The sequence below is a fragment of the Miscanthus floridulus genome, chromosome 3, assembly GCF_019320115.1.
Source record: "Miscanthus floridulus cultivar M001 chromosome 3, ASM1932011v1, whole genome shotgun sequence".
Classification (NCBI taxonomy): domain Eukaryota; kingdom Viridiplantae; phylum Streptophyta; class Magnoliopsida; order Poales; family Poaceae; genus Miscanthus; species Miscanthus floridulus.
In genome coordinates, this window is record NC_089582.1 from 86,290,625 (window position 1) to 86,362,713 (window position 72,089).

Consider the following 72,089-nt stretch of genomic DNA (forward strand, 5'->3'; position numbering starts at 1 on the left):
AGGAGATCAACCTTCTTCTTCCGAAGGGACACGAGGTGCTGACTGGAATTAAGACTAATAAATTTGGAGATGTTACATGTGCAAAGTACAAGTCAGCCACCCCTCGTACCACCATTGATGGAGTTCGTGCAATGTTGGAGCAAATCAAGGTTGTCCCACCAAAGAGGAAGGCACCATCACCATCTGTCCTAGAGGTTGAGAAGCGCCCAAGAATGACCATTGCTATGTTAGAAAAAGAGGATTGATGATTTGTGCGATGTTATCTATACCCTAGAGCAGAGGATTGACGAGGAACATGTTTATCGCAAGAGCCTACATCGTGATATGAGGCTTAAAATCATTATGCTGTTAAGATGAAGAGATAAAAGTTAGGGTAGATATAAAAATAAGGCACGAGTGGTTAGGTTGAGTGTTTAATGTTTAGGTTTGTCACTTAGCTCGGATGGTTAGAATATTAAAGTTTGTGTTAGGTCAGAAAAAGTGTGTGCTTAATATGTTCTTGTGTAATAAAGTGCCTTATAATAAAGTCTTGTTATGATTACCTTTCCTCTATCTCTATTTTTGGATATGTGTTTGTCTCCACATGTTGTGCATAAAGGTATACATGAAAACAAGTGTGGGGGAGACACACCGCGATGACCAGACGAGACTTGATCGCGAAAATCACAAAATTCAGGAAGTAATGAGCGAAGGACTACGTACAACGAAGTGGGCCCCGAGCAGACCACAGAGTGGGCCACCCAATCTCCTCTATGGGCCGCTCAGCCCATCACTGCCCCGCCTCACCTCACGCTTCATCGATGGTCAGGTATGATCCTAATACACTCTATGTTTATATATTTCTCTTTCTGATTTGATCTGAATTAAAAATCCTATGATAATCAACTTTAAAACCTGAGAAAAGATTATTCAGTCATGACTTAAGGATAGACTTGCATAATACTTTTCATGGAAGTCATGTCACTATTAGGAACTTATTATTAGGGACCCCATGTTACTTAAGTTGTTGTGGAATGAGATATAGTAGAATAATGAGAACTTGATTCTTGATGTCTCGTTATTGGAGAATTTTATTTCAAAAGTAAAAAGAATAGCTACACCTCTCCTTTGTGGTAAGTAATGCCCTACCAGAGCCAATATAGATTAGAGAAACCTTGTACATATATTACTTGTCATTGTATTGAGTTTGGTCAAACCTTGTGACCCTTGTTGAGAAACTTATCATGCTCCCAAGATCAAGATCACGTACACTCCATATATATCCGCTGCTCCTACACTGGGAGTACGCAACAACATGTTTTACATCCACCTAGAAATGTTCTACTCCTATATTGGGAATAGACACAAAAATAATCGTGTTAGGATAAATGCTCCAAGTTCTTGTAAATGTCTTTCTTGAAAAGTTTCAATGGCAGAAAAAGTGTCACACCCGGTTTTAAGGACAAAACCTGATGCACACCATATGTGAGTCTTTAGAAACAAATCTCACATATAGCTACAAATGAAGGGGCAATATCAATTCATAATGCTTAATATATAGCGAACTTAGCAAAAGAGATAACCTTAGAAAGCAATCAACGGATAAACAACTCCAATCTTCGGGTGTAGACTCCACTCCACTAGATCCAAACTGACTGGTTGATCACAAGCCTAACTCCTTTGAAAACTAGCAATCTGAACTTCGTCCTAAGGTGTGGGGGAAATTGCAAGAGTGAGTCCATGTCGAACTCAACAAATATAGCCAGGGGTTTATGAGGCTCAATAAGCTGACACTGGTTTACTGCGGTTAGCAATTAATTGATCATCCAATTTAGCATTTATTAGCATCAAGGTAGTAGCAAAACCCATTTACACATGATCAATGAACATGAATAATCAATATCTTAAACAATTAACATAAATGATCATCTTAACAAGTAAAAGTCATTATCCCTTAAAGTAAGTGTTTCAAGGCCGCTCGTATCCGTGAGCATGGCTAGTATACCAGTTTGTTAACTCTACGCAGAGGTGTACACTTTCACTGTGAGTCATGTTTCCCAAATGAGTGGGTTAATTACTCCCAAAACATCGGAAACCATATAAAGCCACCCAAGAGCTCGTCTAACCGGCCAGGGCCGCAGGGTCATTAGATATAGGAACCCCCTTCTAATAATATAAAAGGCCGCTTCCATAGCTAGGCTCAACAGGACAAAGGCTGTCCTATACCCAACTCGCAGACCTCTAACCAGCTAGAAAAGGGTTTCTCAAGCAACTAGAGCCAGAGCCATATAGCCCTCACAGCTGTACGTTAATCCTGAATAATCAGTTACAAGACAAGTCCTTCTGTTGCTAAAAAGTCATCTTGTTTATGTTTGTAGCATATTCATTAATCAAGTTTCAAGATCATGATTGTTGCACTAGCAATAGAACTACCCAATGCAAACCTCCTAGGGTGACAAGGTAATTGAGTATTCAAAATCTAGGAAATCCTACCATAGGTAGCAAGGAAGACACATGCATATGTATTTTAGTGAGCATCATGAATAGGACAATAAGGAAGGTCCCTAGCTATACTTGCCTTAATCAAAGTTCTCCTGAAAGTCTTGCTGGTCGTAGAAGTTCTCTTGATCACCAACGTAAACCTCACCGTCTGAACTCAATCAATCAACACCAAGCAGCAACATACAAACATCCGAGCAATCATGCACAGAGCAAACAAAGGGCTATAATTAGAACAATACACCACCAGCAAGAAAATAGTTTGAAAAGTGTATAAAAACATTCTACTCGTCACCATGATCACATAGATGCGAAATTCACCGAAATCGGATCTAAAACGAGCAAGATATGAATTTTCCAAGTTTTCCTATAGACTATTAATGTACTAAACATGAACTCGAAATTTAATAACTGGAACTGAGCTAACAAGGACACTAACACGTAGATTATGAAATTACGAACCCAACGCAAGTTGAACGGATCAAATCGGAGTTAAAATGAAGAAACGGCAGGGATTAAAAGATCGATGGCAGAACTGTAATTAACTCATGGCGAACTTGTAACTCACCTCATCTTTTTCCTGGATCCGGAGACGAGGACGAAGATGGCCGGAAAAGCTCGCCGGAGCTGGCCGATGATGGCATGACAAGGAGAGTTGAAATATCAATTTACTACACGAAGGATTTCCCAAATTAGGGGCTCCTCATACGGTAGTTTTGGTATGCTTAGCCCAAGGGGTTGGTACATATATATAGGACAGAGAACTCCCCATATCTACATCGACTAGCAATATGGTATTAATTGATGTTGCACCCTCCACCTTTACTAATAGGCCTAATTAATTATTAAAGCCCATTAGCAAATAAAGACATAGGCCTTTGGGCATGAGGAAATATGAGATATTTTATTATTTTTGGAATTAATTAATTTCATGGATAAAATAATTCTAGAAAAATCTAGAATTGAATTTTAAGCCACGAAAAATACTCCGAAGGCTCCAAAAATTCAGGAAAAATTCTCAGAGATATTTTAGAACAAGTCGAACCCAAATAAAGTATTTGGAGCTCATGAAAAGATATTTTGGAGCATTTAAAATTTAGATTATGCTCACAAACAAGTGGGAACAAGTTCCAGAAAAAAGCCAAAGAAATTCCCGAGGTATCCATGGAGATAGGTTGATGAATAGTGAGCAGGAAGGAGTGATTTGGATTTCATGGAAAAGATTTTAGGATACTTCTCAAGCAAATATTAAGTTGGAAAACAAGGAATTTGATCCGTGAGAAAGACTAAGAATTGCTGGAGAAAGAAGATCGACTTACTAAACGCATTTTAAAAATCTTTTCTCACAACATGAAATAAATCAACAACCAAGCATCACATCAAGCAATAGCTCATCAAATTAATTTGGAAAAGCTTGAAAATTCACATTTTTCCTATAACTAAATTAACGCTAGTTCAAACTAAGATTGGTAAATTTTATCCAAATATCAAAACATTTATTTTAATTAGTGTTTTCTATGCACAACCCAAAATTAGAAATTTTAGGGTGTGACAAAAAGAGACATGTGGCTATGCAAAAGTTATTCAGAAAAAAGAAAAAAATATTAAAAAATGGACATGTGTCCAAGATATCTGAAAACAATGGGTACTTAGATGCCTGCCTGAAAAAAAGAGAGAAAGATGAATAAGATAGCCCATGTTTTCTTGCAAAGTATTTTCCAAGTTTCGATCAAGAGAGATATGTTTCAAGGAGCATAGTAGAATTAGGTTAGCCACCATATATATATCCACACACATGCACATCTTGATCTAAGAGTATGACATCTTTCTCCTTGGACCCTTGCTTTGACTTTACAATATATGCAATGCAAGTATGTTGTCATATTCGTCCCAACCTGAGCTCCACATAAGCTTTTAGAAGTATGTATAAAGAAGGTAAAGTCATCAATGCCGTGGTGAGGATCCAAAAATACCACATATACAGAGTGATTTGTGAGTACTACAAAAGGAGAAGTAAAGCTATGTTTTGTTTTCAAATCTTAAAATGTTTCTCCAATTGACTTGATTGAAGGAAGAAGGTGATCTATTTCAAACTGTTCCATTCTTCAATGACCCAAAGTTTCATGGTAGACACTTTGAATCCTGCAGTACATGTATAACTGGGAATGGTTTTATATTGATGTCTTGTCTTAAAGTTATGTCTTGAGTGATCCAACCTTTTATCGAGGATGAGTAAAAGCCTAAGTGTGAGGGGGTTGTTGACGGTAGTTATCATACACATTTAACCATCAAATAAACATGCAAAAGGGTATAAATGAATCACCAAAGTAGACTTAGGGGTTTAAACTAACAAATTCTATGAGTTTTGGTGAATCTGTGCTTCCAGCAGGGTTTAATCAGAAAACCGTCAAGGGCGACCTAATCGTCAAAGTAAAATACAGAATTCCACAGCGGCATCCATATGGGAAGACTCTACAAGGTTCCAGAAGCCATGTCACCGAAGAGGGGGACCAGAGGATGACATGTGGGGCCGCCCGACCCCACCTATAGGCCAGCCAGCCCTTGTGGGTCCCACCTATCAACCAGCTTCGGAGGTCAGTTTCCCACCGCCTTTGAGGACGCATCTAGGCCGTTGCTTAAGTCGATTTGATCCAAGGGCTCACGTTGCACCCCTAGGGCAATATAATCTAGCCTGCACACCCTAGGAGGCATTGCTCATTTGATCTTGAGAGCTAAGAAACCAGAAACCCTAATTTCATATGTCCACCAGGATCATAGCGTAGCAATCAAGAGAAGATTTGCCTTCCATAGGATCTAGTCTAGTTCTAAAAATAGAGAGATAGAGTGTGAGGGAAGAGTTCTAGAGGAGTTCTAGCATGTCGGTGCTCTCTCTATGGCTTGTACCTAGTAAAATCAAGTTCTTCTTGACCTTACTTCTGAGATTTCTCTAGTAATCGACTTCTAATTCAAGTAAGCATCTTGTTCATATTGTTATTCAGGTTTACGACTCTCTTTTGAGTACTTTAATCCTTGTAGCTCCTGGGTTAAAGTAGTATTCGTAGTGTAAGCATGGTGCTTAGACTTGGTTACTCGTAGATGTACCCTATTTTCTGGATTGATGGTAGCTCACGAGGATGACATTTATAGCCTCGTTGAATCCTCTATAGTCCGCCTCCTATTAATAGGACTAGCAGGACAGTATTGCTATAGAAAACATACTCCGCTTGTGTTCTCTATAGTATTATCTCCAGAATTGAATAATATAAGACAAAACTTATCAAAGTTAGAATTAGAAGACCTTAGTAGTCTCCTCTATACTCCTATTATCTGGCTTTGATTGTGAGTTTAGGATAAGTTAGATTTGGTTATTCTCACACATGTTTTCTCGAGTTCGATATAAAACTGGGTACTTCCGGTGAAGTGCTACATCGGTATAATATCCGTGCACTTGTGGATTATTCTGTGTGTATTAATTTATACCAACAGCAGGCGCATGCCGAGTACTAGAAAATCTCGTGCTTGTAGCTGGGGTCCACAACAATGACCGGTTGCAGCTCCCTTGTTTCGGTGACCTTGCATCATGGAGACTGGGGCCACGTGCGTCCGCTTCCCGCTAAAAAATTGTGAGCATGCGGGCGCATGCAGTAGGCACATGCGGGCACGTGCAGTAGGCGGGGCAGGCGGCAACAGCATGCGCATCAGGCAGGGTAGGCACGGGGGTCTGGATGGGAGCTAGCGTCCTACGTCCGGGCATTAGTCACGCCGTAATGCATGTCGTCAAAACTTGACTTTGGTATCTTGTGGGCCGGGCTAGGTCTAGGCTGGGCTGAGAAAAAACCAAGCTATTTTGGGCCAAAAAGGTCTCGCCCATGACCGTCCCACTAGACGAGTCTGGCCAATCCTGGACCTAAGCGAGCCGTCTACGTGGTTTACAGTGTAAAATAGCTAAAATAAATATTTTATTTTCTGGCGATGGGATGTGTCCATTAATGTTTGTAGGCACGCCAAAACCTGTCAGGCTTAGGCTAGACCCACGGGCTGGGCTCAATTTTCTCTCATCTAACACCATCCTTCTATGGCGCTTTCTCTCTAGATGCCACATTAATTTATCATTTATTTTCCAAATTGCCATAAGGATTGTTGCACTTGTCGGACACAGACCATCGTCCTGTTTGTTTGGGCTTGTTTGGCTTATAAGCCGTACTTTTTCAGCTAATGAACAATATTTTTCTCTCACACCAAATCAGCCAATAGTATTTTCAGCCATGACTTATCAGCCAAACAAGCCCAAACGAACAGGGCGCATGTTTTCTAAATTAACTCCCAATCAGTTCGAACGACCCTGTTTTCACATACACACGTGTAGTATATTGGTTTCGTAATGTATTTTATATACACACAACAATATTGTTCCAACTAAAAGTGAGCCTGTATGTTGTCTGAAACTGGGCAACACCAAAGGCGTGTGGAGAACCAAGTAGAAGTACAACTGACCCAAAAGCAAGATACGTGGCTTTCATTATGCAATTGCTAGTGAGAAAATCTGCAAATAATGAGGATACGAAAGTTATGATCTAGAGAAACCCATTTCTAGCATAATAAATTAGCGCTTAGGCACACAATTTTTATATTTAAACAAAAACCAACATGTTCTAACTAGCATGGGCTATTGACATATGTGTTCATTCACTAACTCTTGACTATCCGCATGATGCATTATATGTCACACGTCTAATGGAGGGTTCAAGGAGAGAGGCTACAGGCCCAGGAAGGGCCAGGCCAGCCACATCCTGGCCCACAGTGCCACCAGGGTGGGGCGGCCTCCCGCCGCTCCACCAAGTCCCGGATTCTGGAAGATCTAGAATAAAGGGAAGAGATAGGAAAGAATAGAAATAGATCAATCTAGAAGTTAGAATAGATGGGATTTGATAGTAGTTTACTTAGGATGTAAGTCTACTTGGGACTATAAATATAGAGGCATTGTAATCATCTAAGATCAAGAAAGAAATAGCTTAAGGGCTTTCCCTTATACCCTCTCCCTTCTCTTGCGCCTACTCCTCCTCCTCCCTTTGCCTTGCCACCGCTCCCTCCCTCCTGATCGATGCCCACAGCCCCCTAAACCCTAGCCGCTGCTGCCCCAAGAGGCCCCTCCCAAGTGACATGTTACACCTTGTATCCAGAGACCAAATCGATCAGATGGCCACCACCACCATGCTCACCGAGATGAAGAACCTGATTGAGACCTCCACCACCATGAGCAACCACTTCGACGAGATCAACACGGACTTCATCAATCTCAACACCTGCCTGAACAACATCGAGCGTACATGCTCCAAGGAGGACGCCGTAGATGACTTCATCAAGGTCATCATTCATTGGACGAGGAAGTTCAATGAGTTCTTTGATGGGTGCAACAATTCTCCATCGATAACAGATCCAATCTAGCCAGAGAACAACACGCAACAGAACTCCAATGCTGCAATGACGACCAACGCAAAACAAGAAAAGGAGATCATTGCAGAACAACTTAAGGAGGATAACAAGCACGTCAAGGAGATACTGCCTCTTCTATCCCCATACATGTCAGTACACACAACGACACCTCCAGAGGCAATACCCTCACGTATATACCACCGCAACAACCGCCATAATTGGCGGCAACAGGACCTTCGCCACCCCAACAACGCTACGCCAAGTTGTCCTTCTCCATAATTGACGGCACGATAGACCCACTGTTGTGGCTCAACTGCTGCGAGTCCTTCAGAGGGCAAGACAACCCGAATGACTTGAAAATTGGGTATACAATCTTTCATCTAATAGACACAACACAGCTACGGTACATGCACTTGACAGGGATCAAACCGGTAATGGGCATGGAGCACGCCGGCCACTGCATCACCGAGTACTTCGGCTAGCCAACCCAAGGCGGTCCACTGGACAAGCAACAACAAATCAGAACCTACATCGCCTACAACAAGCACCCCATCCACAACTACAAATGCGAGAACAACCTCAAAATCTCGCTCATCAACGACTACGATGCCGACGACATCGACTACAACCTCCTTATGATGATCGGCGCCCCCAGTCAACCGTGCGCGGATGGCACACCATGTGCCTAGCAAGAGCGATTCTGGGCACTGGCGCCCACATCCCCGTCGACACACTGGTACATAAAAGATTTTTAGAGGCGGTTAAAATCAGTTTCTAGAGGCAATTTGAAAAACCGCTACAATGCCACTGATTGTAAAGATAAGTGATTTTCAGAGGCGGTTTTAAAACCACCTCTAAAAATTGATTTTCAGAGACTGTTCTCTTAAGACAACCACATGTAAAAATCGATTTTCAGAGACGATTGACTTAAGTCAACCATCCCTAAAAATATTTTTTAGAATTTTTTAAAAATCATTTAGAGTGTAATAAAAATAAGAAAAAATATTTTAATGTAGCCCTAACGGTTGAGGACTGGCCATAGCTCACAAGATTTATTTTTTACTTGTTTTGATTAAGTGTAGATACCGGGATTTGAACCCACAACCTCTTCTTCATGTGTTTCATCCCCTACCACCGCACCACACAATCATTTGTGACTAGTTCTACGATGCTGTCTATTTGTACTAATATGTATGAATCTTGTAGTCGATATTTTAACTCATAAACTATCTTAAACTATATTTTAACTCGGCTTTTGGGTTGCTAAGGAAGGCGAGGATTTCTTTGATACTTATTCACATGTTGCTAGAGTGACCACTATTCGAGTGATACTTTCTCTGGTTACCTCATATGGTCTTCTCGTTCATCAAATGGACGTGAAGACAACTTTCTTTAATGGAGAGTTGGATGATGAGGAAATCTATATGGATCAGCCTGATGTGTTTGTAGTTAAAGGTAAAGAGCACAAGGTGGGTAAGTTACTAAAATCTCTGTATGGCTCGAAACAAGCACCTAAACAATGGCAGGAGAAGTTTGACACAACTTTAATGAGTGTAGGTTTTGTCATAAATGAGGCTAATAGGTGTGTACTATCGACATGGTGGAGGTAAATCTATTATATTAGGTTTGTATGTTGATAATATTCTAATCTTTGGTACAAACATTGTTGCAATTAATGAGGTCAGGTCTTTTTTGTCAAATAGTTTTGTTATGAAAGATTTGAGAGAAACTGATGTAATTGTAAACATGAAGTTGATTAAGGATGAGAGTGGGATTACTTTGTTGCAATCTCACTATCTTGAGAAGGTCTTGAGCCGGTTTGGCTTTATGGATAGCAAGCCTTCTCCAACACCTTTTGATCCCAGTGTGACATTGAGAAAGAATAAGAAGATAGCTAAAGACCAATTGAGGTACTCTCAAATAATTGGTTCACTCATGTACTTAGCTAGCGCAACAAGACCAGATATCTCTTTTGTTGTGAGCAAGTTGAGTAGGTTCATGTCCAACCCGAGTGATGATCATTGGCATGCACTAGAAAGGGTCTTGCATTATCTTAAAGGTACAATGAGCTACGGGATTCACCATTCTGGGCACCCAGCTTTGCTTGAGGGATATAGTGATTCAAACTAGATATCTGATATATTGATCAGATCTACGCCATAAGTGGGTATGTGTTTACTCTTGGAGGTGGTGCAGTGTCATAGAGGTCTTGCAAACAGATCATTTTGATGAAGTCAACCATGAAAGCAGAACTTACTGCTTTGGATATAGCTTCTACAGAAGCAAAAAGGCTACGTGAGCTCTTGTTGGACTTGCCGATGGTTGAAAAACCAATACCGGCTATCCTTATGAACTGTGATAATCAAACAGTGATTACTAAAGTGAATAATGTTAAAGATAATGCGAAGTCAACAAGACGCATTAAAAAGACGTTTGAAGTCTATCTAGAAATTGAGAAACTCCAGAGGTAATTAATAGCTGTAGCTTATGTTCCAACAAACAAAAACCTGGCAGATCCCTTTACAAAAGGACAATCATGAAATCTGATAGGAAATGCATTAAGGGATGAGATGGGTATGAGACCCATGTGAGTTCACAATAGTAGTAACCCAATCTTTTTGATCGAAGATCCCATGACTAAGGACCTGGGAAGAATAAGCTATTGATATACTGAGAGAGTAATTGAAAGCCCTAGTTTGGTTTTGGATAATTGATGAAACCTATGCACTAACCTTTATCATGAGTTGTGATATGAGCTAGGTTGGTGCAATCCAAGTGAGGAGCATGGTGGCACTCAATGATGATGCTGATCACATAAAATGATGAGATGGCCACATGTGATGATGATCAAGTGCTCAACTTGGAAAAGAAGAAAGAGAAAAACAAAACCCTATGGAGCTCAAGGCAAAGGTATAAATAGGAATTTGTTTTGGTGATCAAGACACTATAGAGAGTGTGATCACATTTAGGATAGATGGTCGTACTATTAAGAGGGGTTCTTAACTAGACAATTTGGTCATCTAGTGCCACTAGGTGTTGGACTTCATGCATTGCATTTAGGCCTAGTGCACATCGAAGAGCAAGCAAAAATATTTATCAAAAATGTTTTGAGAATGCTAACTTGGCTCTAACATATTTTGAGAAAACACTTTGAGAGTTAGCATCGCTTGCGGAGAGTTGCTCTAAGTTGCCATGAAACGAAACACAAAAAAGTTTACAACTTGGGGAAGGGGTTTGATGCCTGGGTGGCACCGCCACCGCCTATCCGGTGGAACACTAGGACCTGACAGAGAAGGGCCGCTGTGGGGTGGTCACCGAACACGGCGGTGTTCACCGTCGCACTGTCACTGCCTGTCTGGTGCCACCACCCTGTTTCACCTGAGGACAGCAAGTTGGTTTTATAGCCGAGGGGGCACCACCATGGTCACCGCCATGGGTGTGGCGGTGCACCGCCCTATTTATCTAGAGGGGTGTTTTTGGTGGCTCAGTTGGGTGGTCACCACCACCCCATGGCGGTGCCACCATCACCCCTGTTCAGTTACCAACTAGCTATTGGTCGACCATTGGAATTTGATCGTTGGGGGCACCGTCACCCCTTGTCCAGTGACCGCACCGCCCTATCTGGTGCCCTTGTAGAAAGCAGCTCCAAGGGGTAACGGCTCTATTTGCTTGTGTGGCTATAAATAGAGGGTGTGGCCAGCCTTGGCCACTCTATTGGCACCTCTTACACTTGTGCACACCCTTTGGACACTGAGAAACATACTCCACTAACTTGTTCACTTGTTTTCATCATCTTCAATGAGATTGGAGAGTCTCTAGTGCATTGCATTATGTTGCATTATCTTGTGGCACTAGTTGGGTGATTTCGGCTGGTTGTGAGCTTGTTACACTTGGTGTTTGCTAACACCTAGATGGCCCAGTGATTGGAGGATCGTTGAGCGGAGTTGGTGATTGTCTTCGGCCTCGATCGATTGATTGTGAGGGGTCTTGTGCCTTCCTCGACAGAGCGCCAAAGGCAACTCTAGTACATTACCTGTGTCATTGAGCTACCTCACTTGTGGGTAGGTTCTTGCGGTGTCCAATTGTGTGGATGAGGTTCATGCAACACCTCTTAGCTACCGAACCACCAAGTGTTGGTTGACACAACAGGGACTAGCGTGCCGACAAGCACATGAACTTTGTGAGAAAAATCTTGTGTCTCTTGTGTGATTGTATTTCTCCCAGTGATTGGTTGTCTCCACATTATGATTGGTTTATTCCTCAATGTGGCGGTATAATCACCCTACTCACTCCTTTACATTCCTTAAAAACTAGTTGTCAAGCTCTTTAGTATAGTTAGTCTTTGAGAGCTTGTTAGTTTGGTTAGTGTGAGTAGTGACCTAGCTTGTTGTGTGTGCTAGTGATCATAACAACTAGATTGTTGGAATAGGTGGCTTGCAACCCTTGTATAGAGCTAGAGCAAAATTGCATTACGCTGTTTGTCATACTAACCAAATTGCTCTAGTTGGTTTGTAGATTTTTAAATAGGCTATTCACCCCCCTCTAGCCATATTAGGACCTTTCAAGTGGTATCGGAGCCATGGTCACCGTTTGATTGAAGGCTTAACAACTTCGATGTCAAATTATGGCTCAAGTTATGTTCGACCATGTGGGGGCAAATCACCATTCTTTGATGGCACATACTATGATTATTAGAAGAGAAAGATAAAGATATATCTTGGTTGAATCAATGATCAAGTGTGGGATGTGACCAAGAGGGACTATGTGATTCTTGATCTAGACAATCTCACCAACACCGACAAGGCCAACAAGCAATGCAATATAATGGCTCTCAACACCATCTACAATGCCATTGATTCCAAGGTGTTTGAGCAAATCAAGGATTGTGAGAAAGCTAATGAGGTGTGGAAGAGATTGGAGGAAACATATGAGGGCACACCAGTGATGAAGAGTGCCAGGTTGTACATTCTCAAGGACAAGTTGACAAGCTTCAAGATAAAGGATGATGAGAGCATTCCGGAGATGTTCCATCGATTGCAAGTGTTTGTCAATAATTTAAAGGCATTGGGAGAGAAGATCAATGATGATGATGTCTCTCATCGGTTCTTGATGTGCCTACCTCCAAGATTTGAGATATTGAGATTGCTTATCATAAGAGGATGATTGAAGGAGATCACCCCTAACCAAGTACTAGGTGATGTCATGACACAATAGACATACCGTGTGGAAAGGAAGGGGTTGACAAGGATGACAAGAAGAAAGATGAAGACAAGAAGAAGAAAAGTGTAGCATTCAAGGCTAGCTCATCATCCAAGAACAAGGGAAAGTCGAAGAAAGAATCAAGTGATGATGAAGATCTTAGTGACATTGATGATGAGGCCATGGCTCTCTTTGTGCGCAAGATGGGTAAATTCATGAAGAAGAATGGCTATGGTGCAAGAAAGAGAAGAGATCACAACAAGGAGTATGTGAGGAGATGCTACAAGTGCAAGAGCTCAGATCATGTTGTAGTGGATTATCCCTACAATAGTGACAATGATGAGGATGAGAAGAAGAAGTATAAGAAGGAGAAGAAGATGACCTTCCAAAAGAAGAATTAGGGTGGAGGATATGTGGTCACTTGGGATAGTGATTGCTCTTCGGATAGTGATGACTCTAGTGATGATGGCAAGAAATCTATCAAGAAAGCACTAGCAAGCATTGCCATCAACAGCAAGCCCTCCATCTTCGACACTCCATCGACATGCCTTGTGGAAAAGCCTACCAAGGTAAAATATGATGTGAGTGATGATGATTGTGAAAGTGATGATTGTAGGAGTGATGATGATGATGAGGAGTACACCAAGGAGGAGCTCATGGACATATATGAGCAAGTGCACACTTGCTTTGAGATGAAGAGAAAAGAGTGCAAAGAGTTGCACAGGAAGATCAAATCTCTTGAGCAATCCTTTGATGAGCTCAATGTCACTCATGAGAGGCTAATGGAGGCCCATGAGGAGCTTGACAAAACTCACTCTAAGCTTGAAAAGACTCACTCCTCTCTCATCGAGCAAGTCAAGGAGGAAGCCAAGAAGGAGCAAGTGATTGTTTCTTGTGATGTGGGACTAACATGTGATATTCTTGATGAATCATTTTATAAGCCCATTGTTGTTGCTCCCACTAACTCTTCTTGTAGCACTACTACTTCTACTTCACCTTTGAGTGATGGTTTCACTTGTGATGCCTCATTAATGGTGGAAAATGAGACCCTCAAGAAGGAGGTGAATGAGCTCACTCATGCCTTAGGCAATGCCTATGGTGGAGATGCCCGCTTGCTAAAGTGCTTGGGTAGCCAAAGATTTTCTCTCACCAAATAGGGATTAGGCTATACCCCCAAAAAAGGCAAGGCGGCCTTTGTCACTCCCAAAGCTAACTTTGTGAAGGGCAATGGTCGGTTTTACAATAGATGCAAGCAAGTTGGGCACATAGAGCAATATTGCAAGACTAACAAGAACAAGCAACCTAATGTATCCTTAATTAGATTTGATTCTTGTTACATGCTTGTTAAGGGTGCCAATGGTGTGAAGGCTAAGTTCATTGGTACACCAATTGTGGGCCTAAAGAAGAAGGCCATTTAGGTACCAAAGACCTTGGTAACTAACCTTCAAGGACCCAAGCAAGTTTGGGTACCTAAAAAGAATTGATCCCCTTTTGTAGGTCAATTATAAAGCTAGAGGAAGGCATTGGGTGCTTGACAGTGGGTGCACACAACACATGACTGGTGATTCAAGAATGTTCAATTCAATCAATGCAAATGAGAGCAACGGGATTGATAGTATCACATTTGGTGACATTGGCAAAGGCAAGGTCAAAGGGCTTGGTAAAATTGCAATATCCAATGACTTAAGGATTTCCAATGTGCTACTAGTAGAAAGTTTGAACTTCAACCTATTGTCAATAGCTCAATTGCGTGATCTTGGTTTTAAGTGCATATTTGGTGTGGATGATGTAGAGATCATAAGTGTAGATGGCTCTAACTTGATATTCAAAGGATTTAGATATAAAAATCTATACTTGGTTGATTTCAATGCTAGAGAAGCTCAATTATCAACATGTTTGCTCACTAAGTCTAGCATGGGTTGGTTATGGCATAGAAGTCTTGATCATGTTGGAATGAAGCAATTGAACACATTGATCAAGTATGACCTAGTTAAAGGCTTGAAAGATGTCATATTTGAGAAGGATAAGCTTTGTAGTGCATGTTAAGCTAGAAAGCAAGTTGGTAACACACATCCTAAGAAGAGCATGATGAGTACATCTAAGGCATTTAAGTTGTTGCACATGGACTTGTTTGGACCAACCATATACACTAGCATTGGTGGAAACAAATATGGATTTGTGATTATGGATGATTTCACTAGATACACTTTGAAACAACCATCAAGAAAGTGAGAAGTGACAATGGAAGTGAATTAAAAAACACAAGAGTTGATGACTTATGTGATGAGTTTGGTATTAGACATCAATTCTCGGCCAAGTACACTCCACAATCAAATGGCCTAGTTGAGAGGAAGAATAGAACTTTGATTGACATGGCAAGATCAATGTTGAGTGAGTACAATGTGAGTCATTCATTTTGGGCCAAAGGAATCAACACGGCTTGCTACTATAACAACCGACTCTATTGTCATCCATTGAAGGAGAAGACCCCATATGAGCTCTTGAATGATAGAAAGCCCAATATTGCATACTTTTGGGTGTTTGGTTGCAAATGCTACATATTGAAGAAAGGCTTAAGATTGAGCAAGTTTGAGAAGAAATGTGATGAAGGATTCTTGCTTGGTTACTCCACTACTTGCAAGGATTATATAGTTTATAATTTGGCTAGTGGTACTCTTGAGGAGGTTCATGATGTTGAGTTTGATGAAACCAATGGTTCCCAATAGGAAGATGAGACTCTAGATGATGTGAGAGGCACTCAATTGGTCAATGCAATGAAGAACATGGACATTGGTGACATAAGGCCTAGAGAGGTGATTAATGTTGAAGATGACAAGAATCAAGTGCTCTCTAACTCAAATGTGCAAGCTAGTGGTTCTCATGATCAAGTTCAAGCAAGTGCTAGTGATGACAAAGTGCAAGATCAAGTGGCTAGTTCATCATCTCAACCAAGTGATCAATCAAATGCAAGTAATCAAGTGCAAGTGCTCCAACCTACCAATGTTGCAAGAGATCATCCATTGGACTTCATAATTGGTGATATCTCAAGAGGTGTGCAAACAAGATCAAGATTGGCATAATTTTGTGAACACTTCTCATTTGTCTCATCCATTGAACCAAAGAAGATAGATGAAGCTTTGAAGAATGTTGATTGGGTGAATGCTATGCATGAAGAGCTAAACAACTTCACAAGAAACCAAGTATGGGAGTTAGTTGAAAGGTATAAGGATCATAATGTGATTGGAACAAAGTGGGTCTTTCGCAACAAGCAAGATCAAGATGGGATAGTAGTAAGGAACAAAGCAAGATTAATAGCTCAAGGTTACACTCAAGTTGAAGGTCTTGACTTTGGAGAAACTTATAGCCCAGTTGCAAGATTTGAAGCAATTAGGATCTTGTTAGCCTATGCTTGTGCCCACAACATCAAGTTATACCAAATGGATGTGAAGAGTGCATTTCTCAATGGGTACATCAATGAGCTTGTGTATGTTGAGCAACCTCCCGGTTTTGAAGATGAGAAAAAGCCCAACCATGTCTACAAGTTGAAGAAGGCTTTGTATGGATTGAAACAAGCACCTAGAGCATAGTATGAGAGATTGAGGGATTTCCTACTCTGTAAGGGATTCAAGATGGGAAAGGTTGACACCACTCTCTTCACCAAGAAGCTAGGCAATGACTTGCTTGTGTTGTAAATCTATGTTGATGATATCATATTTGGATCAACCAATAAAGATTTTTTGTGAGGAGTTTGGAAAGATGATGGCAAATGAGTTTGAGATGTTCATGATTGGAGAGCTTAGTTACTTCCTTGGTCTTCAAATCAAGCAAATGAAGAATGGTACATTTGTGAGTCAAGGCAAGTACATCAAAGACATGCTCAAAAAGTTTGAAATGGATGATGCTAAAGCTATTAGTATACCAATGGGGACAAATGGAAACTTGGATAGTGATGCTAGTATCAACATGGTGGATCAAAAGATGTATCGGTCTATGATTGGAAGCCTACACTATGTGACCGTATCAAGGCTGGATGTGATGTTTAGTGTATGCATGTGTGCTAGATTTCAAGCCTCACCAAGAGAGAGTCATTTGAAGGCAACAAATAGAATATTGAGTTACTTGAAGCATAACAAAATGTTGGATTGTGGTATCCCAAAGGAGCAAGATTTGAGTTGATTGGATATTCGGACTCCAATTATATGGGATGCAATGTTGAGAGAAAGAGCATATCGGGCACATGTCAACTATTGGGAAGATCACTTGTGTCTTGGTCATCAAAGAAGCAAAATAGTGTGCCACTTTCAACCGCCGAAGCGGAGTGCATTTCAGCCGGTAGTTGTTATGCTCAATTACTTTGGATGAATGCTACTTTGAGTGACTTTGGAATCAAGTTCAAATGAGTGTCATTGCTATATGACAATGAGAGTGCTGTGAAGCTCACCAACAACCCGGTTCAACATTCAAGAACAAAGCACATAGATGTCCGCCATCATTTCATATGAGATCACCAATAAAAAGGGACATTTGCATTGAGAGTGTGGGCACCGATGATCAACTTGTCGATATCTTCACCCAGCCACTTGATGAGAAGAGGTTTTGTAAGCTAAGGAATAAATTGAACATACTTAACTTCTCAAATATGTGTTGATGCACCTCCATTATATGACATGCCTCTCCTTCAAGCAAAGCAAGGTAAAGTTGATTGACATGTCATTCATCCATTGCTAAGGACTTGTTTAGTGCATCTAGTCATTCCTCTTATTAAATAGGCTCTTTCATGAAAATCAAATGAATTTGATGCTTGTATGGTACCACTATTGCTTGTATGCTTGAAATGATCTAGTGGTAACATATGACATGTTTGTGGGCTTGTGAACCTAGTGTTTGATCTAGAAAATGAGCTATAAGTGTTTAACGCAACATGGTGCATGATAACCCTTATTTGGAGGTGTGAAGAAGCTTGCCCTTGGATCAAACCAAGTTAAATATCTTTTGCAAATGATCTAGATTGAACTAAATTGAGAAAATGATCCTCACTTCACATGGTTTCACCCCAACCTATCTAAAATTTGAGCTCACCTTTTATGCTTATTGTTGACAAAGGGGGAGAGAATTCACAAACATAGTAAGAGATAGGGGGAGCAAACAAATGGAATGATATTGTAAGGGGATCAATTAAAATTTGAAGCACACAAGTAGTGGGAGTAAGATCATAAACTTGTTTGTTGCATTTGTATGTGCATTATATATGTTTGCTTGCATGGCAAAAGTTCTTATATTCCCTATCCATGCTTGTGTGGTGTATGCTAGATTGTAGAAGATGATTGATGAAATGAAAACTACCATGCATAGGATAGCTAGATATACCTTGATCTTTTACAAGTGGTACTAGAACCTTGCCTTCAATATTGATCTCACGAGGTATCTAGTTTGTCTTTACTTTTCAAGTGGTATCTAGCAGATCATGGTGCTAAGAATGGTGTTCAAATGGCAACTCCGATTGGTATCACTCTTCAAAGGTCCATTCTTTACACCTTAGCATCATTTGGTAGCTATTACTCTCCCAAACTTCAAATCCATGCATATGTGCAAGCTTTCAAATCTAAACTCTTAGCACATATGTAGGGAGAGCTAATACTACCAATTTGGGTTGATGAAACTTGTCCATAATCTTTACACATGGTAATATGCTAGGGCAAGCAATATGAATCCAAAAAGATTTCATTGAATATGTTTGTAAATAGGTTGTCATCAATTACCAAAAAAGGGGAGATTGAAAGCCCTAGTTTGGTTTTGGATAATTAATGAAACCTATGCACTAACCTTTGCCATGAGTTATGATATGAACTAGATTGGTGCAACCCAAGTGAGGAGCATGGTGTCACTCAATGATGATGTTGATCACATGAAATGATGAGATGGCCACATGTGATGATGATCAAGTGCTCAACTTGGAAAGGAAGAAAGAGAAAAACAAAACCCTATGGAGCTCAAGGTAAAGGTATAAATAGGGATTTTGTTTTGGTGATCAAGACACTATAGAGAGTGTGATCACATTTAGGATAGATGGCCATACTATTAAGAGGGGTTCTTAACTAGACAATTCAGTCATCTTGTGCCACTAGGTGTTGGACTTCATGCATTGCATTTAGGCCTAGTGCACATCGAAGAGCAAGCAAAAATATTTATCGAAAATGTTTTGAGAAATGCTAACTTGGCTCTAACATATTTTAAGAAAATACTTTGAGAGTTAGCATCGCTTCCGGAGAGTTGCTCTAAGTTGCCGTGAAACGAAACACGAAAAAGTTTGCAACTTGGGGAAGGGGTTTGATGCCTGGGTGGCACCGGCACCCCCTGTCCGGTGGAACACTAGGACCTGACAGAGAAGGGTCACTGTGGGGTGGTCACCAGACATGGCGGTGTTCACTGCCGCACCATCACTGCCTGTCTGGTGCCACCGCTGAAAGGTCCTAATGGCTAGGGGGGGGGTGAATAGCCTAATAAAATTTCTACAACAACACTTAACAAAATGGTTAGACAATTATGAGGTAAAGCAAGTGTTGCGCTAGCCTACTTAAAAAGCAAGCCACCTACCACAATTCTAGTTTAGATAGTGTCAATTCACACAAGAGCTATGACACTACCCAATGTTAGTGTGCTCTCAAAAGCTAACTAAAGAGCCACACCAAGCAAGCAAGCAAGCTCTCACAACTAGCTACACTAAAGAGCTTGTCAACTAGTATACGGTAAAGTAATGAGAGTGATCAAAAGGGTTATACCACCGTGTAGATGAAGAACCAATCAATCACCAAGATGAATAACAATGAAGACCAATCACCTCGGAATCAATGATGAACACAATGATTTTTACCGAGGTTCACTTGCTTGCCGGCAAGCTAGTCCTCATTGTGGCGATTCACTCACTTAGAGGTTCACGCGCTAATTGGCTTCACACGCCAAACCCTCAATAGGGTGCCGCACAACCAACACAAGATGAGGATCACACAAGCCACGAGCAATCCACTAGAGTACCTTTTGGTGCTCCGCCGGGGAAAGGTCAAGAACCCCTCAAAATCACCATGATCAGAGCCAGAGACAATCACCACTCTCCACTCAATGATCCTCGCTGCTCCAAGCCGTCTAGGTGGCGGCAACCACCAAGAGTAACAAGCGAAATCCATAGCGAAACACGAACACCAAGTGCCTCTAGATGCAATCACTCAAGCAATGCACTTGGATTCACTCCCAATCTCACTATGATGATGAATCAATGATGGAGATGAGTGGGAGGACTTTTGGCTTTGCTCACAAGGTTGCTATGTCAATGAAAATGGCCAAAGATGTGAGCTACAATCGGCCATGGGGCTTAAATAGAATCCCCCACGAAATAGAGCCGTTGTACCCCTTCACTGGGTACACTGTGCTCTGACCGGACGCTCCAGTCTTACTGACCGGACCCTAGACTCAGCGTCCGGTCCACTGATGGACGCCACATGTCACCAGCTTCAAAAGCTGTTCGTCAGATTTCAACGGCTACGAAGTTGACCGGACACTCCGGTAAAACTGACCGGATGCTGGAGCCTCAGCGTCCGGTCGAGTACAGTAAGGGTCTAAATTTGTTTTTCTTCGACCGGACACAGCCCAGCGTCCGGTGGTAAACCCTAGCCTCTGTACCGCCAGTCAACACGACCGGACGTAGGCGTCAGCGTTCGGTGCTTTTGGATCCAGCGCCCGGTCACTTGACCGACGCTGGCATCACCTCCGTTTTCACTTCTAACTTCTTCACCCTTGCTCCAATGTGCCAACCACTAAGTGTATCACCTTGTGCACATGTGTTAGCATATTTTCACAAATATTATCAAGGATGTTAGCACTCCACTAGATCCTAAATGCATATGCAATGAGTTAGAGCATCTAGTGGCACTTTGATAACCGTATTCCGATACGAGTTTCACCCCTCTTAATAGTATGGCTATCAAACCTAAATGTGATCACACTCTCTAAGTATCTTGATCACCAAAACAAAATAGCTCCTACAAGTTATACCTTTGCCTTGAGCTTTTTGTTTTTCTCTTTCTTCTTTTCAAGTTTAAGCCCTTGATCATCGCCATGCCATCACCATTGTCATGCTATGATCTTCATTAGCTTCTCTACTTGAAGTGTGCTACCTATCTCATGATCACTTGATAAACTAGGTTAGCACTTAGGGTTTCATCAATTCACCCAAACCAAACTAGAGCTTTCAATCTGCCACTTTTTGGTAATTGATGACAACCCTTATACAAAGATATGAATTGAAATTAAATTGAATCCATGTTGCTTGCCCAAGCATATTTACCATTTGTAAAAGGATATGGACAAGTTTCATGAACCCTAAGTGGTAGCAATTGCTCCCCCTACATATGTGCTAAGAATTTAGATTGTAGCTTGCACATATGCTTAGATAGGAAATGTAGGAGTCAATGTCTACCATATGATGCTAATGTATAAAAGATGGACCTTTGAAGCGTGATACCAATCGGAGTGCACCAATATACCATCCTTAGCACCATGGTTAGTTCTATACACTTGGAAACATACTTTGAAAAGATATCACTTGTAAAGACTTACTTGGAAATGAAAGTTATCTAGTGATTTCATTTAACCATTCAATCTTACAACTAACATTCATCACACAAGCATGGATGTGTAAATTTAATACTTGTGCTATGCAAGCAAACATATGAAATGCACATTCAAATGCACCATACAAGTTCATGAGCTTGCTCCCCCTACTTGTGTGCTCAAAATTTTAGTTGATCCCTTTCCTTTTTCATATCTCTCCCTTATCTTTGTTTCTCTCTCCCCCTTATCTTTGTTTCTCTCCCCCTTTGTCATCAATGACCACAAAGGTTCTAAATGTAGATAGAATTACTTGTAGGGTCGAGATTATCAATGTCAATCAATGGGGTGAGGGTCATTTTCCTGAATTTAGTCCAATTCTAGATTATTTCCCAAAGATATTTAACTCGGTTTGATCCAAGGACAAGCTTCTTCACACCTCCAAATAAGGGTTATCTTGTACCATGTTGAGTTAAACACTTATAGTTTATTTTCTAGATTAAACACTAGGTTTACAAGCTCACAAACATGTCATATGCCATCACTAGATCAAGTCAAACATAGAAGCAATAGTGATACCATATTGACATCAAAATTCATTTGATTTTCATGAATGAGCCTAATAAGATAGAACCACTTGAGAGGTCCTAATAAGATCGAAAATATGACTAGATGCACTAAACATGTCCTTAGCAAGGATGTATGTCATGCCAATCAACTTTTACCTTGGATTGCTCGAAGGAGAGGCATGGCATATGAGTGGGGGTGCATCAACACATATTTGAGAAATCCAATTTGTTCAACTCATTCCTTAGCTTGCAAAACCTTTTCTCATCCAATGGCTTGGTGAATATATTGGCAAGTTGATCTTCGGTGCCTACACTCTCAATGCAAATGTCCCCTTTTTGTTGGTGATCTCTTATGAAATGGTGGTGGATATCAATGTGCTTTGTTCTTGCATGTTGAAATGGATTGTTGGTTAACTTGATTGCACTTTCATTGTCACAGAGCAATGGTACTTTCTTGAACTTGATTCCAAAATCATTCAAAGTGGCCTTCATCCAAAGTATTTGTGCACAACAACTACCGGCGGATATGTATTCGACTTCAGCGGTTGATAATGCAACACTATTTTGCTTCTTTGATGACCATGAAACAAGTGATCTTTCCAACAATTGACATGTGCCTGAGGTGCTCTTCCTTTCTACCTTGCATCCCGCATAATCCGAGTCAGAGTAACCAACTTGCTCAAACCTTGCTCCTTTGGGATACCACAAACCAACATTTGGTGTATACTTCAAGTATCTCAATATTCTCTTTGTAGCCTTCAAATGACTTTCTCTTGGTGAGGCTTGAAATCTTGCACACATGCATACACTAAACATGATATCCGGCCTTAATGCGGTCACATAGAGTAGGCTTCCAATCATAGACCGATACAACTTTTGATCCACAATATTTCCACTTGCATCACTATCCAAGTTGCCATTGGTTCCTATTGGTGTGCTAATGACTTTGCTATCAATCATTCCAAACTTCTTGATCATGTCCTTGATGTACTTGCCTTGACTTATAAATGTACCATTCCTCAATTGCTTGATTTGAAGACCAAGGAAGTAACTCAATTCTCCAATCATGGACATCTCAAACTCATTAGCCATCATCTTTCCAAACTCATCACAAAATTCTTGATTGGTTGATCCAAATATGATATCATCAACATATATTTGCAATACAAATAGATCTTTTCCAATCTTCTTGATGAAAAGAGTGGTGTCAACCTTGCCCATGGTAAACCCTTTAGAGAGTAGGAAGTCTCTTAATCTCTCATACCATGCTCTAGGTGCTTGCTTCAAGCCATACAAAGCCTTCTTCAACTTGTACACATGGTTGGGCTTCTTGTCATCTTCAAAACCGGGAGGTTGCTCAACATATACTTCTTCATTGATATAGCCATTGAGAAATGCACTCTTGACATCCATTTGATAGAGCTTGATGTTGTGAGCACAAGCATAGGCTAGCAAGATTCTTATTGCTTCCAATCTAGCAACCGGGGCATATATTTCTCCAAAGTCAAGACCTTCAACTTGTGTATATCCTTGTGCTACCAATCTTGCTTTGTTCCTTACTACTATCCCATCTTGATCTTGCTTGTTTCTAAAGACCCATTTGGTTCCAATCACATTGTGTCCCTTTGGTCTTTCTACCATTTCCCATACTTGATTTCTTGTGAAATTGTTTAGCTCTTCATGCATAGCATTGACCCAATCAACATCTTTCAAAGCTTCATATATCTTCTTTGGTTCAATAGATGACACAAATGAGAAGTGTTCATAAAATGATGCCAATCTTGATCTTGTTTGTACACCTCTTGAAATATCTCCAATGATTGTATCCAAAGGATGATATCTTGCAATACTTGTTGGTTGGAGGATTGGAACTTGATTGCTTGCACTTGCTTGATCATTGGGTTGAGATGATGTACTAGCCACTTGATCTTGATTAATGTCATGAGAGTTACTTGCACTAGCTTGATTTGTATCATCTTGCACATTTGAATTAGAGAGCACTTGCACTTGATCATCTTCATCATCATTCACTTGCCAAGGCCTCAATTCACCAACATCCATGTTCTTCATGGCATTTGAAAGTTGAATGCCTCTAACATCTTCTAAGTTCTCATTCTCTACTTGTGAACCCTTGGTTTCATCAAATTCAACATCATGAACTTCCTTAAGAGTACCACTATCCAAATTCCAAACTCTATATGCTTTACTTATAGTGGAATAACCAAGTAGGAATCCTTCATCACATTTCTTATCAAACTTGTCCAATCTTGTGCCTTTCTTCAAGATATAGCATTTGCAACCAAAGACCCGAAAATATGCAATGTTGGGCTTTCTACCATTCAAGAGCTCATATGGTGTCTTCTCTTTCAATCGGTGACAATAGAGGCGGTTGCTACAATAGCAAGCCATGTTGATAGCTTCGGCCCAAAAGGATTGACTCACATTGTACTCACTAAGCATATACCTTGCCATATCAATGAGTGTTCTATTCTTCCTCTCAACAATACCATTTGATTGTGGAGTGTACTTGGCCGAGAATTGATGCCTAATTCCAAATTCATCACATAACTCATCAATTCTAGTGTTCTTGAACTCACTACCATTGTCACTTCTAACTCTCTTGATGGTTGTTTCAAATTCATTGTGAATGCCTTTGACAAATGATTTGAATGTTGCAAATACATCACTTTTGTCTACTAGAAAGAATACCCATGTGTATCTAGTGTAGTCATCCACTATCACAAAGCCATATTTATTTCCACCGATACTAGTGTATTGTGTTGGCCCAAACAAGTCCATGTGCAGTAACTCAAATGGTTTACTAGTGCTCATCATGCTTTTCTTAGGATGGGTGTTTCCAACTTGTTTGCCGGCTTGACAAGAGCTACAAAGCTTATCCTTTTCAAACACAACATCTTTCAAGCCTTTAACTAAGTCATGCTTAATCAATCTATTCAATTGTTTCATTCCAACATGACCAAGCCTTCTATGCCATAACCAACCCATGCTAGACTTAGTGAACAAGCATGTAGACAATCTAGCTTCACTAGCATTGAAATCAACCAAGTATAGATTCTCATATCTAAAGCCTTTGAAGATCAAGTTAGAGCCATCTACACTTATGATCTCTACATCATCTACCCCAAATATGCATTTGAATCCAAGATCACACAATTGTGCTACGGATAGCAAATTGAAATTCAAGCTCTCTACTAACAACACATTGGATATGCTCATGTCATTGGAGATTGCAATCTTACCAAGCCCTTTGACCTTGCCTTTGCCATTATCACCAAATATGATACTATCATAACCATCATTGCCATTGGTGTTGATTAAGTTGAATATTCTTGCATCACCGGTCATGTGTTGAGTACACCCACTATCAAGAACCCAATGCCTTCCTCCGGCTTTGTAATTGACCTACAAAAGAAGATCAATTCTTTTTAGGTACCCAAACTTGCTTGGGTCCTTGAAGGTTAGTCACTAGGCTCTTTGGTACCTAAATGGCTTTCTTCTTTGAGCCCATCCATGGTTTACCAATGAACTTAGCCTTTACACTATTTGTACCCTTAGTAAGCATATAGCATGAATCAAGCTTAATAAAGGATACATTAGCATTTTTGTTCTTATTTTTGCATTCTTGCTCTTTGTGACCCACTTGCTTGCAACTAGTGCAAAACCGATCATTGTTCTTCACAAAACTAGTCTTGTGAGGAGCAAAGGTCGCTTTGCCTTTCTTGTGGGTATAGCCCAATCCCTCTTTGTAGAGAGAAGCTCTTTGGCTACCCAAGCACATAAGCAAGCGGTCCTCACCACCATAAGCCTTAGCTAGGTTGTGAGTGAGCTTAGTGACCTCCTTCTTGAGGTTCTCATTCTCAACCACTAGTGAGGCATCACAAGTGAGACCATCACTACTAGATGAGGTAGAAGTAGTAGTGCTACAAGAAGGGTTAGAAGGAGCAACAATGATAGGCATAGATAGTGATTCATCAATCATATCACAAGTTAAACCTACATTACAAGTTTCAACATGCTTCTTTTTATTTTGCTCATCAAGCAAAGAGGAATGAGCCTTTTCAAGCTTTTTGTGAGCTTTGCCAAGCTTCTCATTGGCTTCCTCTAGCCTCCCATGAGATGCATTGAGCTCATCAAAGGCTTGCTTAAGGGCTTTTAGTTCCTTACGCAAGCTTTTGCATTCCCTTCTCTTGATATCAAAGTGTTCTCTAGCATCTTCTAGCATGTCAAACAATTCATCCTTAGTGGGTTCATCATCATCACTATCACTATCATTTTCATTTTTATGTTCATTATCATCATCATATTCTTCATCACTTTCATCATCGCAAGATTGTACCTTAGTGGCCTTAGCCATGAAGCATGATGAAGATTCGAAGAGAGAAGGCTTCTCATTAATGGCAATGCTTGCAAGAACCTTCTTCTTGGTGGTCTTGTGATCATCACTATCATCATCATCATCATTACTTGAGGAAGCATCACTATCCCAAGTGACTACATATGAACCACCTTTCTTCTTCTTGAAGGCCATCTTGTCCTTCTTCTCTCTCTTTTCCTTCTTGTCCTTCTTCTTGTTCTTCTTGTTGTCATCATCATTTTCACTATTGTATGGGCATTGAGCAACAAGATGATCTTTGCTTCCACACTTGAAGCACCTTCTTGACTCTTCTTTGTTCTTGAATGAAGATTTCTTTCTTCTTGCATGATAGCCCTTCTTCACCATTAACTTACCAAATCTCTTGACAAATAGAGCCATCTTCTCATCATCATCATCATCCCATGATTCATCTTCTTCACTTGATGTTTCTTGCTTAGCTTTGCCCTTGGATGATGTGGCCTTGAATGCCACGCTCTTCTTCTTGTCATCTTTCTTCTTTTCTTTCTTCTCTCTCTTTTCTTCCTTCTCATCATCATCTCTATAGGCATCATCGGTCATAATATCTCCCAAGACTTGATTTGGTGTCATTGTATCCAAACCGGACCTCACTAGAATAGTGACCAATGTACCAAATCTTGAGGGTAAGCATCTCAAGAACTTATTTGAGAACTCCTTTTCCTCTATCTTCTCACCAAGTGCCTTGAGATCATTTACAATCACTTCCATCTGATAGAACATGTCCGGCACACTTTCATCTTCCTTCATCTTGAAACTAGCAAATTTATCCTTGAGAATGTATGCCTTTGCACCTTTGATTGCCTTGGTGCCCTCAAATGATTCTTCCAATTTCTTCCATGCCTCATGAGCTCTCTCAATGTTCTTGATTTGCTCAAATGTTCTCTCATCCAAAGCATCATGGATGGCACTAAGAGCAATGTCATTGTTTTGGAGTAGCAATTCTTCAGCGGCGGTGGGAGTCTCTTCATCTTCAATTTCAATTTTTGTTTCTACCACCTTCCAAATCTTCCTATTGATTGACTTGATATATGTTGTCATCTTAGCCTTCCAATAGGGATAATTTGAGCCATCAAATTGGGATGGCTTCTTGGTGTTGTTGATTTGAGTCATTTTAACACCGAAGGTTGTTAAGCCTCAAATAACGGTGACCTCGGCTCTGATACCACTTGAAAGGTCCTAATGGCTAGAGGGGGGGGGTGAATAGCCTAATAAAATTTCTACAACAACACTTAACAAAATGGTTAGACAATTATGAGGTGAAGCAAGTGTTGCGCTAGCCTACTTAAAAAGCAAGCCACCTACCACAATTCTAGTTTAGATAGTGTCGATTCACACAAGAGTTATGACACTACCCAATGTTAGTGTGCTCTCAAAAGCTAACTAAAGAGCCACACCAAGCAAGCAAGCAAGCTCTAACAACTAGCTACACTAAAGAGCTTGTCAACTAGTTTGCGGTAAAGTAATGAGAGTGATCAAAAGGGTTATACCGCCATGTAGATGAAGAACCAATCAATCACCAAGATGAATAACAATTAAGACCAATCATCTCGGAATCAATGATGAACACAATGATTTTTACCGAGGTTCACTTGCTTGCCGGCAAGCTAGTCCTCATTGTGGCGATTCACTCACTTGGAGGTTCACGCGCTAATTGGCTTCACACGCCAAACCCTCAATAGGGTGCCGCACAACCAACACAAGATGAGGATCACACAAGCCACGAGCAATCCACTAGAGTACCTTTTGGTGCTCCATCGAGGAAAGGTCAAGAACCCCTCACAATCACCACGATCGGAGCCGGAGACAATCACCACTCTCCACTCAACGATCCTCACTGCTCTAAGCCATCTAGGTGGTGGCAACCACCAAGAGTAACAAGCGAAATCCACAGCGAAACACGAATACCAAGTGCCTCTAGATGCAATCACTCAAGGAATGCACTTGGATTCACTCCCAATCTCACTATGATGATGAATCAATGATGGAGATGAGTGGGAGGACTTTTGGCTTTGCTCACAAGGTTGCTATGTCAATGAAAATGGCCAAAGATGTGAGCTACAACCGGCCATGGGGCTTAAATAGAAGCCCCCACGAAATAGAGCCGTTGTACCCCTTCACTGGGTACACTGCACTCTGACCGGACGCTCCGGTCTTACTGACCGGACCCTGGACTTAGCGTCCGGTCCACTGATGGACGCCACGCGTCACCAGCTTCAAACGCTGTTCGTCAGATTTCAACGGCTACGAAGTTGATCGGACACTCCAGTAAACCTGACCGGACGCTGGAGCCTCAGCGTCCGGTCGAGTACAGTAAGGGTCTAAATCTATTTTTCTTCGACCGGACACAGCCCAACGTCCGGTGGTAAACCCTAGCCTCTGTACCGCCAGTCAACGTGACCGGACGCAGGCGTCAGCGTCCGGTGCTTTTGGATCCAGCGTTCGGTCACTTGACCGACGCTGGCATCACCTCTGTTTTCACTTCTAACTTCTTCACCCTTGCTCCAATGTGCCAACCACTAAGTGTATCACCTTGTGCACATGTGTTAGCATATTTTCACAAATATTATCATGGGTGTTAGCACTCCACTAGATCCTAAATGCATATGCAATGAGTTAGAGCATCTAGTGGCACTTTGATAACCGTATTCCGATACGAGTTTCACCCCTCTTAATAGTACGACTATCAAACCTAAATGTGATCACACTCTCTAAGTGTCTTGATCACCAAAACAAAATAGCTCCTACAAGTTATACCTTTGCCTTGAGCTTTTTGTTTTTCTCTTTCTTCTTTTCAAGTTTAAGCCCTTGATCATCACCATGCCATCACCATTATCATGCTATGATCTTCATTAGCTTCTCTACTTGAAGTGTGCTACCTATCTCATGATCACTTGATAAACTACGTTAGCACTTAGGGTTTCATCAATTCACCAAAACCAAACTAGAGCTTTCAACCGCCCGGGTGCAACAAGTTGGTTTTATAGGCGAGGGGGCACCGCCATGGTCACCACCATGGGTGCGGTGGTGCACCGACCTATTTATCGAGAGAGGGGTGTTTTCGGTGGCTCGGCTAGGTGGTCACCGCCACCCCCATGGCGGTGCCACCGTCACCCATGTCCGGTGACCAACTAGTGATTGGTCGACCATTGGAATTCGACCATTGGGGGCATTGTCACCCCCTGTTTGGTGACCGCACCGCCCTGTCTGGTGCCCTCGTATAAAGCAACTCCAAGGGGTAACTGCTCTATTTGCTTGTGTGGCTATAAATAGAGGGTGTGGCCAGCCTTGGCCACCCTCTTGGCACCTTTTACGCTTGTGCACACCCTTTGAAAGCTGAGCTACACACTGCACTCACTTGTTCACTTGTTTTCATCATCTTGAGTGAGATTGGAGACCCTCTAGTGCATTGCATTGAGTTGCATCATCTTGTGGCACTAGTGGGGTGATTTGGGCTGGTTGTGAGCTTGTTACTCTTGGTGTTTGCCGACACCTAAGACGCCCTGATGATTGGAGGATCGTTGAGCGGAGTTGGTGATTGTCTCCGGCCTCGATCGGTTGATTGTGAGGGGTCTTGTGCCTTCCCCGGCGGAGCGTCAAATACATTGCTCGTGTCATTGAGCTACCTCACTTGTGGGTAGGTTCTTACGGTGTTCAATTGTGTGGACAAGGCACGTGCAACACCTCTTAGCCGCCGAGCTACCAAGTGTTGGTCGACACAAGTTGGACTAGCGTGCCGGCAAGCACGTGAACCTCGGGAGAAAAATCTTGTGTCTCTTGTGTGATTGGATTTCTTCCGGTGATTGGTTGTCTCCACATTATGATTGGTTCATTCCTCGATGCGGCGGTATAATCACCCTACTCAATCCTTTACATTCCTTGCAAACTAGTTGTCAAGTTCTTTAATATAGTTAGTCTTTGAGAGCTTGTTAGTTTGGTTAGTGTGACGCTTTAGTTAGTCTTTGAGAGAACACTAACTTAGTGAGTAGTGACCTAGCTTGTCGTGTGTGCTAGTGATCATAACAACTATAATTGTTGGAATAGGGCCTTGTTCGCTTCTCTTATAATCCGTACTTTTTAACTCGTTTTTTTAGCCGAAACAGTGATTTTCTCTCACAACAAATCAGCCGGAATAGTGTTTTGGCTTGTTTTTTCAGTGAAGTGAACGGGGCCTAGGTGGCTTGCAACCCTTGTATAGAGGTAGAGCAAAATTACATTACGCCGTTTGTCATACTAACCAAATTACTCTAGTTGGTTTATAGATTTTTAAATAGGCTATTCACCCCCTCTAACTATATTAGGACCTTTCAGTAATCTAAAACCCTCGCCATGTGAAGGTGCAATACTCTGAGACCGATGAGGTGCAGTAAGGAAGGTTTGCGAATGCCTTAATGTGTTCTATTGTTTTTAATAAGCGAAAATGTTCTGCAGAATATTCTTAAAAAAACATACCTATATAAGTCTGACTTTGCGGTCTATGAGATTTGGATGATCTTTAGTAATTGAGGGAAATTCGTCGCCACAAAACTGGTGCTGCCCGACCATCTGTTGCGTCAGTTTGTGTCCAGATCACTTTTATGATCTTGGGATGAATTAGTCATACCTTTTACGGCTGCGGGGCTGTCGCCGGAGCTTTGTGGCGCGTTGGGCTGCCCCTGCTGGCGCGTTATATATGTCTTTCATTTAAAAAAAAAAAACCTGAATAGCTGCGGTAACCCAATGGGCCATAATCCAATCACTGTCGGCCCATAAAAGGCGTTGTCACTTGGACTGGCTTCTTCTCTACGGAAATACCGCAACGGCAGGTCGCCAGCCGACTTGCGATTCCCGCTCTTCTCCTTCCCCCTCTCTCTTTCTCTCTCTCACTCTCTCTCTCTCGCCACGAAACTTCCAGAACCCTCTCCTCTGCATGGCCCCCTCCTCCGGGCGGCATTCGCTGGTGCAGCCGAATGTCGATGGCCATCCCGTCTTGAGATCGAGTTCGGAAACCCTAGGGCCAACCACCCCTCCGTTGACGACAGGGTGGCCGTCGTCCGGGCTGCGCGCGACGGCTACCTCGCCAAAATCAGGAGTAAGCTCTCGAGACGGACGCCGTGGTTTCGGTTTCTCTGGTCTATGGATGATCTGATGATTCTGGTGTCCTCCTTGTACTTTCGGTTCTGGTATTGGGGTTTGATTGAATTGCTGTGGATTGCTGTTGTTGCGCAGCGTTGGCGAAGCGGCTGGAGGAGGGTGCGGGGAAGAGTACGCCGGATGCGGATTGCTGCTGTTGCGCAGCGTTGGCGTCGCGGCTGGAGGAGGGTGCAGGGACGAGTGCGCCGGATGCGGATTGCTGTTGTTGCGCAGCGTTGGCGAAGCGGCTGGAGGAGGGTGCGGGGAAGAACGTGCCGGATGCGGTGGAAGGGGTGCAGGCTCCATGGAGCAAGGGTCACGGGCCGATGCATGTCAGCAATCCCGGCGTACACCAACGTCCGTCAATCACCTTCAACGGCAGCACAATGCACACACGCGAACACAGTGGAACGATGAACACACAAGAGTATTTTTGGTGCGACGAACTGGTCGCTTTTCCAGACTCTATTGAATGCATATATAGAATATCAACTCCTACACAACCGGTGAATCGATCACGGCATGCGCCATCCCACACACCCACGACACCACGGTCCTCCTACAAGCTCGGCATGCCCACCATCCGAACGCGCCATCCCACGTCCAGTGAACACGCCCAGCACTCCCTACAGACGCGCCCCATGCGAACGACGCGCATGTCAGGCTCCCTACAGACTCGCTCAGCCAAACAAACTGGTGAGCTTATTTCAACCGTGAACAAGGAAACCGAAAATAGCTTGACAAGCATTGCACAGGATTACTCAACATTTCTCCTCCTAATTCTTGCGCTGTGCTTCAAGCTTGACGACGCCAATGCGATCACGCTGCTCTTGGAACAGAACACGACCCAAAGACTTCGTCAGAACATCTGCTAACTGATCTTTTGTAGAGATCTGGTCCACCACAACTTTGCCCTTCTCAACACAATCTCTGATATAATGAAATTTAGTTTCAATGTGCTTACTTCTATCATGATGGACTGGATTCTTACAGAGATCAATTGCTGATTTGTTGTCAATCTTCAGAACCGGCACCCCAACCTCCAAACCAAGCAGACTCCTTAGTAGCCGTGCAAGCCACACTCCCTGGCAAGCTGCACCAGATGCAGCAATATACTCTGCTTCACATGTAGAAAGTGCCACCACCTTCTGCTTATTGGAGTGCCAAGTAACAGGGCTGTCTCCTAGACAAAATAACATCCCACTGGTGCTTTTCCTATCATCAATATCCCCAGCATAATCACTATCACTGAACCCTGTTAATTGAACACCAGTACTTCCCTGCTCTCCTACTTTATAGAACAAACCATACTCCAATGTACCACTCACATACCTGATGATGTGTTTCACTACTGCCAAGTGATCTTCATGTGGTTGTTCTAAAAACCGACCTACAAACCCCACTGCAAAGGCAATATCAGGGCGTGTGTTCACCAGATACCGAAGTCCCCCAACTGCACTTCGATATTCAGTTGCATCCGCCAAAGGTGCCTCACTGATTTTACTCAGTTTGAGCCTGGACTCCATTGGTGCTGCACAAGCATTACATCCTGTCAAGCCAGCCTTCTCTACAAGTTTTGCTGCATAAGCAGCTTGTCCAATGCTGATCCCCTCCTTGGTCTGCCTCACCTCCAACCCCAGATAATAAGACAACAGACCTAGATCACTCATCTTGTAAATCTTCATCATTTCTGACTTGAATTCCTTGATGCCTGTGCTTCCTGTGATGATCAGATCATCCACATATACTCCCACAATGAGTGCTGCTCCTCCAGTGCCCCTGGTGTAAACACCATGCTCAGCTATGTTTTTTCTGAACCCAAGTGATAGAAGGCTGCTATCCAGCTTCATGTTCCACGCTCTTGGCGCCTGCCTCAGGCCATACAAGGCTTTCTCCAGTTTCAACACCTTGTGCTCTTGACCTGCCTTAACAAATCCCTGTGGCTGTACCACATACACCTCTTCACTCAGTATACCATTCAGGAAAGCGCTTTTTACATCCATGTGATGCACTTCCCATCCTTTATGAGCAGCTATGGCCAGCAGCACTCTGACAGACTCCAACCTTGCAACTGGAGCAAAAACTTCATCAAAGTCAATTCCCTGTCTCTGCACATATCCTTTAGCAACCAGCCGTGCTTTGTGCTTCACCACTGCTCCATGCTCATCACGCTTGACTTTGAATACCCATTTCAACCCAATTGGTGAATGTCCTTCAGGCAGATCAACAAGGCTCCATGTCTTGTTTTCTTCAATCGATTTCATTTCCTCCCTCATAGCTTGCTTCCAGCGAGGATCCTGCTCAGCTTCCTTGAATGTTGCCGGCTCCTCCGCACTTGCAAACATGAGCTCTGCCTGCTCCAAATCTCGTTCTGCCAGTCCCTTCACAGAACTTGGCCCCAGCACATTATCCAGCAACCTGAAACGTACCGGCGCCTCCTCATCGTGGTCTGCATCCACGAAGTCTTGCACGTTTGTTGGTGGAGAAGCAAACTCCACCTGCTCGGGTGACATCGGTGTCGCGGCTGCCGCTGGCGTCATACGTGAATCTGATGCACCCGGCGTCAAAGGCTGCACCGTGGTCGCCGTGCTTGGTGTCGTGGTAGCCGGCGTGCTCGGTGTAGCGGGTGCGGAGCTCCCCTCCACAGGTTCCCCGTCACCAGCCACGTACTCGCCTGTCACCGTGAACTCCCTGGAGCCGCCGTCGTGGTACTCTCCGCCTCCATCGTCCTCACGTCCTGCGCTCCAGTCCCATTTCGCCTCTTCGTCGAAGATGACGTCGCGCGCCACGTGCACGCGCCGCGCCACCGGGTCGAACACCCGATACGCCTTGGCGCCCGGTTCGTAGCCGAACATCACCATCCTCGTGCTACGATCTTCAAGCTTCTTCAGATGTGGCTTCACGTTCTTCACATGAACGACGCACCCGAAAGTGCGCAGGTGCTCCACCGTGGGCTTCTTGCCATGCCAGGCCTCGTACGGGGTACGGCCGGCCAGGCTCTTCGTCGGCGCCCGGTTCAGCAGGTACACGGCCGTCACCACGGCCTCGCCCCAGAACACCGCCGGCACCGATCTCCCCTTCAGCAAGCTCCTCGCCATCGCCACTACGGTTTGATTGCGGCGTTCGACCACGCCGTTCTGTTGTGGTGAATACGGCGCCGCCAGATGACGCCGCACGCCACGACCTGCACACCATTCACCGAATTCAACAGAGGTGAACTCACCCCCATTGTCAGTGCGCAAGATCTTCAGCTTCTTCCCGGTCTCCGTCTCCACCATGGCTTGCCACCTCTTGATGGCCTCCGACGCCTCGTCCTTGCTACTTAGCAGAGAGATCCACATGTACCTCGACGCATCGTCCACGAGCAACAGGAAATAGCGTTGCCCTCCTGGCGTCGCAGGTGTGATTGGACCGCACAAATCACCGTGAACCAGGTCCAGCTTCTCCTCCGCTCGGTACTTCGCCGCCACCGGGAACGGTGTCCTCCTCTGCTTTGTCGCCACACAGCAATCGCAGAGCTGCTCGACATGCTCGATGCAGGGCAGCCCGCACACCATCTCCTTGCGCGACAGCAGGCGCAGTGCATCGAAATGCAGATGGCCGTACCTCTCGTGCCAGCGCCACGCCTCCTCGCCGCGCTGCGCCACCAGGCACACTGGCTTCACCGCCGTCAGCCGTAGCAGATACAACCTCGCCGCCGTGCGCTTCACCTTGACCACCAGACGCCGCTGCCGGTCCCAGATCCGGAGCACTCCGTCGTCGATGTGGACGGGGCAGCCTCCCTCGTCCAGCTGGCCGAGGCTCACGATGTTCGCCGTGAGCCGCGGAATGTAGTAGACGTCCTTCAGCCTCTGGTGCTCCCCATTCTTCGCCTGGAAGAGGATGTTCCCGCGGCCGGCGATGTCCACCACGGATCCATCCCCAAATTTCACCGTGCCCTGAACGCCGGTGTTCAACTCGGTGAAGACCTCGCGCGCGCCCGTCATGTGATTGGTAGCCCCGGTATCCAGATACCAGAGCCCGGCGTCGCGGTTGGCATCTCCGTCGAGCTGCGCCATCACCTTCTCCTCCACGAGGTGAACTACGGCCGGCGCCGCGTCTCCACCATTGTTGACCGCCGCCGAGGCAAAGAAGAGGGCCGGACCCTCCTCCTCCTCAGCCTCAGCAACGTGGGCCGCCTGGTTCTTGGGCTTGGTCGGGCACTCCCGGGCCAATGCCCGGTCTTCTTGCAGCGGCGGCATTGATCTGGCCCAACATCGCCGGAAGCCGACGCCGTCTTCGATCCACCATCCCACGGTGGTCTCGGCCCAGGCTCCTTTCTTCCAGAGCTTGAGCCGTGCCGTCCGCGCCCGCGCCCGCGGCCACGGCCGCGGCCGCCGCCGCCGCCACTGCCAGAGCCGTGGTCCGCCTTCTTCATCCGTGCCGTCCACTGCTCCTGCGTCAGAAGCAGCTTACCGTCGGCACTTGTCGCCGCCGGCGTGTCGTCCTCGGCTTCGCAATCCTCCGCCGCACGCAGCCGTCCGCACGCGTCCTCCAGTGACAGCGTGTCGAGATTAGAGGTGATCTCGATTGCGACGGCCGTCTGCTTCAATGCCTTGGGCGCAGCACGCAGCAGCTTCTCGACGGTCCTGCGCGTCGTCACCACTTCGCCGAGGGTCTCCAACGCTGCCACAAGATTCTCCAAGCGCTCGGTGAAATCATCGACAGACTCACCGGGCTTGAACTTCATCGTCTCCAGCTCCTTCCGAAGACGTTGCGCCTTCACCTTCTGCACCGAGTCGTTCCCGATCCGGCGCTCCTTGATGGCCTTCCACGCTTCCAGCGCGGACCCCTTGGCCACCAGCGACGGCACCATCTCCGGTGGTACCCCGCTCGTGATGGCGTCGAGCGCCGCTCGATCCTCCTGGAACGAGACGTCACCCGGCTCGATCGCCTCCCACATGTCGCGCGCCTCCATCTTGAGCTTCATCAGCGCCGCCCACGTCGTGTAGTTCGTCTTGGTGAGCATTGGCCAGTTCGCCGACCCGGCGTACTCCTTGACGATGCGCACCTTCTCCTCCTTGCCGCTGCCGCCCGCAGCGCCGCCCTTGCCACGGGCGCCCTTCTTCGGAGAGGGTGGCGTGTCGTCGTCGCCGGCCATCGAGTCCAGCCCCTACCGAACCTCGGCTCCGATACCAATCGTCAGCAATCCCGGCGTACACCAACGTCCGTCAATCACCTTCAACGGCAGCACAATGCACACACGCGAACACAGTGGAACGATGAACACACAAGAGTATTTTTGGTGCGACGAACTGGTCGCTTTTCCGGACTCTATTGAATGCATATATAGAATATCAACTCCTACACAACCGGTGAATCGATCACGGCATGCGCCATCCCACACACCCACGACACCACGGTCCTCCTACAAGCTCGGCATGCCCACCATCCGAACGCGCCATCCCACGTCCAGTGAACACGCCCAGCACTCCCTACAGACGCGCCCCATGCGAACGACGCGCATGTCAGGCTCCCTACAGACTCGCTCAGCCAAACAAACTGGTGAGCTTATTTCAACCGTGAACAAGGAAACCGAAAATAGCTTGACAAGCATTGCACAGGATTACTCAACAATGCACATGGCGGCGTCAGCTGGGAAGGTTAAGTCGTGAAAGCAATAATCTGATCAAGAATCTCGGGCTCGATGTCAACGCGACTGGCACCGAAGGTTAATTCGTATCTTCTTCTATTTGTGCTTTTGCATGGGGTTCGTTGGGTGAGCACCCCAGGAGGGATGGGTTGGTTGGATCCTGTTTCTGAGCATTGGAAGGGAGGCTTTGATCTGATTTGTGGGTTAGGTCGAGGGTTAAGTTTGGTTTCTAGCTTATTTGTTTGGGAGAATTGCTGGAAACTGGCTATATGCCTATATGGTGACTGGTGTGAGTTCTGGTACAAGTATGCATGAATGCATGATAGTAGATGAAACAAATGTGACCAGTAATCCTATTTTCTTCCCATTTCGGAGTTCAAGTACGTAGTATTTTATTCAGAGTCTGTCTAAGTTTTAGTTCAGCAATCTCTCGCGATTTTTATTGAGAAATACAAACCTGCGAGGTTGCAGAATGGTTTATTTATGTGAGGTTGATGCGATTTGCATTCCTTTTGCATTGATGCAAATGGGATTCCCACTCTTAATTTTTGTTTCCCGAGTAGGGGACCTTTGTATGTTTTAGAAAACAAATACAAATAGTGTTTGTGAAATGCATGTTCACTCATGGCTTTGAGAGAAAATGGCGGGAAACTGTTATGTTGACCGATGTGAGTTCTGACACAAGCTAGGTGTGCATGATAGCATATGAAATGTTATAATATGGACGTGACTAGTAATCCAGTTTTTCTCATGTATTTTGGAGTGCAATTGGTATTTTATTCAGAGTCTGCCCTGGCTGTAGTTCACCAATCTCTCCCAATTTCCATTGAGAAATACAAACCTGTGAACTTGAAGGATCATTTATGTGGAGATGTTATGCAATTACCAGTTCCTTTCGCATTGATGTGAATGGGATTCCAAGTCTTAGTTTTTGTTTCTGTAGTGAAGAGGGAAACCTTTGTCTGCTTGACAAAAGTTCTGCACAAAGAGTTGGTTTGTGTGAAATGCGGCTCATGGATATATGATACAGTATATAGTAAGGTAGCATACCTGTGAAGGCAGTGTGGGTCATGGATCTCTCTGTTTGGTTTAATCTTGTGCCATAATACAAGATGTACCTCTGTAAAACTGCTATCTGTTTCTAATACATACCACTTCATTTGATTAGAAGCTATAAGTGTTGATTATTCTGATTGCCACATGCCAGGTTCAACACCACTAGCTTTCGCCATACACGGTAGTGGATCTTTAGCTGTTGTGAGGCTTGTCGATCATGATGCTAATCCTAACAGAGCAGACAGCTGTGGGAGTTCTCTTCATATTGCAGCGATTAGAGGTTCTCTTTACACTTGAGTATCCGAATTTTGGACTTCCTTTTGCTGTTCTTCAAGGTTCAATATCATGCCAAATGTTTTCTGTCTCTTATGTAAGGTAAATTTCAGGAGTTAGGTTTATTGTTGCCTAATGCCTATTGGATGGTCACATGTTCAGCAATCTCTCACGATTTCCATTGAGAAATACAAAACAATGAGATCAAGTGATGTTTTATGTGGAGATGAGATGTGATTTCCATTTCCTTCTGCACTGATGAAAATGGGACTCCCAGTCTTATTTTTTGTTAGGGAAAGTAGCTGTACACTGGGTATGGTCACCGATGTGAGTTCTGACAGAACCTTAGATGTGCATGTGGCACCAGACAAAATGTAGTATATGCATGTGATCAGTAAATCTGTGCGACGAATAGGCATTAGGCAACAATAAACCTAAGTCCTGACTCTTTTTTTTTGAAAGAGAAGTCCTGAAATTTACCTTACATAAGAGATGGAAATCATTTGGTGTCATAAGCTTAAAGTTTGAAGGCAGCAAAAGAAAGTTCAAAATTCACATTTTCAAGGGTAAAAGAGAACCTCTGAAATAGCAGAGTTGTTATTTGTTTTATCATATTAGTCATGAAACAGCAGAGTTGTTTCAAGGGTAAAAGAGAACCTCTGATGCCAATTTAGGTATATTAGTCATGAAACATGTATTTCTTTTAATATATCCATAAATGCAATGTGGCATGATTATTTTCCTCGTGTTTGACCAAGTTCCTCTGAAATAGCAGAGTTGTTATTGTCAAGAGGAGCTTATGCTGACCCTCTGTGGGAATCTGGAAGTCCACTATATATTGCTGCCCAATATGGAACTGTAAGAATGGTAAATTATTGTTTCATCATAATCTACATGTAACAATTTTTTTCTTACCAGCTCTAATTTTCTCTTCTTACCAATATATGATGTATCAGGTTTAGTATTCTATCCATGATAAATAAACCAGAGAATTAACAACTGAACATATTTGTTTGGGAGTAGAAATGCTCTTGTATTTGTTTTATCGTATTTCACTTCTTCCACCGAGGCTTGAGGGCTTCACTTAAACCTTTTTTATTGGTTGGCTCAAAATATAATTGGTTTGCATATTTTGTTATTTTATCATATAATATAATGCCTATGTGCCATATGATAACTAATTGTAAAACTATACATATTGCATATTTTTCCTAATGATCATTCGAATCTTCAGTTTTGGTTAATTGTCTTACATATCTATGACATGAATTGTCTTGTGTTATTCGAGAAAAATATATCTTTATGACATGATTTTCAGTTACTATACAGTTAGGATAGAGGATAAAGTAAAACATTACATAGCTATGACTAGATTAAATTCTTCTATTAGTTACCTTTTGAGTTTTGTGGAAACTGGTAAAACTTTTTTGATAATTTGGTTTTTAGAAAAAAAAAACTATTTTTGCCATTTTAGTTTTTTTGTAACTATGGAAAACAACTCTTTTTTCTTATGATTTAAATCCAAATTCCAGATTAGAAATATGATAGAACCTGAGATCCAAAAAACCCTCTAAGGTGCATGTTAGAGGTATAAGGAATACATATGAAAATTTTATTGTAGGCAGTAGTGTTTCTGCATGTTTATTTTCTTTGCAGAGAAATTTGGATAAACAAGTCAAATCAGATATGGTATTTTTGGTTATCTCTTTTATTTATTATTCTAAAATTCGTATTGAACTGCTGGGCCTTTTTCTCCAGTACCCTTGTCATTATTTTTGTACAACTCATGTGTTCTTTGTCTCATCTCCAGCCTAACAATGTGCTACATACACAACGAAAAGCTCCTTTATTGATAGGCATGGAATTACTTATCAAGGTACAGTGACTTGTCCTGTTAGAGTTGTTATTGATTCCCTAAAAAGATTTTACCACACAAGTTCCACTATTGTAAAACTCAGTTGTAATATTGTTGTCTGAAACTAGCAGTTTAGTGTTAAACACTGCACTTTGAAGTCCTATCTTATCTCTTGGCCTAAAAAAAGGAAATAAAAGAAATTTGTTATCTTGTCGATACTGAAATTGATAAAATGCCTCCCTGGCACTGGAATGAGTAGTAGAACTGTTAGAGTCTGGTCTAAACTTCTTGGTCTTCTTTGGCTAGAGTTGTAGTGGAGCATTGATGGATTAATTCAACATGCAAATTTTATGTGTTCCAAGCCACAAGTATGGACAAAAACTTCAAGATTGCTAAAATCATGTCATCAGTTGACTTTATATTCTTATAGTTTTAATTCATCATGGATTTCATATTCTATTTGAATTTCATTTGTGCATGTTATGTAGAACCTTGTGCTCCATGAAGATGAACCTCAGTATGAAACAGAAGGGGATGCCACATTTTGTAGAAGGTCGGTTTTTTCTTTTTTTTTTGCTTTTTAGTGAGATATTTTAATATTTCTCTGTTTCTCTAGCACATTTCATAAGGATTAACATGGCGGCTTTAAAAGGAGTCTCTAATCACACTAATAGTAAATTTGGTGTGCAGGAGGTTTGTTGGAGGTGTAAAGAGATCATTTCAAAATGCTGAAACAAAGTGGGTTCTCGATTCAGGCAGCTCTTATCATATCACTGGAAATAAATGCTGGCTAAAGAGGATATCAGAAATTGATGGAGACAAACAACTTCAATTTTCAGTAGCATCAGGGACAACGTTCTGTCCAACGCACGAAGGAGACATACGCACCAATGAAATCAAATTGAGTGGTGTTTACTTCACTGAAGGATGTTCCATGAACATCATCTCGGCTGGAATGCTTGAATCTCAAGGTCTACAAATTGATTTTGGTGATGGCAGTTTCACTGTGCGAAACCCAGAATCATCCGCATTGGTTGGTGAGGGTTATCTTGACACACAAGAGATGAGATATGTTGTTAACTATCTGAATTTCAAGAAGAAGTACATTTCTGAAGCTGGAAGTGCCGAAGAAATTGCAGAGGCGTCCACCATCATTGCTCCGGAGGCGTCCACTCAAAGAAATGTGAAGAAGAGGAAAAGAGAGGCAACTGAGGTATAATTCCTAACTTACTGCTTCAACTGCCTCTGTTCTTAAAATTAAGCAGATTAAGAATAACTAATCTTTATTTAAGCATAATTCCTAGTAATATATGTCACCTGTCCCAAAAAGAATATCATCCTAGGTTTGGACTGAGTCAAACTTTATTAAGCTTGACTGGTTTATAACAAATATTATCAACATTTGTATCTCCAAATAGGTTTATTATGAAACTATTTTTCATGATTCATCTAATGATACTTATTACATATCACAAATATTAGTACCTTTTGTATATATTTGGTCAAACTTAAAATTTGTTGACTCCTTAAAAAGCGAGAATGACATTCTTCCTAGGATGGAGGGAGTAGAAAATAAAGGTTGTTAGATTTTATGCATTAATGCAGCCAAGTCAAAATATATTTAATATGGTTCAGTAGAGTATGAGATCTGAATGAATTAAAAATAAAACTTAAGTGTATCTAAAACATGTCATCTAATGAATTCAAATTGGATTTTGTAGTCATGGATAGTGGACTCAGGAAATGCTCACCACCTAACCAGCACTTTAGATGACATGATGAAGTTGCATTCTGTGGATAAAAGTAATATTTCCCTGGGCACACCATTTGGACAAAAGATCGAGATCAGAAGGGAAGGAAACAAACGGTCAAGCACAATCCGACTAAATAGGGTTTGGTATTCTCTGGACATATCACACAATTTGATATCTGTCCCCCAGCTTGATATCGAAGGTTATAAAGTGAGATTGTTAAGTGGTGTTTGCACTGTTTGGTGAAAGAATAAACCTGAACCAGTAGGGACAGCTTTATGTGATGCTGGAAATCACCTGTACTATGTCAGGGATTTTAGGGCCGTCTCTCAAGAAGAGCAGAAGAAATATGCATGACATGCCCAGGATTAGAAGATACGATGAAAGTTTCTGGTTAATAGAAGAGAGAACCTGGTTCACTAACTAGATTAGTTGGCTATATTGTTCTTTCTTTCATTGCGAAACTTGTATCATATCATTTGATTGAGACGCTAAGTGTGCATATGTTTTTTTTTTTGCCCTATTTGTTTTTCTGGCTCAGTTTAGGATGCTCTACGTACTAGTAGAAGAACTTGACCCTTGCATGAATTTGTTACAGTATGAAAAAAATTGTTCATATGTGTGGACACTTGGTAAACCAATAAGTGTATGTGACTCTTCGCAATACATCCGTCTGTTTTGATATGCCCACAGAGCTTCCAGTTGTTTCAATTGAGAATACAAAATTTTTGTGCACTAAATTCAACAATTCTGCTGTAAAACTTAGGACATGGCTAACAGGAGGACGCGGAGTAAAGTTTGGATGGTTGTGGACTGAACCATATATACAAAAAAGCACATTTTTTATCATGAGCAAGAAATATTTTGCAGTATTAGATGTCTTGTAGAGAGGAGCGAAGCCAGAGCTTAGAAAATCAGAAGTTATGCAAGCATCCAAGCCAATAAAGCCCTCTAGGACAGGGTCTGGGCTTCTCCAAAAACAGAGAAGCCACAAAAAGCCATGTTTTGGTGGCTTCAGCTTTCGGCTCCAAACGGTTTCAGCTTCATCCTTTTAAGCTTGATTTTGGCTTCAAAAGCCGTTCTCATGTGTGCTCATTTAGTAGTGCTTTTAATTAGGAGTAAGTCCATTTTTTTACCATGGAACTATCGCCGGAGTTTGATTTTAACCATCAAACTCTAAAACTAGAAATCTTTGGCCATTCAACTATTGAAACCGTTATAAATTATCCATCTAGTTGTTTTGTGAGCGTGGACTGTGGACAACACGTGGCAGTGGGACCTTGTAGGATCGAGATAGTCGACTAGAGGAGGTGAATAGTCATTTCTAAAAGTTAATCGCACGAGCTAGCCAATTTAAATGCGGAACAGAACTAACGGTCTAGCCTTGACTACACTCCTCTATCTAAATTTGCTAGCACCCTTAAAAGGATTGAGCTAGAGAGCAACTTGGGCACCGAGCTAGTGAAAGCTCACCTAAATAATTCTAGTTCGCAAGATCAAACAATCTAAGCAACTAGAGCATAAGCATGCGCACCATAGCTCCTACACATATATACTAGTGAAAAAACGAGAAACACTAAGCACAAGCTCAACAGCTCAAGCACAATATTTTGCAACGAAGTCAATTTGTGTTGAGATATGCAAACCACAAAGTATAGGATGACACACGATGTTTTCCCGTGGTTTGGTGACTTGCCGATCACTTAGTCCACGTTGAGGCGAGTTCTAGGATTGCCGCTCCTCTTGTTAACTCCAAGCCCGCAAGCTTCGGACTAGCCCTCGAGGTAGGATCCAACTTGAGCACTAAACCTTGAGCCAGACAAATCAACTAGACACCCACAAAAGCCTTGATTCTACTAGAGATGCTCTTCGCCTTCCTCCAGCAGGGATGTGCTCAATAGCCCCTCACAAATCCTTCACGGAGACACAATCTTCTTGTGTGCTTCACGGAGGCACAATCACCAAGCCATCTAGGAACCGGCAAGCTCCAAGAATAACAAGCAACCATGCCCACACAATGACCACCTAGTGCCACACACAATCTCTCACGTGATGATCCACACTAGTGGCGCACACACTCTCCAAATGTTGCCCTCAAGCAAAGTGTATGAGAGAAGGTGCTAGAGAGGAGCTCTCACCAAGAGTATGCTATTAGAATGGCCAAGAGAACCCTCTCCAACTGGGCACACCACTATATATAGAGGAGCACCCAAAAACTTGTCATTCTTGTATTGAAACAGCATTCCCGGACAGTCTGCCGTACAAGGCCCAGACTGTCCGCCATTCAGCACAACTAGCCGTTGGATTCAAAACCAGACTGGCGGACTGTCCGCTACCAGGGCGCGAGCTATCACCGTTGAACCACGACACCCTGAAACAGGAAGTCCAGTAACTATGCTCGCCAGATAATTTAGCCGGCGGACTGTCCGCCATTCAACGGTTAGCCCAAGAATAGATTGAAAACAATCCATTGAGTTTCCTCGAGTTGGTCGACGGATCGTTCGCCGCCCAAGGGCCAGCTATCCCTGTGAGGGGTTGTTCCCACGCCTACCGAACTAACCCGGGTGTCGTCCTCTCGACCGACCCGACCACTGACACACAGGAGAGTGTCATCCACACTTTCTCTTCAGGATCTTTTTAGCATTCGGGTTACACATAATGGACCAATCATCAAGCAAATCACATGACACAAGTATTAACATATCAGAATAATAGGTTCAAGTTACATGACTACAAGTTATCCCATTCTATAACTGGTTTTCTCTTGTTTGCTCACTAGTCACTACCAATATCAGAGTTAACTTGCAACTCACTTTATTGGGGATGCCTGTCCCGAGATCTATAATGCCTCGACTTAACGGCGACAACGTGAGTACATTGCGTACTCGCAGGACTTAATTCCAACATATAATATTTGGTGGAATGCAAAATGAGATTTGTCAGGCATTTGTTCATTAGCATAAAAGCATGGCGTTTATTAAAGAATGACATGCTCATAATTCATCATTTTACTTTATAACATTATATAATAAAAAGTTTCAATTAACATTGAAAGCATAGTTAAGTGATGAGCATTATAATTTCATCATCAAAGCTACATTGAGTCTAGAAGTAAGAACAACCGACTTCAGGCTTTCAAAGATCTGTATAGAGGTGTACAACTGTACAGACACGGACACCAAGGATGAACCTCCATATCCATGCCCGGATAAGGGTTGCCTCATGGTTCCAACCTTTCCTTAATGTGGCTCTCAAATTGACGAACGGTTTGACTAGGTACCGATGTAATGCCATCGCATCTACTCCTCGCCACCTCTCGCTCCGAATCCACCCAATGAGCGAGTCACCACCGAGTAATTAGCTTATCGCCCCTATTTGCGATATGTGGTCTGTATGGGTGGTTACTCGAATTCGTATCTCATGAACGGTCCTTAGTTACTCCATGAGCTACGTCACTTGAGATCTAGCACTCACAGTGACCTTATGCCTCGCTTGTGTAGAGATTGTCAAAATCAATCATCACCTTAATATATCTCAAATTAAGGTTAGTCCTTAGTCACATTGAGTAGTATAAGTCAAGTTGACACCCTTGCAAGTTTTAATTAATTAGTTATCCTGGTAAAGTTTCTACCCACGTGAGAGTGAGTTCCCTTCTCACACTTGACTTCTACTGGTACTAGCCACTAAGCAATTAAGCGATTCCTAACCCACTGGTTAAGTAAAGGCTATGAGTACTTAAGTGAGTATATCTAGATTAATGAAGCAATATTAAGCTATTAATCATATTCAAATGAAATGCATGACTCATAATGAAACAAATAAATGCGTATCCAAAATAGGGTTCATATTAGTGGGGTGCCAGCCTGTCATGATGTCCCGATGATTGAGACTGACGATGATGATCTATACACATTCCTCACATTATAGATTAACCTTAAAGGAGTCATTGGATGGATTGTAGACAAATGCTTTGATGATTTAGAGAGATAGAGAGAGAATGGGATGATTCTGCGTTTGGAACTTAGGAAGAGAGATTGAACAGTGGATTAGTGTTTTCCCTATTTTTATACAACTATGTGCTAGGCATTTTGGACGGTTTGTGCCTTCATGGACACTCCGCCACAAACTGGCTGCTCTTGAGTTCTCTAGAAAGTAAATTTATAATTTGGTGGACACTCCGTGAATACTCATGTACACTCCGTGAGTTGGGTTATAGTGAGGGCCGGTTCAGTGCTCGGCTGTGAGTTTGGCTAAGTTTCATGTTGACGGACCCTCCATCAGAAGTGACGGACACTCCATCCTTTGGGTTGACAGAACCAATGTTTTTGGTTTCTCATGTTGCTTTTTATGATTCAATCCTAGATGGGTAAGCTGTGTATCATGCATGTGTAAGAGGTACCTAGGGTCGTTTGGGTGACCTCTTTAGCTAGTGATAACTAGGGTTTGAGCTCTAGTTGTGATGTGCAACTAGTGATTTAGATTTTAACTAAAACCATGAGAAATTGATAGATGAATTCATGATTGGGCATGGCAACTTAGCTCTGAGATTTAGAACTTCCTAAACCATCAAGATTGAAGATTGAGGGTTGGACAACCTTGCTTCCTTGCTAGAGAGATGGATTTGGCCATTCTTGCAAAAGTCCAAAATAATTCATGAGAGAATGATTTGAGAGATACATGAGAGGATTGAGTTGTAGAAACTCTTGGTCTTACCCTTGAGATGATTAAGCAACATTCAAACTTCATTCTCCATCCATGTAGAGAGAGAATCATGAGTTAGGGTTTGAGAAATTGAATTCAAGAAATGAGAGGAGAGAACTCTTGAGCTAACCATGAGATGATGGGCATGGAGCTCATAATCTTGTCCTTGGGCTGATCTTGATGCCCTTCCTTTCCTTGATTTCCCCTCCTTTCTTCTTCATCTCCACCTTCTCACTCTAGTTCATCTTGTTCTTCCTTTTTCCCATTCTAGATAGAGAGAGAGAGGGTGTGAAATGGGAGGGTGATGAGGACATCCGAGCCATACGTAACCCAAGTGCATCGGTTATGCCGGTTGCATCGCTTACACCATCGGTTATGCCAATGGTTATGTTGGGGGCGTGCCCCGCCTATGGGCACCCCGTGTGGCTCAATCGCCGTCCCGGCTTCTCGTAGAAGCAAAATAATGGGAGTTAGGCTCCGGTGCACTCAGCGTTTCGCTATAATAGAAGGTGAAAGGGCTGAAGATGTGTGAAGAGAAGGATGTGCCGAGCCCCGTTCTCACCGTAGCAAAATGAGGGAGGCATTCGCCGCCCTGCTCTTAGACACCCCTCTTCGCTATGATGAAAGGGTGGACTCTGTGGCCAGGACCAGGCCAAGCTTAGTTCTTTTCCTTCACCCTAGTGATAGGCTCGCTGATGATCATGGTTATTCGCTCTGGTGAATAGCTGTCGTAGGCCAAGCCTAGTTCTTTTCCTTTCTCCCTAGCGAAAGGCTCATTGACGATCTCGGTTATTCGCTTTGGCGAATAGCTATTGATAGTCTGGTTGTTTGTTTCTGCAGGTTCCATCATGGAATGAGCCAGCCATCCTCTCATGGTAGACAACGTCTGACTGCTCAGGGACCATCTGGTCAGTCGAGCAAGCGACACTAGGCAGGGCCAGTCGGGCCTCCCCGGGCCGGTGCTACCTGAGGTAGGCGAGGGCTCCAGATGGCAAATGAGCCCCACCACGACGGGGAATATCCCTCGGACATGTAGCAATTGTAGGGGCATTTTGGTCCCATAAGATGTCTATGGGCATGTATAAATAGCCCCCTTGTGGGGATTGTAAAGGGAGAAACACGCTTAATGAAACCGCTTATCTTGTTTCGCCAAGTCCCTTTTTCCCACTTCTCGTGCTTGATTTCGCTCATGCGGCAACCAGTCTTTGAAGGCCTTGTCCTAGAACAACATTGGCGCCCACCATGGTTGTTGCTCGAGCTTATCATGCCACCAAAGAAGCCAAAGATATCGATGGATAAAGCAGGGCCATCCATGGCTGTAGGCATCGCTGCGGCAGCAGAAGCAGACGCGCAAAACGACACAGCAACAGCTACGAAACCACCCGCACTGTAGCCGTAGATGGATAATGCTGTAGCACCAGGAGGGCGAGAGCAAACACCAGAAGGCGATGTCCAAGAAGTCAAGATCGACCAAAACGGTGATGAAGTCGAAGAAGATGAAGATGGCGAAATCATCGAGCAAGTAAGAAACCTAAAGATGCTAAACCAGTACCAGCAAGAAATCCTTAGACTCTAGAATGAGAAGGAACAACTGCTCAGGCAAGCCGCTGCCCGTAATAGAGCCGAACAAACACAGAAGGCAATGAGGGAAGCCGAAATCCAGAGGGACAGATTGGTGAGAGAAATTCAAGGACTGCAGGGGGCAGGCGCAGGAGGTGCCATTCACGTTGGCAAAAACATTGCAATACCAAATTCTAACCTTCTGGAAGGAGACAAAAGTGCATATGACCCCACCTCACCTTTATCGAAAGAACTTTAGCTGTATCCGTGGCCAGTGGCTACAAGCCTCGTATTTTGGTTTTTGATGGAAAGACAAACCCGAGGAAGTTCCTTACGAGTTATGAAACCGCGGTAACATCAACTGGAGGGACACCCAAATCCTCGCAAAGTCACTCATCATGGTGGTCGAAGACATCACACATGATTGGTATACCTCACTAAAGCCTTTATCCATCAGGTCCTAGGGCCAAGTCAGAGCAGAGCTGGTGTCCACCTTCCAAGGATATCACTAGGGGACGAAAACAACGAGAGATTTGCTAAATTGCATTCAACAAGACGATGAATCCCTGTCTGAGTTTTTGGAAAGATTCATTCAGACCAAAGCTTAGGTGCCGAATGCACCAGAGGAGACTATTATAGTGGATGGAGGCCAAGGCACTAGCGAAAATCACTTTAGGTACCTTAATCAGTTTCGTGTGGCAAAGGATCATCTGCCATTTTGGGGTCCTGTCATACATCACAGTCGACAACAGAAAGTAGTTTGATTGCATGGAGTTCAAAAATTTTTACAATGAGTTGGGGATCAAATTAGCATTCACCTCAGTGAACCACCCAGAGAGCAATGGAGCAGTCAAAAGGGCAAATGGCTTAATTTTCAGTGCAGTATCAAAGCACTATTCAAATTCCCGAAAGGAAAATGGGCCCAGGAATTGATCACTTCCGTTTGGGGTCACAACATCTCATGCACTCGGACAACCGGGTTCACCCCTTTTTGCCTGTTGTATGACGAAGAGGCAATCACACCAGAGGAGCTCAATCTAGGGTCTTTCTGCACCCAAATTGCAGCAACTACTCCAATACAGCGATACGTGGAGCTTGAAGAGGTAGAAAATGCTAGGTTGCACGCGGCGACAAACCTCTACAAATATCATCAAGAAACAAAGACCTAGAGAGACAAAAAAATTCTATGAAAAACATCAACCCAGGTGACATGGTGCTGATACGTCACCTTGACAAGCAAGGCAAGCTACAATCCCAGTGGTACAGGCCGTTCGTGGTGGCGAATATGGTCAAGCCAGGAGTTTATATGCTACTAAACAAAGGAGTCGAAACAAGCCACACGTGGAATGCAGACAATCTACGTAGCTTCTACCCATAACATCTTTGCTATATAAGGATTGTAATTTTTCTTTTTCATCATTTTTGTAAGCATCAAAAAGGATTCACACTCTTTTTCCTCACAGGGGAAGCCTTAACGTAAAGGCGTGAGATTTTTTAATGAGGCAATCCTATGTACCCGTTAATCCAACTTGAACTTTTCCCCATGCAAGGTCTAAAAAGGGGAACGTTGAAACAAAACCTAACGTCGGTAGGTCTCGGATATCGACGGTGGCAGGCACCAAATCTGGTTGCGCCATTTTGCATTCGTGCAGAATGTCACTATTGAAAACTCGACAACCTAGAAATAGGCCTAAGGGCTACAAAAACCTTTCGCATTACCGAAAAGGAGTGAGAGCGAAAGGAGAAGGGCCCATGTGCCAAAATGTTTTGCCCTACCAAAAAGGAGTACGAGCGAGTGAAAAAAGCCAGATAGGCTCAAAAGCGTTTCGCCCCATCGAAAAGGAGTGCAGGCGAAAGAAAAAAGCCAGTCAGGCTTAAAAACGATTCACGCCACCGAAAAGGAGTGACGACGAACTCAAAAGGCCTAAAAGCCACAAAAGGTTTTCCACAACCAAAAAAAGAATAAAAAACAACGGCCACTATCTAGTGGGAGCAAAATCCTATTCGCGTCATCAAAAGAAGACAGGAGTGTCCCCGACAAGTGCTGGCGCACGTACGTGCATGTGCTACAAAGGACAGACAAATTTAAGAAAAGCACCAAACATCAGCGATAAATACATCAAACCCCTGGAACCCAATAACTAAGAGGCCCAGGCACCCCCGGATAGCATATCAAATTTCAGTCGAGCAAAAGCACTAAGATCAGACACCCACACTGCTCAAATTAGGAGCGATGCCAAGAGAGGAGTCCTCACCTATAAGGGCAATAAGTAGGCTTGAGAGAGTGTTAGAGTTTTCAGCATTTGCCAAAATGAGAGTCTTGAGTGTGGAACAGAAGGCTGTACAAGCATAAGGCTGCCAGTAGCAAAAATTAGATGTTGCGAGAAACCATGTAAGGTTTAGGGTACATACTATCCAAAAGGAGCACGCATCCTATATTCGCCAAGCACGGAGCTAAAAGATGAGGCAACAGGATGTGGCCGCGACATAGCGACAAGCAAGCATGGTGGGATGTTGCAAGAAAAAACGTAACATCCCCCATCCGGTGAAATTACTAATCGAGGCCATGTACCTGCATGAGACAGGATTCTTGCTGTAGCTCTACGCTGGTAAGCTTGACACCACAGCGCCGCACATCAACTTAGCTAATTTGCCTTGCAATAGTGCTGATTCGCTCTAACGAATCATGCAAATGAACTAGATGCCGTGAGCCAAGAAGCAGAAAGAAAGATACCGATTGTGCATATCTACCAATACACCTAGCACCGAAACAAGCGTAAAACATCTAAGATCGAAAAGAGGAATGAAAATATATCAAAATAACAAGGAGTTTTCTTTTCGCCCTAAAAGATTGGGGGGACGACGTCCTCTCTTCGTCGAAATGATATGCCAAGGGGTTAGCAAAGAAGCCATCTCGAGCGTTCGCGCCTTCGTGTTTCCCCTCGCCCTAAAAGGTTAGGGGGACGACATTTTCTTCCCGCCTAAATGATATGCCGAGGGGCTAGCAAAGAAGCCATCTCGAGCATTCATGCCTTCACGTATCCCCTCGCCCTAAAAGGTTGGGGGACGATGTTTTCTTTTTGCCTAAATGATGTACCGAGGGGCTAGTAAAGAAGCCATCTTGAGCATTCGTGCCTTCGCGGATGCCCTCGCCCTAAAAGGTTGGGTGACCACATCTTCTTTTCGCCTAAACAATGGACTGAGGGGCAAGCAAAGAAGCCACCTCAAGCATTCGCACCTTCGCATATCCCCTCGCCATAAAAGGTTGGGGGAACGGAGTTTTCTTTCTGCCAAAATGATACATCGAGGGGCTAGCAAAGAAGCCTCCTCGAGCCAAAAGGTTGCAAAGAATGACACCACTTTGCCTAACCAATACGACGAGGGACGGGCAGAGAAGACGCATCCGTCGTGTGCGCTCGTACATTTCTTTCACCCTAGCAGCCTAGAGAATGCTCCCCTATCGCTTAAACGAAAAGCCTATAACACCCTAGGTGTTAAGCATGCATTTGGCATTAGCATTGCATGAGCACAAGCATCATTGATCATTCATGAGCATGAGCATCTCAAATTTTATCTCTATGATTACTTATATCACATGTGTTTGTCACTAAATGCTTTACATATGCTAGGGTTTACATGTGACCAATGTATAAAATGCTTATGGGACCCTAGTATTACCTTAAACATGCTTAGAATGTCACATGGAACAACTTTGGTACTCATGACTTGGACCTAATTGGCCTCTAAGTCATGGTTATAGTGTAATCTACCATTTTCAAGTTGCATGTTTGACCTAAGTTAAACTATACCCTAGAGACTTTGCATGGCTATGCACCCTTAAGAAAAGTTGTAGTACTTGACTAGGGTAACAACTTTTATTTTTGGGTCAAAGTCTAATTTAGTGCATAGCATGCTCAAAAATAGTCACAAGTAGCAAGAAAATGCTGTTTTACACTTGGTGAAATTTTTCTAAGTGTTGGGCTGATTTTAGTTTGCAAGTAACCGACTTTGGGATGATTTAACTCACAAACTATGGCAAATTAGGGGATCCTTCTTAAAGCAAAGATGTAGAGGACATGTAGCTCTACAACTTTCCTTAATAGAGTTTTATCAATGGACGAACGGATTAGGAGATATAAGGGTTTGAAAACACACTGTTAGTCATCGGCGTCAGCTCTGACGGCCGTGTTCACCAGCGTGTCAGTGGCCAACCGGCCACAGGCCATGGCTACCATGTGGCGGCCATACCTTGGTGTTGGCCTAGCTGGTCAGGCTAGAGCAGGCACATTAACGTCGTGCACTCGCCACTTGCTCCACTCACTCGCTCTCGCCTTCTCCCGCTCGCTCTGCCTCGCTAAAGCACCGCGCCGAGCTTGCTATGCACCGCCGCTGCTCCACCATAGCCGCTCACCACCGACATAGCCTCGCCGATCGATTTGTCTTGACCACCGCTACTCTGCCATCACCTCCACCTCCTTGAGCCATCGGCATCACCTGTCGACCCCAGGTATAGCGGCATTTAGCCTCGCCGTAGCTACTGTCATCACTGGAGCACCACCGCACTCATGGCTCACCGTGGCCTAGCCATTCCATCACACTACATGCCTCCATCTTCTCTAGTCTAGCACCACGCTAGAGTCTAGATGCTAAGGCCAGATCTAGGAACAATGCCACTGCTTGACCACATCGGAACAAGTCGCTGTTCCGCGCGCGGCCGCCATGGTCGTCGTGGCACTCGAGCTCACCGCCATCGAGTTGGTTCACCATCTCCCTCCTTTCTCTCACGTCTTAGGTTGAGTAACCCTAGACCTAGCTAGTGGCATGTTGGATACCCACCTTTCGTTGCCATCTAGCCAGAACAGTGAGATCACCACCATGCTCTGTGCACCGCCGCATGGCCATGAATGCGGCCCTGCTCACTAACACCACCTCGAGCCCTCACTTGCACCATGTAGATTCGCTAGGTCACCAGGATGGAGTAGTTGTCCTTGCCTAACTATGCCATAGCTAGAGATGGCCAGTGTACCACCGCCCGACCTCCGTCGTCCGCCATGGCCGTCGTCGAGCTTGCTCCGGTGAGCCACCGGGCCAACTAAACCTACCAGTCGATGCGCGGGTGTGAGAAGAGTGCAACAGCGAAGACGCTACCGCCAGAGACTGTGGGCCCCAACTGTCAGCCTGTGTATGTTTTGATTTTTTGATTTATTTTCCAGATTTGAATGCATGTTTCAAAAATTCATCTCTTAAGCTAGGAGTGTCCAATTTTGGTGAACTAAATTTTGTTAGATTCCTCATAAAGTTTAGTATTTGATAAAAATATGAAATGCACTGTTTCTGGTATTTTTTTGGGAGAATAAAATGGAGCTATATCAATGCTTTTTAAATGGTTTCTATCTTGAAAAATACATAACTTGAGCTTGGTATGTGCAAAAATTGTGATTCAAATTTTGTTGAGTTTGTATTGACATGCTCTAGCTAGTAAAAATACTAAACTTGTAGTGGTCATACTTTGGATATGGTCTTCTTATTTAATCATAAATAAATGCTAGTTTCTAGTGAAAATAAATAAGGCAAAAATGCATAACTTGGGCTCATGCAAATTTTTGTACAATGATCTTGTGTTATGGTGAAGCTAAGAGAAATATAAAATCTGTTGCTTGACACTTTTCAATAGGCTAAACTATTTTTGCTAAAATAAACCTAACCAACTTGCCATTTTTGTATAGAGGGCTATACTTATCCAATTGGCATGAAATTTGCACAGTAGACTTTTGGGGTCATATATATGCTACTGTAATGTTCTCTAAATTTATGGAACAATAGAAATATTTATCTCATAAATCACCTTATTATATAAAGAAATTAATAAATGTATTTAAATACATTAGTTTGGTATAAACATAATGTTTTATGTGGTCCTTGTGATGCATACGATCTGTTGATAATGGTAGTTGTGCTTGAAATTGATGGGTTATAAGCAGCTACTTAAGTATTGCTTTATAATTCCACTAGATGGCTGCAGGAGTAGTTTCTAATGTATTGATAAATTCATGATGATAATTACATTTACTATGAAACTTGTTATTAACAAATTTGTAGATAACTTACTTATCTTACTTGTGTCAAATTTTCATGGTAATAGGCTAAATGGTTTGGGAGTTATTGCTGTTAGAAGTCTGCTGTCAGATTTGCTTGTCCTCTGGACAGATCTGGATGATTGAATTGTTTAACCTAGATAGCTATTGAATCATCTTGTGATGATTAAATGAAAGTTGTAGGCAATTTTATAAGCTTTCCAGAAAGTCCAAGATCATAGCATTTGGTTGAGTAGAACTCCAGTTATGATCTAAACTTGTAGCTGCTGTGTTGTGCTCCAGAAATGGACTTAGTGTGGATTCTTGAAATTTCTAGAGAAGAGATATGCACCTACTCAGTAAATAAGAATTCAACTTGGTTATCATCTAAGTAACTTGATATAATCATCAGCATAGAATCATGCATGTTCTCATGTCATATCATTCACAATCCTTCTTATGCATCCATGATACTTACTTTATGCATATGCATGCAATAGGTGCAGCGGAAGAAATCACGTTGGAGGAACTCAAAGCTGATCCACAAGAGGAGAACTAGGAAGCTTAGCACCAAGAAGATCCAAGCGCAGGCAAGCCTGAAGTTGATCATCTCCTAGAGTGCCCTGACCACCAGCCGGCCACGTTTGTGAACGGCAAGCCCTGGAGCATTCTAACATCCTATGTGTTCTAATATCAACTTGAGTTCTTTTTATGTTAATGCATTAAATACTAGGAGTTGATTGGAACCACTTGCTGCATATACTTTCCTTGTCTAGAAATATCTATCTTGAATCCTATGTAGGTCGAAGATCGACATTTATGCTTAGACATGCTTAGACCGGTAGAAGTCGGGTGATTTCCTGTCACCTATGAGCTATAGGTGGTGACTTGATCATGGTTGGCTATATTGTGCTATCGTGGAACATAACCTGGTGATGTTGAACAACTGGAGACCGAGCAAAATCTTATATGTTAGGTGTGGTGACTTATAGTGATTCCGTCTGTGTCGTTTAAGGACTGGCCGTTGGAGGCCCTCTTGTCATGTTGAACGCATGCCTCTCACATAGTTGGCCGGATAAGTCATTCTGACCACGAAGCCGAGTAGCTCAACTCAGGCTGGGGACACAAGCAGGTAAAGTGCACACCCTAGAGGCAGTAAGGATGTGCAGAGAGCCAATGGCGTGAGTCCAAGGGTGGGTTCGAGTCCTGAGCTTCCTGGCAGATTGGTAGTATCTTTGAGGGTGTGGCGCTGGTCTTACCCGTGATTTGGACCTGAGTTTTACCAAAGGTGACCTGATGCGACCCCGATGGGGGGAGTATGGGTGTGTGTTAGGAATAATTCCCCAGCTAGGTAGGAATCAATTTGAATCGCCGTATCTCCTAGATAGTGAGAACTTGACATGAGCCCCCTTCATCGTAGTAATTGATGAAAGTGTTGGTTATGTGGATTATGAAAATGCTCAACTTGATATGTTTACTATTGTGATGACTTAACGGTACACAACATGTTTGGCATATGATAGATGCTAATCTAGAATGGAATAGGAATAATAAACTTGTTATTCAAAAGTTAAAAGATACTAGATAAATATTGGCTTGTAGGCAAAGGATGTCAAACCAGCTCCACTTATAAGCCTTGCATGATCCTTGGTGTCTCTTATTTTTGGTTTATGACGGGTAAGTCTAGCTGGTACTCAGGTTTATTTCCTAATTGTTGCAGATAACGTGATGTACCACAGCTACTGTAAGCGCTGCTTTGCTCCTACAGTGGTTGAGGAATAGGACCATGGGCATGGTCATTCTATATATCATCTCACCCTTGTGCTTTTGTTGGAGATGACTATGAAAACTAGCTATGTATCTAAACTACTGTTGATGTCGTTCAGAACTATGTTGCTTCCGCTACTATTAAACTGATGTTGTAATAACTGTGTTGGAACTCCGATGTATGACAAACTATTTGTGAACTTGTTGTAACATGTGACTTGTATGTTGAATCATGTACGATCTTGGCTTGTATGTTGGTTGATTCAAGGTCCTTCATGATACTCGATGGACTACCGAATTTATATGGGCTCAAGTGTGATGGTTTGACTGCCTCGGTGGTTGCTATTGTACTTGTGCTCTTATAAATTGGATGGTTCTATTACAATGCCAAAGCAATACCACTTCCAAAGGGTCGTAGGGTTGGCGCAATCGAAACACAAGGAAATAATAGAGAGTACTCTCAAAAACAACCAATCAAGTAAAAGCGCGCACATGCCAAAATGAATGCAATATATACATAATCAGCCTTATACAACAGCTCGCTAAAGTGAGAATCCAAGCATTACACATCATTTCCGCACCAAACTACACTTTGTCCCTTTGGGGACGAAGATAAAAACTATATCGGCAGTTCTCCAAATCTATAGTCATCTCTTCGGTTGGCTTCTCTTTAGGATCTTTTAGGTCAGAGGCCGAGGGCTACCCACAATCACACTCAGACTGTTCACGATGAGTTTTTCGATCTTCCAAAATAGACGCGTCAAATTCCGAATAGAAGAACCTACTAAGAAGCTCTTCTTTCCTAAGAAAGCGCTGGAAACGCGACCTCAAAAATCCAGTCATACTAGATCCTAGAAATTTCTTGCAGTGGTAAGACCAGGACGCGCCTCCAACATGAAAGCCATTGCAATTAGTCATAAGCGGTAGATATCCATAGGTTGCGCAGGCTCCACGTCTGGAACCTGTGCATAGAAACCACAAGAGTTTAAGCTATCTTACAACCAACATCCAAACAAGAACAATGTCCCAAAAACTATGAGCAAATCCAAATTCTCTACCCCATCCTAAGCAGCGTCTTTGGTAGGGGCACTAGTGCCATCATTGGCTAGGATATCTAAGACAGGGGTCGATGGCGCAGCCATCTCACCAGAGCCACTACCAGTCGCACCCTCGTGGGCATTCCGCTCGGTGATATGTTTCTTTACCTTCTCCTTGATCGTCGCGCACTCTTCGATAGACTACAGGATAGGTTTTGAAAGATCATGACCATCCCTATGCAATCAATTGCGAAAGGACTAGCAAAGTGAAAAAGAAAATAGCTCAACTTGCCACGGCTCATGGCAGGATGGAGGAGAGCGAGATCATGGCCTCTAGGTTGCCAAAACCCTTTGAAGAACCTTTGCCCCACCTCATGAGCATGGCTAGGTGCGTTCCAGTAAGATTGCGAGTCCTTGATCTCAAACTTTTCGAGATGATCGCACCCACATTCCTCTAGAGCCTGAGCGAAGGCACAAAGCAAAACGAAAGAGGTGTACTCCTGCCCGATGGTCATGTAGTCGCTCTTGGTGGCCAGCTCATTGGCCAACCATTCCATGAAGTCAACAATAGGAGCTTCATGGGGGGCTTTCGACTCCTCGCCCATGCTCTTAATGAGGTCTTTATGCTCGTTCACTGCCCATTAGGCGTCGGTGACAAGCTTGTTGCATTCTTCGAGTTTCTTCTTCTAGTACCCCTATCTTGGCACATCTTTTCGATCTGCTCCTCCATAGACTTGCGCACTGCTTCATTCTCTTTGGCCAACCTTTTAGCCACCTCTAACTCCTTCTCAAGGCTCGAATCATTTTGTCCTTAGCTGCGAGATCTTTCTCAAGGCCCTAGTGAAAAGCCTGCCCTTAATGATGAAGCCCCCGAGCTCGGAGCATAGCATGCGAAAGCAAAAAGTGTCACATAAAACTGCCCGCAAGCCAGGTTCCCCATGAGAACTCAGTTGTAGTTCCCCATGATCGAACAGTTGCCCGCAAGCCAGGTTGTCGCTTAGGCGAATATACTCCATACAAAATCTAGACTTACCCTGCACCTGAGAGCCTGAAATGTCAGGAGACACCATGGGAGTAGGAGCCTGGCGAGCAGTAGCTGCCTCTTTGGCAGAAGTTCTTGCCTTTTTAGCGCCTGGCTCCTTCGAGGGGTCGCTAGCCTTTCGCGAATTCTTCTTGGCCTTCGTAATGAAAAGGTCACCAATAGACATAGTATCTACAAGGCCGAAGGAGTCATGCACATCTATGACCTTGGCTTTACCAGACGTGCCAGCCATCCCATCAAAGCCTAAAGATGCCTTAAACAACAAAAGCAACAACACATAAGCGAATAAGTAAAACAAGAACAAACTAAGAAACGAAAGGACAACCAAAAACAGCAACAACAAAAATATAACACTACCATTTCGGTCCAGACTTTCCCAAATCGGTGGGTCTGTTCGATCACGACCTTTTTTCTATTTCCCACCTTGCCGGCAATCTCTCTTCCAATCCACACATTGGTAGGCTCTATGGGACCATGCCCTCGGCCGCTAAGCTTTCACATACAGGACTCCATTACAGTAGTGTTCATCCCACATCTGGCCATCACCTTTCATGCCCTGCCTCTTTGCCCTCGGGCCCCATGACCATGGCCACGGGGGACGGCGTCGTCAGCCAGAAGGCTGGTTGAAGGACCTGACTGATCAGCATAGCAAAGGCCCATCACTTCGAAGACGTGGTTTAATTGCCTCTTCCTAGCCAAGGACTGGCACTGACCCATGTGCTCTCTATCGCCATAAAACCCAATGATCTCTTCGGCCTTGTGTTCTATCAGGTTGACAAAAGTAAAATTAGTGGTGAATGCATCCAATGGCATGACGACAAGACATGGAAAGACATATCTATCCCTTCGCTCTATGTTAGAAAACTGAGTCTCGCTGCACAACGAAGGCTTATCGCAAGCTATCCATTCTTCAACCAAATCTTGACTAATCTATCAGTGCGATGTCAAAGCAAAGGCATCTACAGCTTCGATATCACGTGGCCCATCAGCCAGAATCTTAGCCAAGCGAAATCCCTCCATTGGCGTCATCTTCGAGACAAGTATATGTGCTTTCGGTAATCCATTTGTCAATGCCTCAACCACATCTTCATCGGAGCACACATGGTGGTAGAACCAGTAGTTGGTCCAGCGAGGCCATTTATTCTAGTAAGCTAGCATGATTTGCATAGTGCCTTTTGCCTTTTTTGGGACAAAATTATAGGACCCATAGTGGCCCACCATCTCGATCTTGGTCTGCTTGTCCTTGACTATTTTCTTATGAAAATGAGTCTCGTAGTAGCGAGCGAATGTGTTCACGCTCAAGGCGCACCCACACATCTTGAGTGCCATGGTGAACCCGCTGAATGGAGCGAAAGCATTAGGAGTCAGGTGATGAATCTATAGGTTGAAGCGCTGCAAAACTTCACCCACAAAATCTTCACAGGGGAACCGTACCCCAACTTCAAAGAAATCACGAAAGACAACTGCTTCGTAGGGCCCTAGGTGGGGATCTCTTCTTGGCTCAGAGCATGGCACAAGCCACAAAGCGAGGACTTTGGAATACCTCGCTCGACATACTTGTCGAGTTCTACTTCGGTGACACGAGAATGGCCCTGGCGGTAAGTAACCAGAGTCGGATCCAGTTAGCCCCAGACAGCAGTGGGCACTGGCCCTGTAGTTTCACCCTCCTCACCTTCCTCCACAATCTCCACATCGGTATCAGTCCCTTCGCTAGAGTCATTACACAAAGGGCCCAGGCCACCCACAGCAACTCTCTCCCGTACAATGTTACTGTCGTGTGCATTCGTTGAATGGGCCATATTTTGCTTAGACTTGCCTTGCGAATGTGTGCGATATTCTGAACTAGAAGTGTCAGATGAGCTCCCACTAGATGAGGTGCCACCAGACGATGACTCACTCGACATCTATCCAAGCGAGTAACATATGAAAACCCAACAAAAACCAAAAATAGTAAAAAGCTAAAAGAGCTGAAACAATGAAATAAGACAAATGCATAAAAAGGAAGTAAAGGCGAACACAACAAAACAAATACGAACCTACAAAAAAAGCTTGGTGAAGGCTAGAGTCCTGGCGGAAGCAACCAATGAAGCAAAAACCCAAGCGAGAAGCCAAAAGAGCGAAGGCTTAGTTCTCAAATGAGGGCTCAAGCTGAGACGAGCATGCACGGCTCTTGTGGTTTGGGGGTTATATGGGCACCTGCTGGGCCTAGTGCGTAAATCGAGGAAAAGTCATGACGGTTCGCTTAGCCACCGAGGTGGTTCAAATTTCGAGAAACAGTTACAATGCGCAATATCCAAAAAGTAGATACACACTATTTAAAAAACACATATATATTTTTTATATATAAAATAAATAATAGCAGCACAGACCTCCACCCTTTGCATGGGACGATGCTCCCATAAATTCATGAGGCAAACACGCTCAGATCGAGAACCTCCCCACACATTTCTGAGGGGCTAATGTTGGGGGTGTGCCCCTCCTATGGGCACCCCGTGTGGCTCAATTGTCATCCCGACTTCTCATGGAATCAAAATAACAGGAGTTAGGCTTCGGTGCACTTGGCATTTCGCTATAATAGAAAACAAAAGGGCTAAAGATGTGTGAAGAGAAGGACGTGCCAAGCCTCATTCTCGCCATAGAGAAATGAGGGTGGCATTCACCGCCCCGCTCTTAGACACCCCTCTTCGCAATGATGAAAGGGTGGACTCTACGACCAAGACCAGGCCAAGCCTAGTTCTTTTCCTTCGCCCTAGTGACAGGCTCGCTGACAATCATGGTTATTCGCTCTAGAGAATAGCTATCGCAGGCCAAGCCTAGTTCTTTTCCTTTAGCCCTAGCAAAAGGCTCGTTGATGATCTTGGTTATTCGCTCTGGCGAATAGCTATTGATAGTTTGGTCGTTTGTTTCTGTAGGTTCCACCATGGAATGAGCCAGCCATCCTCTCATGGCAGATAATGTCTGACCGCTCGGGGACCATCTGGTCAGTCGAGCAGGCGACACTAGGCAGGGCTGGTCGGGGCTCCCTGGGCCGATGCTACCTGAGGCAGACGAGGGCTCCAAATGGCAAACGAGCCCCACCATGGTGAGGAATATCCCTCGGACATGTAGCAGTTGCAGGGGCATTTTGGTCCCTTAAGATGTCTATGGGCATGTATAAATAGGCCCCTTGTGGGGATTGTAAGGGAGAAACAAGCTTAATGAAATCGCTTATCTTGTTTCGCCAAGTCTCATTTTTCCCACTTCTCGTGCTTGATTTCGCTCATGCGGCAACCAGTGTTCGAAGGCCTTGGCCTAGAACAACAGGTGTCAGTGTTTCGAGTAAACACCAATGAGAGAATTTGTGTTATTGCACATCTAGCCCGGATGGTGTGCTAAATAGACACAATGTTTATACTGGTTCGGGTAGAATGTCCCTACGTCTAGTTCGTGGCTACTGCTTGTGTTATTAGCACTAAAAAGTTTATAGTAGGGGTTACAAATGGATGAGAGAGGGATAGGTCCCAAGTCTCACTACACCATGATCCACTTTTCCCTACAATTATGTGTTGGTAAATCAAGGGTTTTCACAACAAGTAATGTGTTGGTAATTCTTTACCTTTTTAGCGTCACTTAAAGTGTCGGCAATAGTAATATAAGGCTACAACTTATATGTTGGCGTTTCTCCTTCCAACACATAAAGTGTCGGCAAAAGTTTTTAGACAAAAAAAGTGTCGTCGTAGCCTACCTAAACCACTGTCCAAGTGTCGGCGAAGGGGTACGCGCCGAAGCAAAATAGAGATGCCTGTGTACGTGGGTGGGAGACCGCACGCCAAAATAGAACCGTGTGTGGGAGCTAAAAGGCTAAATATTTTTTTATTGGGAAAACGCTAGAGGCCACTAAAATAGGCTGCCAACCCTTCGTCTCTTGCTCCCTTCTCCTTTCCACTCATGCAGACTTAGAAAAAAAACTCACTCTTGCTAGGGCGTAGTCAGCAGTGGGCACTGGCCCTGTAGTTTCGCCCTCCTCACCTTCCTCCACAATCTCCACATTGGTATCAGTCCCTTCGCTAGAGTCATTACACAAAGGGCCCAGGCCACCCACAGCAACTGTCTCCCGTACAATGTTACTGTCGTGTGCATTCGTTGAATGGGCCATATTTTGCTTAGACTTGCCTTGCGAATGTGTGCGATATTCTGAACTAGAAGTGTCAGATGAGCTCCCACTAGATGAGGTGCCACCAGACAATGACTCACTCGACATCTATCCAAGCGAGTAACATATGAAAACCCAACAAAAACCAAAAATAGTAAAATAGTAAAAAGCTAAAAGAGCTGAAACAATGAAATAAGACAAATGCATAAAAAGGAAGTAAAGGTGAACACAACAAAACAAATACAAACCTACAAAAAAAGCTTGGTGAAGGCTAGAGTCCTGGCGGAAGCAACCAATGAAGCGAAAACCCAAGCAAGAAGCCAAAAGAGCGAAGGCTTAGTTCTCAAATGAGGGCTCAAGCTGAGACGAGCATGCACGGCTCTTGTGGTTTGGGGGTTATATGGGCACCTGCTGGGCCTAGTGCGTAAATCGAGGAAAAGACATGATGGTTCGCTTAGCCACTGAGGTGATTCAAATTTCGAGAAACAGTTACAATGCGCAATAACCAAAAAGTAGATACACACTATTTAAAAAACACATATATATTTTTTATATATAAAATAAATAATAGCAGCACAGACCTTCACCCTTTGCATGGGACGATGGTCCCATAAATTCACGAGGCAAACACGCTCGGATCGAGAACCTCCCCACACATTTCTGAGGGGCTAATGTTGGGGGTGTGCCCCTCCTATGGGCACCCCATGTGGCTCAATTGTCATCCTGACTTCTCATGGAATCAAAATAATGGGAGTTAGGCTCCGGTGCACTTGGCATTTCGCTATAATAGAAAACAAAAGGGCTAAAGATGTGTGAAGAGAAGGACGTGCCAAGCCTCATTCTCGCCATAGAGAAATGAGGGTGGCATTCACCGCCCCGCTCTTAGACACCCCTCTTCGCAATGATGAAAGGGTGGACTCTACGACCAAGACCAGGCCAAGCCTAGTTCTTTTCCTTCGCCCTAGTGACAGGCTCGCTGACGATCATGGTTATTCGCTCTAGAGAATAGCTATCGCAGGCCAAGCCTAGTTCTTTTCCTTTAGCCCTAGCAAAAGGCTCGTTGATGATCTTGGTTATTCGCTTTGGCGAATAGCTATTGATAGTTTGGTCGTTTGTTTCTATAGGTTCCACCATGGAATGAGCCAGCCATCCTCTCATGGCAGATAATGTCTGACCGCTCGGGGACCATCTGGTCAGTCGAGCAGGCGACACTAGGCAGGGCTGGTCGGGGCTCCCTGGGCCGATGCTACCTGAGGTAGACGAGGGCTCCAAATGGCAAACGAGCCCCACCATGGTGCGGAACATCCCTCGGACATGTAGCAGTTGCAGGGGCATTTTGGTCCCTTAAGATGTCTATGGGCATGTATAAATAGGCCCCTTGTGGGGATTGTAAGGGAGAAACAAGCTTAATGAAATCGCTTATCTTGTTTCGCCAAGTCTCATTTTTTCCCACTTCTCGTGCTTGATTTCGCTCGTGCGGCGACCAGTGTTCGAAGGCCTTGGCCTAGAACAACAGGTGTCAGTGTTTCGAGTAAACACCAATGAGAGAATTTGTGTTATTGCACATCTAGCCCGGATGGTGTGCTAAATGGACACAATGTTTATGCTGGTTCGGGTAGAATGTCCCTACATCTAGTTCGTGGCTGCTGCTCGTGTTATTAGCACTGAAAAGTTTATAGTAGGGGTTACAAATGGGTGAGAGAAGGATAGGTCCCAAGTCTCACTACACCATGATCCACTTTTCCCTACAATTATGTGTTGGTAAATCAAGGGTTTTCACAACAAGTAATGTGTTGGTAATTCTTTACCTTTTTAGCGTCACTTAAAGTGTCGGCAATAGTAATATAAGGCTACAACTTATATGTTGGCGTTTCTCCTTCCAACACATAAAGTGTCGGCGAAAGTTTTTAGACAAAAAAAGTGTCGTCGTAGCCTACCTAAACCACTGTCCAAGTGTCGGCGAAGGGGTACGCGCCGAAGCAAAATAGAGATGCCTGTGTACGTGGGTGGGAGACCGCACGCCAAAATAGAACCATGCGTGGGAGCTAAAAGGATAAATATTTTTTTATTGGGAAAATGCTAGAGGCCACTAAAATAGGCTACCAACCCTTCGTCTCTTGCTCCCTTCTCCTTTCCACTCATGCAGACTTAGAAAAAAACTCACTCTTGCTAGGGCGCAGTCGCCGGGCACCGCCACCACAGCTCTAACGCTGAGTGCCGCCACCACAGCTCCGTCGCTGAGCGCCACTAGTAGGGCTCCATTACCGGGCACCGCCAAGAGCCGTTGCCAGAGGCTAGCACCCAGCATGGCCGACACCCCTGACGCCTGCCCAAATCGCCGCCTCAAAATCCCACCGGTGCTGAAGCCGTCCCTGGCCGGAGCCCCACAACCTACAGTGGTTGGCCCCTACCACCAAATCCAATGGATGCCGCCGCCCCAGCCCCCCCATCGCCCCAACCCGCTGTCACCCTAGCCCACCGTCGGCTAGCAAGAGCGGTGCTGCCGCTGCATCCCATTCCCCTCCGCATCCAAGTGCATCATCTCTGCATCCCCTTCCGCTCATCCCCATTCCCCTGCATGCTAGGGTTTTGGCATAGCTTACTTTTTTGTATTTTTTTCTTGGTTGCAGAATGGAGTAGACAAAGGTGAGAAAGGCTACAAAGATTCAAGGTTTGGGTTACTTCTCTTGCCCGCCATCTCTTCCCTTCTTTGGAGAATCAATTTAGATGTGATGTTTACTGCCTTAGTTGATTTTGCAGAGGAACAAGTAGGATTCAAGATCGTGTACACAACACAATCAATCAAGTTGCATGTAAGTTTTTTTATGCTAGATCTACAACTTATTTGTAGTATATGAAGGCAAAGTTCACACTGATGGGAGTTCATAGTCTTTCTAGTTTGGTCCTTTATATGAAAAAAAATGTTGTGACTGTTCTATATAAAAAGAGAGAAGGGAATCAATTGAACTTTAAGCTGCAAGTGGAATTATAAGTTAGTCTTGGAACTATTGAAATGCATACATGTCTCCTCGTTGCAAAAAGATCAGATCTGAGTATCTGTTTCTTTGCTTGTGCATGTTGCAAAATATCCAATAAGAAAGCACTAAAGGATTCAACTCTTTGATTTTTCTTTCAACACAAGTCATCACCAACTCGTCACCAAATGTAGCTTGGAAGTAAGTTTGCTTGTGCTCAGGTTTTCGACTTATTTGTATTACCTTGTGTGATTAATTAGCGCTGGTAATATTATCTACAGGGAGCACAAGCAAGTTGGCCTTCTAGTCTTCATTTGTTCTTCTACTGTCATTGCTTGATTGGTATGCTTTCCTTTTCTTATGAACTTTGTCTCTGCATTTGGCTTAGAATTGTAGGTTGTGTGTGATCTGTGATGTGATGATTTGGTTTATTAAAACTAGACTAAATTTCCCCTATAGTTCTTATTGATGGCTTGTGGTGAGATAATTTTTTAGCATCAAGTGTGGTGAAATTGATTTAATTTGGACAATTGTTTGGCATGATCTTTATTTTTTGTTGAACAACCCAATCTGAACTGAATGATTTTTTATTTTGGGAGTAATATTTCACTATTTTGACACTTCATTTTGTAAAAGGTGCATCATGGATAAAACATGGATGGATCAGCCTAGGTACATAATAAACCTATGACCATATACTAGAATCTACATGCATAGGATGTTTGGTCTGATATCTTGATCATCATTTGAAGGCCAACCCTTGTGTATAGAGGAGTGGATATGTTTTTAGAGTTTGCCTTTAGTAATTCAGCAAAAGGAAATCAGATTTTGTGTCCGTGCAAGGCATGCAAGAACTCTTGTTGGAGGGTCCATAGTATTGTACTTGAGCACTTGATATGTGAGGGATTTATAGATGGGTATATAACATGGGTGAATCATGGTGACCTAGTTCCAGTTTTTTCACAAATAGCAGCCAACATGAAAGGGTAGAAGTAGGGGACCCAAATGAAGAGGATGCATTTCTAGTTTACTTCAAGACATAGCAGGGGGTTTAGATGTCTAGGGGGACTTAGAAGTAGACAACATGAAGCAGCACGATGAGGATATGGAAGCTTTTTACAAAATGGTAGAAGATGCTGGTAAGGAGCTATATCTAGGTTGCAAGTACTCAAAGCTATGTTTCATTGTAAGATTACTGCATATCAAATTTATTGAGCAATGGAGTAATAAAAGCTTCGACATGCTATTAGAGTTACTTAAGGATGTCTTACCTGAAGTGCCATCACTTCCTAAAAACTTTAATGCTGCTAAAAAAAGGCAAAAGGTGTAGGACTTGGTTACGTGAAAATTCATGCATGTGAGAATGATTGCATACTGTTTTGGAAGGAGCATGCGAAGAAAGATGTATGTCCAAAATATGATACTTCAAGATGGAAATCAGAAATAGTAGTCCTAGTGGAAACATGTGCATAGGGTTCCTAGGAAAGTTCTGCGTTACTTCCCTATAAAGAAAAGGCTGCAATGGTATTTTATGTGCTCAAAAATAGCAAGTGACACAAGGTGGCATGATGAAGGACGCACACAAGATGGTTTCTTGAGGCATCCTGCTGATGCTCCTTTCTAGAAAGATTTTGACTCTAAGCATCCAGTATTTTCATCAGAGAGTCGAAATCTTAGACTAGCTGTAGCTAGCGATGGCTTTAATCCTTTTAGGACCATGAAATCAACTTATAGCATTTGGCCTGTTATTGTGATCCCATACAACCTTCCACCTTGGGAGTGTATGAAGCAATCAAATTTCATCCTATCCTTGTTGATCCCTGGACCTAAGGCACCTTGTGGTGATATGGATGTCTTTCTTGAGCCGCTGGTGGATGATATGGTAGAAATGTTTGTTCATGGTGTAAGAACATATGGTGCTTCTAAGCGTGAACCCTTCCAACTGTGTGCTGCCATAGTTTGCACCATATCTGATTTTCTAGGTCTAGGTTATTTGGTGGCATGTGTCACTTCTGGCAAAGTTGCATGTCCTGAATGCCACTTAGATACATGTTCTTTCCAACTAAAAAAGGGAGGCAAGTGTGTCTACATGGGCCATCATAGATTCTTAGATATGGGCCATCATAGATTCTTAGATGTCGAACACAAGTTTTGGTTTGATGCAGATTCATTTGATGGTACCACAGAACTTAGGCCAGCACCTAGACCTCTTAGTGGAGAGGAAATATTGGAGCTGACAGCCAATATATGCACAACCTTCAGAAAGGACCTAGTAACCAAGAAGCCAGCCAAGCGTCAGTGCAATCCAACTATAGAGGAGCCATCCAAGCGAAAATGCAAGAAAGTTAATGAGCCACTAACTATTTGGAAAAGAAAATCCATTTGGTTTAAGTTGCCATATTGGAAAGACCTACTTCTACGGCATAATTTTGATGTTATGCACATAGAAAAGAACGTGTCAGAATATTATTGACACACTTTTGGACACCGATGGAAAATCCAAGGATAACTTAAATGCTTGCTTGGACATCCAGAATCTTGGCATTAGAAGTGATCTTCATCCTTTTAGTGTAGAAAATAACTTTTATTTACCTCCAGCATAGTTTACAATGAGTCCTGATGGTAGGGAAGCATTTTGCCAAGTATTGAAGGATGTGAAGTTCCCAGACGGTTATGCATCTGATATGCGTCATAATGTGCAAGTTAAGGAGAAGAAGATAATTGGATTAAAGAGCCATGACAACCACATATTGTTGCAGCACTTACTTCCAATTACTGTTCGGAATATACTACTAGAAAGAGTAAGTGCAGCACTAATTCGTGTGAGCAATTTCTTCAAGAAGATCAACTCACCCACTATTCATATCAATGATATGCAAAAACTAGAGGCTGAAATAGCTGAGACACTAAGTGTCATTGAGACTATATTTTTGCCATCTTTTTTTGATATCATGGTTCATTTGATGGTGCATCTACCTGCTCAAGCAAGACTTGCTGGTCCTGTACACTATCATAGCATGTGGGCAGTAGAGAGGTACCAAACTATTTTCAATTGCTATTGAACATATTTGTAGTTAGATTCCATGCTAAAACTGTTACTTCATAGGTATTTGATGAAGTTGAAGGGCTCTGTTCGTACTAGAAGTCATCCAGAGGGATCAATTTGTGAGGCCTACAAATTTGATGAGAGTCTTACTTTCTACTCCAAATTTTTGAAAGGCTGTGAGACTGGACAAGTAGGAAATGGTGAAAGTATGGACTGTGAAATTTGTACTACACCATTCTTCCAAAGCACAGGGCAAGCTTTGAGTGGCAAGTGCACTGTATCCATAGAATACAAGACTTGGGTTCAAGCACATAGATATGTATTGTTCAACTATGATAAGATAGAACCATACTTGAAGTAAGCAATCCACACAACTTGACACATTGCATTTCTTGTGTTCTTATCTATACATTTCTCAATGGGTACCACACCTTTGCAGCAAACATGTGGAGTACCTTTCCTCGATTGGTCACCACAATCAGCGACAAATGACTCGTATCCATCATGAAATGTTTCATGATTGGTTTAGAAAGCATGTAAGTAAAGGTGTGATTAACATGTTCTATTCAGATCTAATACAGCTAAATTAACTAGACATAATGTGATATTTACAGGTGGAAGGGTTAGTTGAAAGTGGTGAAGTACCAGAAGAGATACATATTTTGGCAAATGAACCTTTCATGATTGCAACAACATACAATAGCTATGCAATTAATGGATTTAAATTCCATACGTCCTCCTATGATGAGGGTAGACCAGTTCAAGGCAGTGGAGTAGCTTTGGTTGCCCAAACCTCTTGCTTTCAAAATGGAAACAATGTGGACCTAGTTATGAGAAACAAGATATACTATGGCATCATCAAAGAAATCATTGAGTTAAACTATCGCAACAACGGAAACATAGTTTTGTTTAAATGTGATTGGGTGGACAATTGCATTCAAGATAAATGGGTAAAAAAAGATCAATTTGGGGTTACAAGTGTTAATTTAAAGCATTTATTCAATACTGGAGAAAATATGTTAGATGGACCTTTTATCTTGGCATCACAAGCTGTACAGGTTTACTATGTTAAGGAAGGTCCTGAATCAGATTGGTATGCTGTTGCCCAGTCAAAACCACACGATCTTTATGATATGGTGGTTGAAAATGAAATACGTAACCCAATGGCTGATTTGGATGCAAATGTTGATCTCAGTGGTCTTTTTAGAGATGTTGTACATGTAAGGACTGATATAGATGGGGTCATTGTTGCTGAAAGAAAGAGGAAGTAAGTCTCAAACACCATCAATTGTTGCTGGTGCTATGCAGATTTTTCTTTGACATAATTGCTTTGTTGGTCTGAACTAATTGTTGATTGCTTACATACTTGCACTACTGTTTTATGAGAATCTTGTACTAATTCATTTTCATTTTTTAGGATAAACAATGTCAAAAGCAGGGGGAAAAAGAAAATCCATGGAGCCAATTGATTATGAAAATGGCGTGGAGCCAAATGTTTACGAATCTGAAAGGAATGAAAACATCAGGCTAAGGGTGCAGAAAATGCAAGAACTGAATATTCAAGCTATTGCACAACAACTTAGCTCAATGCATCAAACAAACAAAAATAAAAAGGTATGTATTCCCATGAATATGAAATATATGTTCTCAAAGAATTCTGTGAAGTGTCTATGGAAATCTGAACTAATTGTGTCCCCAAATGTAGACCCAAACTCCTATTGAGGCAACTGGACGTAACTTACGATCTAGCTCTAGAATAAGTGACACACAGGTTGATATGCAAGCTATGAATGAACATCCTGAGAATCAACTTAATGAAGGTATTCGTCTCTATGTTGTGACAACTAATAATGCAATGCATCATGCATACTTAAGTTGGGTGTACTATGCTGTATTTGTTTTCCAGATGTTCCCGAACAACCCAAAAAAATGTTCGAGGACCTACTACAAAGGCTGATATCTATGCAAGGCAAAATAAGCCTAAACTCCAATTGGATGTCAATGCGTGTGGTCAACCTTGAGGACCATCAAGCACTAAATTTGCTAACTTCATTGGAACACTTGTGAGAACAAAGGGTTTCCCAATTGCACATGATGATTGGAGGAAGGTCTGTCCAAGCAAAAGGTATAAGCTTTGGATAGATGCACAGGTAGTGAAATTGGTTACAAATCTACCTACTGCAGTCATGTGATTGAGTCCTAACTTATTATTTGTGTGTTGTACAGCTATATTGGCAAGTAGACAACTGTGTCTTCAATTGGTTTATGAAGACAACAGCTATGAAGTGGAAGGAGTTTAAAGCAGAATTGAAAAAGGTGTATGATGATGACATGGAAGATGATGAACTGTTTGCTCTGTGCTATGACAGAGTTCATATGGATGACTGGAAGTGGCTAGTTAATCATTGGAGGTCTCCGGAGGCAGCTGCAAGTTATGAATTACTCGCTCATTTTCATAATGTATGTGGCACAGAATTATAAACATGAAATAATTTGGTGGGCCCATTCTTTGAGGGGGAAAGCAAACCATTCAAAGCTAACCCAAAACCATACAACTAGGAGTAAGAGTCATGCACGTGTTGGTACTGAAATGGTATGCAACGTCTATTTTTAGTTTGTTTTCCCTTTCTTTCTTATCCTGTAACTACAATAACATATATATGGTTTAGGGTGAGGAGCTAGGGCGTCCCCCTCGTAGAGATGATTCCATCTTATATAGTCATCTGTTAGTTGCGTATCTCTCCCATTATTCTGAATTTTCATTTGACATGCCATGGCCTGAAATTGGGGACAGATACCTTTGTAATAATGCAACACAATTATCTCTGTTCTGATAGTTTGTGAGGCTGCAATGTTGCGTCACTGGAGTTTTGGCTTCTAAGCTGGCGTCCCCAACACAAGGTTTAAACTCACATTTGCTTTCAATATAAGCATAACATTTCCAAAACATGAAATAGTTCCTGATTCGATCTTTAATTCAATTTTGTTATTTAAAATCAGTGTAGTCTGTTTCGTAGTAGTCTCATGCCCTGGACACCTTGAGAAATGGCAACTGTGAGCATGGGATTGCAATATTCATGTATGCAAAACCTTCTCCATGCTCCTCTCAAGCTCATGAAGATTTTATTGCACTTGATGAAGTAGCTCCTGTAAGGCTGTAACTCACATGAGCATACTGAGATAGATAAGGTCTCTGGCTCTCTGCTCAGAAACATACATCCTGTTTGTAGCATGTAAATCTTAGGGATACCGTGGAGCCTTTGTAAATCATATTGTAACATTAGTCATCAGTGCCCCCATAAGGCAGGCTGCCTTTGGCAATGAAAATGCAGCATAAGTTTCTTCTTTCCCTCCCTAGAATACATGGTCAAATGCGCAGTTTTAT

At 43.2% G+C, this 72,089-nt stretch overlaps 2 protein-coding genes across 2 annotated transcripts; one reads left to right on the plus strand and one right to left on the minus strand.

Moving 5' to 3' along the window:
* Positions 1-35,884: 35,884 nt before the first annotated feature.
* On the minus strand, positions 35,885-36,943 carry LOC136543974 (uncharacterized). Its single transcript, XM_066536278.1, has one exon. It carries the CDS (start codon positions 36,941-36,943, stop codon positions 35,885-35,887), a length of 1,059 nt encoding a protein of 352 aa, XP_066392375.1.
* A 473-nt stretch (positions 36,944-37,416) lies between these two features.
* On the plus strand, positions 37,417-43,006 carry LOC136546043 (uncharacterized). The gene is made up of 6 exons (XM_066538020.1): positions 37,417-37,513; positions 39,540-39,631; positions 40,575-40,640; positions 41,108-41,172; positions 41,310-41,832; positions 42,341-43,006. The coding sequence occupies exons 2-6, from the start codon at positions 39,629-39,631 to the stop codon at positions 42,614-42,616; spliced, it is 933 nt and encodes a 310-aa protein (XP_066394117.1). The 5' UTR covers positions 37,417-37,513; positions 39,540-39,628; the 3' UTR covers positions 42,617-43,006.
* Positions 43,007-72,089: the final 29,083 nt, after the last annotated feature.

Excerpts from the sequence above, each read along its gene's own strand:
- LOC136546043 (XM_066538020.1), top strand. Across the intron at positions 41,173-41,309 it reads GATGCCACATTTTGTAGAAG|GAGGTTTGTTGGAGGTGTAA; the intron begins GTCGGTTTTTTC and ends TTTGGTGTGCAG. Across the intron at positions 41,833-42,340 it reads GGAAAAGAGAGGCAACTGAG|TCATGGATAGTGGACTCAGG; the intron begins GTATAATTCCTA and ends TGGATTTTGTAG.
- LOC136543974 (XM_066536278.1), bottom strand. The coding sequence starts at position 36,943 with ATGGCCGGCGACGACGACACGCCACCCTCTCCGAAGAAGGGCGCCCGT.